Raw genomic sequence first — 72,089 nt, 5'->3', positions numbered from 1 at the left:
TGTTTAAAAAACGTTTTTGTCATTTATTATTCTGTTTTTGTTATTAAGGGGTTAATCATCCATTTGCAAGTGGGTGCAATGCTCTGCTGACTTGTTACATACACTGTAAAAATTTTGTTAGTGTAACTGCCTTTTTTCACTGTTATTTCAAATTTTGTCAAAATTTGTTTCTCTTAAAGGCACAGTAACGTTTTTTATATTGCTTGTTAACTTGCTTTAAAGTGTTTTCCAAGCTTGCTAGTCTCATTGCTAGTCTGTACAAACATGTCTGAAACAGAGGATACTTGTTCATTATGTTTAAAAGCCATGGTGGAGCCCCATAGGAGAATGTGTACTAAATGTATTGATTTCACCTTAAACAGTAAAGATCAGTCTTTATCTATAAAAGAATTGTCACCAGAGGGGTCTGTCGAGGGGGAAGTTATGCCGACTAACTCTCCCCACGTGTCGGACCCTTCGCCTCCCGCTCAAGGGATGCACGCTAATATGGCGCCAAGTACATCAGGGACGCCCATAGCGATTACTTTGCAGGACATGGCTGCAATCATGAATAATACCCTGTCAGAGGTATTATCCAGATTGCCTGAATTGAGAGGCAAGCGCGATAGCTCTGGGGTTAGATGAGATACAGAGCGCGTAGATGCTGTAAGAGCCATGTCTGATACTGCGTCACAATATGCAGAACCTGAGGACGGAGAGCTTCAGTCTGTGGGTGACGTCTCTGATTCGGGGAGACCTGATTCAGAGTTTTCTAATTTTAAATTTAAGCTTGAGAACCTCCGTGTATTGTTTGGGGAGGTATTAGCTGCTCTGAATGACTGTGACACAATTGCAGTGCCAGAGAAATTGTGTAGGCTGGATAAATACTATGCAGTGCCGGTGAGTACTGATGTTTTTCCAATACCTAAAAGGCTTACAGAAATTATTAGTAAGGAGTGGGTTGGGCCCGGTGTGCCCTTTTCCCCACCTCCTATATTTAGAAAAATGTTTCCAATAGATGCCACTACACGGGACTTATGGCAGACTGTCCCTAAGGTGGAGGGAGCAGTTTCTACTTTAGCAAAGCGTACCACTATCCCGGTTGAGGACAGTTGTGCTTTTTCAGATCCAATGGATAAAAAATTAGAGGGTTACCTTAAGAAAATGTTTATTCAACAAGGTTTTATTTTACAGCCCCTTGCATGCATTGCGCCTGTCACTGCTGCAGCGGCATTCTGGTTTGAGGCCCTGGAAGAGGCCATCCATACAGCTCCATTGACTGAAATTGTTGACAAGCTTAGAACTCTTAAGCTAGCTAACTCATTTGTTTCTGATGCCATTGTTCATTTGACTAAACTAACGGCTAAGAATTCCGGATTCGCCATCCAGGTGCGTAGGGTGCTATGGCTCAAATCCTGGTCAGCTGATGTGACTTCAAAGTCTAAATTACTCAACATTCCTTTCAAGGGGCAGACCTTATTCGGGCCTGGTTTGAAAGAAATTATTGCTGACATTACTGGAGGTAAGGGTCATACCCTTCCTCAGGACAGGGCCAAATCAAAGGCCAAACAGTCTAATTTTCGTGCCTTTCGAAATTCCAAGGCAGGTGCAGCATCAACTTCCTCCGCTTCAAGACAAGAGGGAACTTTTGCTCAATCTAAGCAGGCCTGGAAACCTAACCAGTCCTGGAACAAAGGCAAGCAGGCCAGAAAGCCTGCTGCTGCCTCTAAGACAGCATGAAGGAACGGCCCCCTATCCGGCGACGGATCTAGTAGGGGGCAGACTTTTTCTCTTCGCCCAGGCGTGGGCAAGAGATGTTCAGGATCCCTGGGCGTTGGAGATAATAGCTCAGGGATATCTTCTGGACTTCAAAGCTTCCCCTCCACAAGGGAGATTTCATCTTTCAAGGTTATCTGCAAATCAGATAAAGAAAGAGGCATTCCTACGCTGTGTGCAAGACCTCCTAGTAATGGGAGTGATCCATCCAGTTCCGCGGACGGAACAAGGACAGGGTTTTTATTCAAATCTGTTTGTGGTTCCCAAAAAAGAGGGAACCTTCAGACCAATTTTGGATCTAAAGATCTTAAACAAATTCCTCAGAGTTCCATCTTTCAAAATGGAAACTCTTCGGACCATCCTACCCATGATCCAAGAGGGTCAGTACATGACCACAGTGGACTTAAAGGATGCCTACCTTCACATACCGATTCACAAAGATCATCATCGGTTCATAAGGTTTGCCTTTCTAGACAGGCATTACCAATTTGTAGCTCTTCCCTTCGGGTTGGCTACAGCCCCGAGAATCTTTACGAAGGTTCTGGGCTCACTTCTGGCGGTTCTAAGACCGCGAGGCATAGCGGTGGCTCCGTATCTAGACGACATCCTGATACAGGCGTCAAGCTTTCAAATTGCCAAGTCTCATACAGAGATAGTTCTGGCATTTCTGAGATCGCACGGGTGGAAAGTGAACGAGGAAAAGAGTTCTCTATCCCCACTCACAAGAGTCTCCTTCTTAGGGACTCTTATAGATTCTGTAGAGATGAAAATTTACCTGACGGAGTCCAGGTTATCAAAGCTTCTAAATGCTTGCCGTATTCTTCATTCCATTCCGCGCCCTTCGGTGGCTTAGTGTATGGAGGTGATCGGCTTAATGGTAGCGGCAATGGACATAGTGCCATTTGCGCGCCTACATCTCAGACCGCTGCAATTATGCATGCTAAGTCAGTGGAATGGGGATTACACAGATTTGTCCCCTCTGCTAAATCTGGATCAAGAGACCAGAGATTCTCTTCTCTGGTGGTTGTCTCGGGTCCACCTGTCCGAGGGTATGACCTTTCGCAGGCCAGATTGGACAATTGTAACAATAGATGCCAGCCTTCTAGGTTGGGGTGCAGTCTGGAACTCCATGAAGGCACAGGGATCGTGGACTCAGGAGGAGAAACTCCTTCCGATAAATATTCTGGAGTTAAGAGCAATATTCAATGCTCTTCTGGCTTGGCCTCAGTTAGCAACACTGAGGTTCATCAGATTTCAGTCGGACAACATCACGACTGTGGCTTACATCAACCATCAAGGGGGAACCAGGAGTTCCCTAGCGATGTTAGAAGTCTCAAAAATAATTCGCTGGGCAGAGACTCACTCTTGCCACCTGTCAGCAATCCATATCCCAGGCGTGGAGAACTGGGAGGCGGATTTTCTAAGTCGTCAGACTTTTCACCCGGGGGAGTGGGAACTGCATCCGGAGGTGTTTGCTCAGTTGATTCATCGTTGGGGCAAACCAGAGTTGGATCTCATGGCGTCTCGCCAGAACGCCAAGCTTCCTTGTTACGGATCCAGGTCCAGGGACCCAGAAGCGACGCTGATAGATGCTCTAGCAGCGCCTTGGTTCTTCAACCTGGCTTAGGTGTTTCCACCGTTTCCTCTGCTCCCTCGACTGATTGCCAAAATCAAACAGGAGAGAGCATCGGTGATTCTAATAGCGCCTGCGTGGCCACGCAGGACCTGGTATGCAGACCTAGTGGACATGTCATCCTTTCCACCATCGACTCTGCCTCTAAGACAGGACCTTCTAATACAAGGTCCTTTCAATCATCTAAATCTAATTTCTCTGAGACTGACTGCATGGAGATTGAACACTTGATTCTATCAAAGCGTGGCTTCTCCGAGTCAGTCATTGATACCTTAATACAGGCACGAAAGCCTGTTACCAGGAAAATCTCTCACAAGATATGGCGTACATATCTTTACTTGTGTGAATCCAAGAATTACTCATGGAGTAAGGTTAGGATTCCTAGGAAATTGTCCTTTCTCCAAGAGGGTTTGGACAAAGGATTATCAGATAGTTCCTTAAAGGGACAGATTTCTGCTCTGTCTATTCTTTTGCACAAGCGTCTGGCAGAAGTTCCAGACGTCCAGGCATTTTGTCAGGCTTTGGTTAGAATTAAGCCTGTGTTTAAACCTGTTGCTCCCCCATGGAGCTTAAACTTGGTTCTTAAAGTTCTTCAAGGAGTTCCATTTGAACCCCTTCATTCCATTGATATTAAGCTTTTATCTTGGAAAGTTCTGTTTTTGATGGCTATTTCCTCGGCTCGGAGAGTCTCTGAGCTATCTGCCTTACAATGTGATTCTCCTTATCTGCTTTTTCATGCAGATAAGGTAGTTCTGCGTACCAAACCTGGGTTTTTACCTAAGGTGGTTTCTAACAAGAATATCAATCAAGAGATTGTTGTTCCATCATTGTGTCCTAATCCTTCTTCAAAGAAGGAACGTCTTTTACATAATCTGGACGTAGTCCGTGCCTTGAAGTTTTACTTACAAGCTACTAAAGATTTTCGTCAAACATCTTCCCTGTTTGTCGTTTATTCTGGACAGAGGAGAGGTCAAAAAGCTTCGGCAACCTCTCTTTCCTTTTGGCTTCGGAGTATTATACGCCTAGCCTGGACAGCAGCCCCCTGAAAGAATTACAGCTCATTCTACTAGAGCTGTGGCTTCCACCTGGGCCTTTAAAAATGAGGCCTCTGTTGAACAGATTTGCAAGGCCGCGACTTGGTCTTCGCTTCACACTTTTTCAAAATTTTACAAATTTGATACTTTTGCTTCTTCGGAGGCTGTTTTTGGGAGAAAGGTTCTTCAGGCAGTGGTTCCTTCCGCTTAATCCCTGCCTTGTCCCTCCCATCATCCGTGTACTTTAGCTTTGGTATTGGTATCCCATAAGTAATGGATGATCCGTGGACTGGATACACTTAACAAGAGAAAACATAATTTATGCTTACCTGATAAATGTATTTCTCTTGTAGTCTATCCAGTCCACGGCCCGCCCTGTCATTTTAAGGCAGGTCTAAAATTTAATTAAACTACAGTCACCACTGCACCCTATGGTTTCTCCTTTCTCTGTTTGTTTCGGTCGAATGACTGGATATGGCAGTTAGGGGAGGAGCTATATAGCAGCTCTGCTGTGGGTGATCCTCTTGCAACTTCCTGTTGGGAAGGAGAATATCCCATAAGTAATGGATGATCCGTGGACTGGATACACTACAAGAGAAATAAATTTATCAGGTAAGCATAAATTATGTTATTTCTGTAATACATTGAATATTTACCTTAGCTGCATAACAGCAAAAACATAAAGAAATAACAAAATTATTTTTTTTAAGGCAAGCCAATGAGTACCCCTTCCAAATGTTCCAGGTACCCTTATGGGTAGGGTGCACATACAGCAGGCTGAGAACAAGGTGATAGACAGTGCAGTTTTCTGCAAACACCTATTACCAGTGTACATTGTGGTTTATCTCACTTGAAATTCCTTTTTTCCATTTTGCTTAGCAGATGAATAAAAGAGAACGTTTGATGGAAAATTACTACCTCTTTCCTTATTTGGTATTATATCGGCATTTTTTGCAAAAACATTTTCTAAAGTTCAAAAATATTGAACATTTAATTTAAATGAAATATAAAATACAAAATAGGCACCACAAGCGATCAAATATTTGGGGATGTATCTTGCTCCAAACACGAAAGCCTCCTAGAGCTTAACTTCACTAATCTACTTAATACTATATCGACAGATTTAAAGACTTGGAAGGACCGTCCCTTTTCATGGTGGGGTAGACTCCAAATTTTGAAAATGAATGTACTCCCTAGATTGCTGTATGCGATTCAAGCTGTCCCTATCACCCTACCACAGGGCCTCCTTACTCAGATACAACACGTTTTAGATTCCTTCTTTTGGTGTAGCATAAAACCCAGAGTTAAGAAGGCAACTATGTACAGGTCAGCCAGAGAGGGAGGGTTGGGTCTGCCTAAGATAGAAACCTATTATCAGGCCACGGGCTTACAGAGAATCATAGAGTGGCACAGAAATAGGGACTCTAAGGCTTGGATTCCAATAGATTCACATATACTTCACTCCCCCTCCCCGGGAGCTTTATGTTGGATAGCAGGGCAGAATCGACCCCCATGGTTGAAGGCATACCCGCTTTTACACCATGTGTTCGAATTATGGGACACTTTGATAAAAAGATTCCCAGGAATATCAACACTCAGATCACCCATGTCCCCAATTTCTCCGAATGCTGAGCTATTAGGGGGGTAATGTTTGACAGGAATAACCTGAATAATTGGGAGATGGGTTACACGGTTCCCCTATTTAATTTACTCAGTGAGGGCAAACTCAAAAACAGGTCAGACCTTACAGACATCCTAGGTGGAGTTTTTGTTAGGTGGCTAAAATATAAAAAAGTTCACCATTTTCTCCATACCCACCCTCTCAAACAGTCACTTACAAGAGATCTCACACCCTTCGAACAGACATGCGCTATGACAAGTTCAGCACATCACACCTTATCGTGGGCTAAGAGACTCCTAGTTAATGCACATAGCTCAAAACTTCCTGATTATATAGAACGCTGGCATAGGGAATTGAATAAGACTATCACAGAAGCAAAGTGGGTTAAAATTTTTAATAACACAAGAAAATCTTCATCCTCAACTAGATTTTTAGAGACAAATTACAAACTCCTGACTAGGTGGTACTTGACACCTACCAGACTTAAATGCATTTTCCCTGCCTCGTCGGACCTTTGTTGGAGGGGTTGTGGGGAAAGGGGGACGATGACACACATATGGTGGGCATGTCCTAAATTGTCACCTTTTTGGGAGGGCATACAGAATATCCTACAAGTCATAATGGGGCGGGGGGATTCCTATCAGCTAGACCCGACAACGGCCCTACTGAACCTGCTACCTAAATGTAAATTAAGAACACGACTAATTCAGTTGGCATTGAATTCTGCTTGATCCTTAGTCGCTAGGCTCTGGAAATCTCAAATCTGTCCGACCCTAAAGGACTGGCACTCTCACATGACAGATACCTTGAGAATGGAAGAATACGGTTTATTTAAATCGAATAGGTTAGGATTCTTCCATGATTTAAAATTCATCTGGGATGAAATCCAAAATGATCTGAAGATAGAAGGGGGGAGCTTTACACAAGTTACAGGAGTGACCTAGGAGGAATGAGAGGCCTAGTGTTATCTTAGAGGGGTATGGCTGACGTGGTCCCACCCCTGCCTGATACTCTAATAATGACCTCTTTAGCTTAGCACTTCTCTCAAAGGTTGATAGTTAAAGTGATTGTCAATTTTCATCTTTCTAATCAAATATTTGGATTTCCAATACGCTTGCAATATAAACCGCAATATTTTTTTTTTTTATAAAACATGATATTATCTTTTATTTTCATCTATAACTTATCTCCGTTTTCAGGTTCAACTCCTCCCATCCATTATTTCCGGCTTGAAAGGTCCGTTCGTTATAGACAATTCCCTCACGCTCGATTACGTATTACTGATGCGCGCTCCCGCGGGCAAATCAATCTGCGCATGCGTTTCAACTTTTATTTCAATCTGCGCTTGCGTGGCTTGTTCCGTTACTCCAATCGATTGCGCCTGCGTGTCATTCCTTTGCTTATTGTATCTTACTATTTGTTACAATATCGGCAGCAAGCAAAAGCAGCAGCAGCATCTATTACGATCTCGAGAGTGATTTTCTTACGGGATTTTCAGCATTCATTTTTAGGTATTTATTGCTAATAATATTAATTCAGATATTTGATCACAGTGTGAAATATAATTATATAAAGTTATAGATATAGACATTATTTTATTTATATACTATTGATAATATATATATATTGATAACCCAATCTTGCAATACATACTTTTTTTTTTTTATTTTTATGTTTGATATTCTAATTTATATGATACTCTGTAGGTATAATTTTATAAATGTATAGGAAAACAAAAAAAAAAAAATATATATATATATTTATTGACGATCATCAATTTATAAATAGTAAAATATGTTACATCAATGCAAAAAACTCCATGTTCTTTTAATTTCAATTATGTATCTCTTTGATTCGATACAAATATTGACTTTTTCGTAATCAATAAGTATAACATATATTACTCTGATTTTAAAAATTAATAATATTAAAACATAACAATGCTTTCACATATACATTCTCACAATTGGATAATGTATGCACACTGTTATTCTTTATAAATATAATTTCGTACTATTTTTGATGAACTTACAAACTATAAAGAAAATTTTTAGTTTTACATTTTGAGTGTGATATGTAAAATAGCTTCTTTTGTCCTACTTTGAAAGAAGGGCCATAGATAAGGTTGCTAAGCAACGGCACATTCTTCAAGGCCATAAAACTTTTCCAGTGAAACTAGATAACAATTTAATCTCTTTGGCTTCAGTGAATGCATTGCTAGAAATATTTTTTTTTTCTTGGTTTGCTGCGTAATTCATTATTCTTTAAAAGTTCAATTTGAGTTCACTTTAAATTATAAATATAGATCGAAATATATATTTCTATAAGTATAAATCAAAATTATAGATATCTATTATTTATTTCGTCCAAGTATATCAAATTTATATATATACATATAATTTTATATATATATATATATATATATATATATATATATATATAGACACACACACATATATATATACACATATATATATATTTTTATATAGTTATATATATAGTTATATATATATCTATATATAGTTATATATATATATTTATATAATTCTATATATTATAAAATATATTTGTCTCTATATATATATATTTATAAAAATCTATAAAGCATTTTCAATTAGCTTATCTTATATTTCATATAGTAAAATTTGAGATACAAAAATCTTTATTCTCTGTCTTCAATCGCTTTTACTTTATGTATATCATGTACAATATATCTGTATTTATCATTTCATTAAATTTTAAACATGTTTATATCACCGGTTATGCTAGATCAATTTTTAAACCGTCTTTTTATTTTCTATTTATTATCAATTACAAACAAATTTTAATGAGTATAGAACGTTCATATTTTTTAAACTCTATCTATTTATATCTCTTATTTGATGTTTGTTTCTATTTATTTTTCTATATCTATATTCTTACTAAATTAGATTCTCTATATCTCTACCTCTCTCAAAGTTTATATCACTCTCTTCTCTATACTCACTCCTCTCTCTCTTTCTTCTCTATCTTTCTTCTATATCTCTGTTTATATTATCTTTTTTAAAAACCGTCTCTCTGATATATCCTTTTTTATCTCTCTCTATACTTTCTCTAATCTGTAAACTCTCTACCCTTTATCTCTCTATCTCTCTCTCACTATGCTCTATCTACTCTCTCACCACTCTCCACTCTCTCGCTCTATCTCTCTCTCTCTCTCTATACTCTCTACGCTCTCTATTTATAATAATCTTTGTGTAAATATAAAAATCTTGCTCTCCTCTCTATATTCTCTCTCCTATTTCTCATCTCTCACTCTACATCTCTCTTTATCTCTATCCCTCCTCTATATCCATCTTGCTATCTATTTTACACTCGTCTCTATACTCTTTACCTTCTCTCCCTCTCCTCTCTCTCTATTTTTCTCTATCTCCCCTCTCTATGTCTCCTCTCTCTTTTTCTCGATATTTACTCTCTAATAACTCTCTCCTCTCTCTTTCTCTCTCTTCTCTCCACTATCACTCCTCTTTCTATTTATCTCTCTCTATCTCTGTATTACTCTCTCTCACTCACCTCTGTCTAATCTATCCAGTCATTTTTCTCTTTCTTCTCTATCTCTTTCTCTCCCCTCACTATACTGTATCCAATATATTTTAATTTTCGCTCTATCTATGTATATATTATTCTCTATCTCTACACTCTGTACTCTACAACATCTCCCTTCTATCTCTTTATTATCCATTTTTAATTGATATCTATTCTCTTTCCAGCTTTATCTATTGCTCACTCTCTCTACTCTGTTAACTCTCTCTCTATATATCTCTCCCCGCTGCTATCCTGTATATAAATCTATCTAAATATCACTATACTTTCTCTACTTTCTCCCCTTTCTATGTCTCCTCTCTATTTACTCTATCCTCTATTTAGTCTCTATTCACACTCTATTTCGCTTAATCATAATCTCCTGTCTATAATCTATCCCCTCTCTATGTATATTCTTAATATCCGCTCTCCTATCTCTATTCAGTCTCTAGATAAGTCTCGATTTATCTGTCGCAATAAACTCTGTATTTACTATCTTCAGACTCTATGTGTTTCTTCTCTATCTCTCTCTCTCTCTATACTCTCGATATATACTTTCTCCTCTCTCTGTTTCTCATCTCTCAACTCTATACTCTCTATATCCTCTCTCTCTATTTTTCTTGCTCTCTGCTCGCTCTACTTTATCTATTATCTCTATCTACTCTCACTCTTATATATCTCTCTATTTACTCCCTATCTCTCTCTACTCTCTCTCTCTCTCTCTATACTCATCTCTCTCTATATTTTTAATTTAATTTTTTATATATATCGATCAATCTTTACATTAGCGCCTCATTCGTATCTATCTTAAATCACTCTCAATTAACACTAATCGCTCACCTTTATCTCCGCTCTATCTATCTCACTCCTGTATCTATTCTCTACGCTCTCTCTCTCATCTCTCTCTCTCTCGAGATCTCTCTTTCCTCTATATTCTCTCTCCCCTCTCTCTATTCTCTCTCTCTCTCTCAATCTCTTTTTCTAAATCTCACTCACACTATGCTGTGCTAACTCAATTATGTGCTTATCCATCTCTTTAAACTCCCTATATTTATAAATATTAAATTTGATTTTATTTTTTAAATATATTAACTATTTTTTAATTTTTTATATTGCTATCAGTTGTGTGCACAGGCGTAACCAGAGACCACAGGGGCCTAGTGTCATAATTGAAAAAGTGCACCAAAGACCAGCACCAACCCATCACCCCCCCAAAAAAAAAGGTGAATTGAAAACATATTTAACTTTTATTTTTTAAATTGAACACATTAAAAATTGTGATTGATATTACATGTCTGCAAAAGGATGTACACTGTTCCCTATAGTCTGTCACACTATCTAACACCCTATATTGATAATATTTAACCACACAGTATTGGATATATTAATTTAGTGACACAGTCTCTAATATGCCCTTGAGATGGCTGTAATGACACTACCCGCCCAGTATGTTTTAAAGTGAACACAGTATTTTTTTCAATTGTCCATCCTCTGTATATAGTGTTAGTGTATAGTGACACATTGTTTACCACCCCCCATGCTGTAGTAACTAGGTTTGAAATTTGATATTTAAACAAACATACCCAAAAAGACATACATGCATAAATACACACACATTCACATACATACACATACACACAAACACACACACACACACACCATTCACTAACCCACAAACACCAATGTGTAAACTAGGAATAATAACATCTGTATTCATGACAACTACACATGATACCAGTGCAGGCTTTTCTCTGTTAAATTTATTTCTAAAATAAATTTAAAAAAAAAATATAATCTAAATATAAAACAATAAAAAAAAAAAAAAAATTTGGGGGTAAGATGCAGGTTAAACACCCACTGGGCCACAGTCCCACCTGCAACATATTACCAACCTGTACTTTTGGCCCTGGTTGTGTGCCTCTCATAAAAAATATCTATATCTATATAATACATATAATATAGCATTATGTATATCATCAAACATTTATTGTCTTTGACAAGAGTTTATTTAAATATATCTACTCTCTATTATTCTCTTTTTAAAAGTCAAACTATTTTATATTTTTTTTTTTTATAAGAACCACCATTACCATGTCACCGCCATCAGCCAAACACAATTTTTTTAAGCATCTAATGTTAGATTAATCAATTATAAGAAAAAAATAGAACATTATTATGTAAATTGCTTAGTATTATTTTTATTTTTTTTAATGTTACATATCTAATTATTGTTTATTTATTGCTATAAGAAGTAATTATAAATTGTTTATAAAAAAATTTCTAAATTAAAATAATCACTATTTATTCTATTATTGAATGTTGATTAAAAAGAAAAATGTAAAATAACTATGTTAAATTAAATAATTTTATAATTGATTATTTTTAAATTAATAAAAATTTTAATATTTATATATATTACAGATTAAACTTTAACAAGATGCCGGATTGCATCGTAATTGGATGTAGCAGTTCGACTCGCAGAGGGAGGGTTCAACCCAATATAACTTTCCACGTGTTTCCGAAGACACACGATAAAATACGAATTTGGCTACAACAGACTAATCAATATTCACCAGAGAATATAGAACAAATGGTACAAAGGATATATGACACAAACAAGACTATAAAGTATAGAATGTGTTCAATTCACTTTAATAGTGATTGTTATTATACTCATGGAGTGAACAAAAAACTAAAACCAGATGCTGCTCCAACCATTTTCCCATCGAGAATAACTCATTTGGAAACAGATTTGGATACTTCCAGACAAGATCCCAGAATAACACCGTTGACTATAGTTGATTCTACACCATCTACCTCCACTGCATTCATTCTTGAAAACCAAGTTAGAATTCCGGTATGTCATGCCTGTGGTCATAAGCTGAATGTAAGTAAATCAGATTCTTCCACCAATACAAAAACAATAGAAACATCAGAAAATGCTACAAGTTTTGATGTATTCTACGGAACTTTAAGTTCAAATGTTCAAACCGGAAATCTAATAAAACATAAAGTTAAAGGGACAACGACTCGAGATTACTTCAAGTCTGTGGATAAGTACACATGGACAATGGGAGACATGTCCACAGAGAATAGTCTGCATGCAAGTTTAGCTTCAGGTAATGAGGTACTCATGGTTGACGCTTCTACAATTGCAACAGTTGAAAATCCATTGAGTAGCATTGATGATTCAATTCCTAATAATGAGCCTCAAGTTACTGATACATTAAACCGTAGAATTAGAATTGATGAAATAGTGGACATTTCTTTAATTGAACCGAGCAACGAAAATATCGAATTGTCAGCAGTTGAAGAAATGGATGTTGGTTCAAAGGATCCGACATATTTGCCAGAAACAACTGTGGAAACTCAGGGAGAATTTTCAGTTGTCGAAGAAGTGAGCAATTTGGATATAGTGATGGAAAAAAAATACATAGTATTCGATAGATGTCTTGATAAACTTCTCAAACTAATACCATGTAGATTTGACGAAAATTGCAATTCACCGATGATGTCAATTCAAAAAAGAGAGATTGGTACTATGCTGATAGTCACGGGCGAATGTGAAAATGGACACAATTCCACTTTGTGGTGCAGCCAACCTACCATCGGCCGCAAACCTATAGGCAACATCTTGGCTTGCTCATCACTACTTTTTACTGGAAATCAATTTGAAAAGATATCAGATTTTTTCAAATATTTTGGAATCTGCTTTTTATCTAAACAAACTTTTTATAATTATCAGAAAAACTTCCTGTTTCCAACAGTAGATACATTCTGGAAAGCAGAATGTCGAAAAAATATCTCTCTATTTGAAGGTCAAACGATCAGTGTATCAGGTGATGGGCAGTGTGACAGCCCAGGATTCTCGGCTAAATATTGTGTATACACAATGATGGAGGATGTTACTAAAAAAATTTTGGATATCCAAATTGTACAAGTGACAGAGACAACATCTTCAGTGGCTATGGAGGCAAAAGGGTTCCGACGTGCGATAAATAGCCTTGTCAATCAAGGACTACTCACTGTGGTTGTAGCAACAGATCGACACGTTAGTATCAGGAAAATCATAAGGGAAGAATACAAAAACATTAACCATCAGTACGATATATGGCACTATACTAAAAGCCTAAAAAAGAAATTGCACAGTGTCAGCAGAAAAAAATCGTGTGCTGAACTTGCAAAATGGGTGCCATCTATAGCTAACCATCTATGGTCGTGTAGTGTTTCATGCGAGGGAGATACAGATTTAATGATAAAGAAATGGAAATCCTGTCTTTATCATGTTTTGAATATCCATACATGGACGGAAGAAGGAATTCAAAATGGATGTCATCATGATGAATTGCAGTGCGATCAGGAAAGGGAAAGGAAGTGGCTAACAAAACAATCAGAATCCTTTCACGAATTAGAAAAAATTATTACTAATCCACAAACCATCCAAGATATAAGCCATCTTAATCTGTTCTGCCACACCGGAAAACTTGAAGTTTTCCACAGTTTTGCTTTGAAATATCGTCCAAAAAGGATACATTTCAAGATGGACGGTATGGAGGCACGTACCAAATTGGCAGCACTCGCCAATAATCGTAATTCAAATCGTGTACAAGCAATGGTAAAGAACCCCACTAAGACAAGTGCTAGTGAGGGTGAATTAAAATTTGTGCCATACTTTCCAAAACATAAAAAGGAATGGATGGTTCGTCCGGTGTACGAGGACATGGACCTAGATCACATATACCAAATGAACAAAGAAGTTTTGGATCTAGTGGAAGGAAAATCCACTCACACCTGGGAGTCTAAGAACAAGCTCTTGCCACCAAACATCGCATCGACCCCCAGGCCGGACAAAAAATTATTGATTCAGAAACATACATCTCGATTTGGGTTGTAAAAAAAAAAAAATAAGTAAATTTTTAGACTCTATTTTTTTGTTAAATTGTCTAATTATTAGTTAAATATTGTTCAAATTTAAAGTGTACTATTTTTTATTTTAATTTTAAAAATTACTTTTTTGACAGTTCATTGTTTTTATGTTGCAAATATCGAGTATTTATTAAATAAAAAAATTAACAACACCAATGTATATATATTACATGTTTCAGCAATGAACCATACACAATTGAATACTATTGTCTAAAAGTTTATTCTTTATTTTATTCTTTAATAGTATTAAAAAAAAATTTTTTATTTAACAATAAAATTGGGTTACAAACGGAAATAAAGTTTTCATTTCGCATGCATTCAAAAATTTCAATGTAAATGTAATAATTTTTTTAAAATCTTTTTTGATGTCCTTTACATTTATTATTTTTAATTTTTTAATAAAGTGAAAAAAAAAAAAAAAATTTTTTTTTTAAATCTATTAATATTCCAAACAAAATAACTAAAAAAAAAAAAATTAAAATTTGAAAATGAAAACTTTGAGTCGAAATAAAAATGTAATATTACTAATAAAAAAAATTAAAAAAAAATATTAAAAAAAATATGTTTAATTTGTAACACAAAAAAATTAGTCAGAGATCATATCTAGTGCTGGTCCATCGTCCTCAGGGTAGTGAAAGCCCACATAAATGTTATCAGGTGCCGGAAAAGCCCTCCGGATGCTATTCACCACACAAGAAGGTATTGGTCTTCTGTTTTTGGGACCCAATCGGCCATATATCCAGGTAGAGAAACCTCTATATGCCAATTTTCTATAAGCTCTATAATAAATAAAAATTTTTTTTTAAATAATATTAAATCTTGCAAAAAATAAAATTTATTTTCTTGCACGGATAAGTATAATCAACCTGAAATTTTTTTTTTATTTTGTTAGTTGAAGCTTCCATAGTATTTCAGAATAGCGTATTTATTAATTTAAATGTCAACATTGTAGTTTATGTGTGTGTATTTTTTAGTTACTAGTTACACATTTAATCTATTTATGTTATTAATATCTGTGTCTCTGTAATTTTTTAAATACACATACAATTTTTATTAAATTTGTTCTAAATCTAGCGTAAAGAAAAGAAAAAAAAATATATATAGATAGATATATATATATATATCATAATCTATATGTATATATAGATAATTATTGAATGATTAGATTTATTTCTATTTATTTATAAATATATATATATATTTAGCTATATATATATATATATATATATATATATATATATATATTATAATTAGATAGATAGAGAGCTATACATATACATATTTAAAAAATATATTGATAGATATTTACCTTTGAGTAATGACATCGACAGCTGCTGATCTCATTTGCACATTACTATAACTTATATCATATACACGTTGTAGGAACTGCTGGTCAGTCTCTTGTATATGATATTGATGATTACAAATGCACGATTTCCCTTCCGGTATGTGACATGCTATATCATCATTTTCCCGGCAACAAAATGATTCTAATAGGGTAGGCATTAGTTCACATTTTCCACATATACACCAATCACGATTTTGCAGTCTTTCCTCATCTTCATTATTTTCTGTGCTTTGATTTTGTAACTCCGACACAGTGTTATTTTCATTTTCATAGTTCGGTAAAACCCTCAATGGATCGAATAGATGTGATTGTGAGACATCTATTTGGCTGGTCTCCCTTTTCTTTTTTTCCAAAAAATCGCGCATCTTGAAAAAAAATTAATATATGTATATTATTTTTAAAATAAAATAATTGGATAATCAAACTATTTACTTTTATATATATATATATATATATATAAATATATATATATATATATATATATTTTTTATTAAATTTAAATATATTTATTGAGATAAACAATAATATATTTATATTCGTAAAAATATATATATACATATATATATATATATGATTTTTTTATTATATTTATTGATAAATCTAGAAATATATACATATATTAAATAATATATAAATATAATTGGATAACAAGATAGAAAAAAAAAATTTATCCACGCACATCCGTTACCGTATGAGCAACATATTTTCATACATAACGTAAAAAAAAATAAATTAAAAAGTTAAATATAAAATTAATATTTATTTAGTATAAAAACATGAGGTGAGTTATACAATACAGTAAAAATAATTTTATAATGTACAAAATTACAAGGTGTACAAATTTAAGTGGTCCTAATAATGTCATTTTACACAGTAGGCTCAATCATTCCTGCTTTTAATCTTCAAAATATCATGATAATAATTAGATTTTAAATGTACAATTTATTACACTGTCATGATAACACAAGCACTTTGGTACGGTGCTCTAAGTTACATATAAATAAATTGATTTCCATAATCAACAAATACAAGTTACCAAAACTATTTACTTGAATTGAATATGAAAATCAAATCATTATTATGTAACTGATTATAATTATTGTTTTGTACGATATTCTTACACTTAGAAATTTAACAATTTTGAAAGTCAACATCGGATTACAATTAATTAAAAGTAAAATGTGACTGACATCACCCTAAAACAAATGCATACACACTATTGATTGAACATGCTCATGCTTTTATATATATTGATTTTAAATTTAATTAAATATGAAGACTCTTCACATTGTGAAAATTGAATTAAATTTGAAATATTTTTTATAAATTTATTTTGATAATTGACTATTGAAGGTTTAATTAGGATTTGTTGTGCCTTTGAAAGCAATGAAGATTCTAATTGTGATAAATTTGTATGCATTTATTTTTCTAAACAACACATTAAGATATTGTCTCGAATTTATTAATTTCATTGTTAAAATAAAAATTTTAAATTTTATATATTTTTGTATCAAAATATTTAATAGATTTTATACAAAATCATATTACTATGAACAATGTTTGTGCGTTGATAACTTATTATCGCTACAATTATTCAGATATTAAAATTAAAATGAAAACAAGTAAATTATAATTTAGTTATATATATATATATATATATATATAAATACATATATATATCACTATCAAAATATATAGATATATCAATTTTAATTAGATATATCTATATATATATATTTTTATATATCTATCTATAGAGATATATATATTTTGAGATATTGATCGATATTGATATTTTTAATAGACATTTATATATATATAAATGTATTTGTATATATCGATCCAGAAATAAATATATATATTATATATATATATATATATAAATAAATATATATATATATATATATATATGAATAAATATTGTTATATATATATATATAATATATAGATATAGATATATAAAGACCTCAGATTTGAATAAAAGTAAAAATAAATTTAAATTATTAATTCTAATTGACTAAAAATTTTAATCTGTTTATTTTTCATTATTAAATTTTAAATTTGTATATTACCAATTCAGCGACCTCCTCATCGCACATTTCCATCAAGGTTTTTCTTCTTGGATTTGTTCCTTGGGCAGCCATTTTTTGATTCTAATATAGTTGTATAGAAGAAAAAAAAATTAGATTAAATTGTATTAATAGTTTAAAGATGATCCAATACTTTTATTTTAATAATCATCTTTACAATGCTCAAAATCATATTTTAATTTTAAAAATTTAATATGTAAAATACATTTTGTAATGTATTACATTATATATAATTTAATGGTTTTTGAAATAAATTAATTGAACAATAAAGTTACACATTTACAATTTTTTACAATTTGACATCTGCGTTTAAAGGAAAACCTGGTGAAATTACATGTCCATGGTTAAGATACATCATGTAATTCTAATCCACTTTCAAATCTACTTACATTTTGATAAAGGTGCATATTTTAAACAATAAAATTTTTTTTTAGCAACAGCTAAGATTAAGAATGTTCAAGAATTGACACACTATACAATTATGCATTAGTGATTATATGATTGCTATGACATATTTCAAGTGATAATGGAAATTTTACTAATTTAAAAAATTTTTGGTTATAATTTTTAAATATTGATCTTAAATTCAAAGTAAATGCTTTTCCTTATCTTGAATTTTTAAATAATGACAATCTAAGATATTTCATGTTACATTTTATTGGACATGTTAAATTAATTCCATCAGCCTGATCAAATGACTATTGATCTATATTTTCTATTGTGTTCAGTGTACCTATGTGTTTGTAAATAAATTCTATTACTTGATTATCCAACATAAAGTTTTATCTATAGGCCACCTTTGAAGTTTATATCTCCTTCAGTTGAATACATTTTATAAAAAGACACTGATAAGAGTCTGATAAATAAATGTGTTAAAAAAGGCAGCCTTTGAGCATCAATCGGTTCATTGTAAATAGGTATTAAAAGGATAGAAATGGCTATTTTTATTATTCAAAACAAAATGTTGAATTGGGTATAATTTAAATATAATAAATGAAATGTTACTTAGTTAATATTGATGTGCTGATATCATGTATATAATTATTTTTTAAAATAGAGGTTTAGAGTCGGTAATTTCGATAGAGTAAACTGATATCCAAAATCGGTTTCATCAACTACCATTGTTTTAATATTTTTTATTTATGTTTAAGATAATCTAATGTAAAATTTTAAACATGCCTAACATATATTCAGTTTGATTACATAAATGGTAGAGTAACAGTCAACACATTACATTTGCATAATCAACATATGCAAGATTACAAGACAATGCAATAGCACTTAGTCAGAAATTCAAATGAGTAGTATAAATTTTAATAAGAAATTACAAAAGTTATGTATATTCACATTTTAATTGAACCATGTGATAGCAAACAGCAAATCACATATGGATATACGTATAGTCAGTGAATTCTTGAAAATACAACATCTGATCTGGTGATTCAAAAATTTAAAATATAAGAGAATGTGCGCATTTCTTTTAATGTAAGTACATTTTAATTTTATTTTTAAATTACATGCTGTATAGTTATCAGCGGTTTAGTACATATACTACATAAAAGATATCCTAATAAAATTGTTATAAATTTATTTCAGTAAGCATGAATGTCTATCTAACAAATTTTATTAAAACATGGAATTAAATAATGTATTTGTTTTTAATTATAATTAAAAACATAAAAAAAAAAAATTAGCATCTAGCTCCCAATATTTACATTAAAACTACAATGACTACATAAATATGGTTTATATTTTAAAAAAATATGTATATATAATGATTAGATCCATTAGATTTATAGCAATGATGATTCATAAAAAAAGATGCAATGGAATAGATATATAAAACAGAGATTGATAGGTAATGTAGCTTATATAAAATCAATCAAATATAGTGATTTATATTTATTCCAGAGTTCTTCAATTTAATGTTTTTGACTATCTCATAAATTATTTAGTTATAAATATAATAGTATTACATCAATTGCTATTGAAAGAAATATTGTTACCCATAAATAATGAATGATCAGCTAGCTCACAGTATTGAAAATTAACAAACTAAAGATAATGAAAGAGTGTTCTCACAAATAAATAAGATAAAGTATATATAATAATTGCATGGATAATACAAATAGAAAAGCAATTTGAATAAATAATAAAGCAATGTAAAGAATTTAAATTAAAAAACAGATAGTACGCGATTTTTCGTTAGAAAAACTATGACTATTGATTACAATTTAGAAAAGCAAGATTGCTTTAAAGTTTGTTGATCAACTGATAATTTTTTGAAAAAAACATGTAAGTTCAAATTACATAGATTTCTAAGTAGAAACAAACTTTTATAAGAAAATTAAAAATGAGCAGCTAGCTCACAGTACAACTAAAATATTACTTTATCTACAAAAAAATAATAACATAAGTACATGTTTTTTAAAAAAATAGATAAACTCTAGATAGTTTATTATTGAACAACAGCTTTTGAAAATATACATATGCAGGAGTGATATCTTTAGGGACAAAAAGTGGCTTAGATATAATACTTCAAAAATCGGTAAATAAAAATATTAAGATCTTTATTGAAGTTACACTGTATAAACATGTAATGCTTTTATCCCAAAAATTGAAGCCAAAAATAAATTTTTTTACAGTTAGAATAATGTTTAGATCGATAGCAATACACTGATGAGCTAGCTCACAGTAGTGAACATTTTTCGAAGTTGAATCACTAAATACTGTTATAAATAGTACAGTAGAAGAGGTTATGAATGTTACACAGCAATTAAAAAAGAAAGTAGGAATGTGTAAATATCTGCTATAGATATCATAGTTTGCTGCGATGTACAACATCCAAAAATGGCAAATAGAACGTTTGCAATGGAAGTGTTATGTAAGATAACCAAAGCATTCCAAAAGTAAATAACGGTAGAGAAAACCAAAAAAAATAATTTCGAAATGTTACGTCAATGTTAAATTATTGGAATAACATATCGATTCACATATAAGCAATACAATAAGAATATTCTTAGAAATCTGTGCATACGCTAACAAGAGAAAATTATTACTGATAGTAATTGTATAACATACATGGTTTTAGCAATCGAACAAAATTGAGACTCATTGAAGGCATGATAGAATAAAAATATCTACTTATAGTTGGCATTGAATAGTGGTAAACAATATAAAATTTAGAAGTGAGAATAGAACAAATATCATGAGAGCGATCGCATCGATACTTACTATCCAAATTCTGACGCCTACTATATAAATCAAAGAGTAAGGACTATAGCGCATGCGCTAAACATGAACGAGCACGGAATGTGGATGACGAGTAGTTATGAGACGCATGCGCAGTTGCATCGGTTTAATCGCGTGACGTAAATAAAAAAGGGGCAGGACGCCACGGGGTACGATGTCTAATTTGCACAGCGGTCTGTCAATCTAATGCAAAAAGAGGGACAAGATGGCGGGCGGAGGATCAGTGTAAGCGAAAACAGTTTATAAATGCTTCGTTACCAGAATAGAGCGATAATATAAAAAAATGATGAATGAAACTAACCTTTATTTTTAGAGATAAAGACATTAAGAAAATACATAAAGCGTGACTTTACATACACTTTAAATACAAAGTCGAGGGATACCACTAGATGTGTAGAATATATACAAAGTGATCTTAAATTAAGAAATTTCGGCATAGTTTTGTTGTTGTTTGAGTTATGTTTTGTACACTGGTGCCATTGTCAATCACCATGCATTTATATGGAGTGGGGCTACTGTTTTCAAATGGACTAATCACGGACAGTCTAGCTCTACTATTTCATTTTACTATACGGGAGTTTGTTCTCCTTTCTTTTGGAGACTGATGGTTTCTCCCTCTTTTGTTTCTGTTTAAACTTTTGTATCAACAATGACATCCTTTTGTAGCATGCTGCTAAATAATGACAATAAAAATGAATAAATAAAAAAATAAAAAAAAATACAAAATAGGCAGACATTATTGACAGGTTTGTTTTTTTAAAATTAGAATAAAGTTTCACAATATTTGAATGACAAAAGAGGAAACATTTTTAAAACCTGAACCAGATGTCAGGGTGCTGTAATGTTTATGATTTCTTTCTGGTTTGTTGTATCTATATATATTTTTTTGGTACTGCATATTTATATGCTGGTCTTGTCGCCATAGCAGCAACAATCTACCTGGGCTCCTAAGTTATATATAGCTTTGTTTACCACTGGTCTGTTCACAGCAAATAAATATGCTTTAGTATTGACAGCAGACTTTGATATATAACCCTGCTGTGAGATGAATCACTGCATCTATGGTGCAGAGACATATTTTCAAATGATTTGAACATCATTTATATCATTGTTGCTTTCCCTGCATGTAAGACATACAATGCTGTAATCCAATAATTTTTATTTCTGAGTAAACCCCAAATGAGCTATAAATGTCAACATATATTTTAATGATTCATATAAAATTCTATTGAATGTGTGTTTTACATTTGTGATACTAGTTGTAAAGGGTATTCTGACCTTTAACAGCTTGTATAGGAGCTGGATTTATTAATGATAGGATACAGCAAGCTGAAAGTTGTCAATGCCTTTAAGCTGAAAGTTGTCAATGCCTTTTAAACCAAAAGGAAAAAATAAGTGAGCGCAGGGTGTAGCCACCAAACTCCTGTTAAACCTAAGAGTCCCTTACATAGGTTAGCAATAGAAGATATATACATAAAAAGAAAGCAGGAGCGCTATAGCTAAAGGTGGATTTACAAACTAAAATTTATAAATACAAAAAGACAAAAGTGTAAAATAAATGGCTATGCTACAATTTATTAATAATGATGCAATATATGAAAAAACAAACTGTGTTTCAGAACCTAATAATATATGCTAAAAACGGACGTCTCCATTTATAAAAAAGGGGGTGAAAGGTTGCCACCACATAAAAGTTTAAAACAGTCAGAAACTTGAGTATGTGCAAATAAGCAAATCCGGATAGGTACTGGTATTATCTCGTAAACTCCTGGTAACAGTCTTAACCGCGGACAGTGTGTAACTCAGATGCCTCCGTCAAAAGCTTACAGATGTGGCCGGATGACGTCAATTTTATGGGCGCTGTCCCAAAGAGGCAATCCTATTGGTCTCTTTCGGTCCTCCGGAAAAAAGGAATGTAGATGCAGAATTCCACACAACAAAGTAACCGCTCTCAAATGCCTAATAGCACGCAGGGTACTTGTTGAGGAGGAGGTGTGTGGATGGCACAGATATCAGTCTTAGTTCAAAGCGGCCCCGCTGCAAAATGGGTCAGCGGTCTTTAGAGTGCAAGTGGATTCTGGTGCATTGATCAGTAGTGCTAACTTGTTAGGTATTCCACAAATCCTTCCAACAAGATCTTACAAGCACCACCGTTCCAGCAAAGTGGTATAAACAGTGTAGCTCAAACTACATAGATAAATTCTGTCTTATAAGTTGCAACTTCACATCAACGCGTTTCTCTCTCAGGGAGAAATAGGATTTTTTCACCTTTAATTCTGATTGGCTGATAGAATTCTATCAGCCAATCGGAATTCAAGGGACACCATCTTGGATGATGTCCCTTAAAGGAACCTTCATTCTTCGTTAGCCGTGGAAAGAAGAGGATGCTCCGCGCTGGATGTCTTGAAGATGGAGCTGCTCCGCGCTGGATGGATGAAGATAGAAGATGCTGTCTGGATGAAGACTTCAGCCAGCTTGGATGAAGACTTCTGCCGGCTTCGTTGAGGATACATGTCCAGTCTTTAAAAACTGTAAGTGGATCTTCGGGGGTTAGTGTTAGTTTTTTTTAAGGGTTTATTGGGTGGGTTTTATTTTTAGATTAGGGTTTGGGCAGAAAAAGAGCTAAATGCCATTTTAAGGGCAATGCCCATCCAAATGCCCTTTTCAGGGCAATGGGGAGCTTAGTTTTTTTTTTAGATTTTATTCGGGGGGGTTTGGTTGTGTGGGTGGTGGGTTTTACTGTTGGGGCTTGTTTGCATTTTTTTTACAGGTAAAAGAGCTGATTTTAGTTAATGATAGTAATATTTAATTAGATTTATTTTAATTATATTAAAGTTAGGGGTGCCTGGGTTAAACTTACGGTTAGGTTTAGGGGTTAATAACATCAGATTAGGGGTTAACAAATGTAGGTAGGTAGCGACGACATTGGGGCAGCAGATTAGGGGTTAATAAGTATAATGTAGATGGCGGTGGTGTCGGGGCAGCAGATTAGGGGTTAATAAGTGTAATGTAGGTGTCGGCGATGTCGGGGGCAGCAGATTAGGGGTGTTTAGACTCGGAGTTTATGTTAGGGTGTTAGGTGTAAACATAATTTTTTTCCCCCATAGGAATCAATGGGGATGAGTTACGGAGCTTTACGCTCCTTTATTGCAGGTGTTAGGCTTTTTTTTTAGCCGGCTCTCCCCATTGATGTCTATGGGGAAATCGTGCACAAGCACGTAAAACCAGCTCAAAGCAGCGCTGGTATTTGAGTGCGGTATGGAGCTCAACTTTGCTCAATGCTGCAATATTGCCTGCTAAGGCCGGGTTTATGAAAACCTATAATTGCAGCGCTATTAAAGTTGAGCGGTGGAAATAACTTGCAAGTTAGTACTGAGCCGCTCTTACCTTAAAACTCGTAATCTGGACGATAGATAATCCCTTTATTACCCTTTCCCCAGTTTTGCATAACCAACACTATTATATTAATACACTTTTTACCTCTGTGATTACCTTGTATCTAAGCCTCTGCAGACTAAAATAAAGAATTAAGTTAACGAAATGATTTTATTTAAATTTTAACTTCCTTTCCCTTCAATAACAGGTTGGTCACAGTGTGGCCGCAATATTAGAAGTAAACCCATTCTCTACTGTGTAAACTTAATTTGATACCTTTCTATTATAATTACACTATACCAAACTTGTTTTTTTTTTAATTAACCTGTTATATTTAGTGGTCCCGAGCATTGTTTTATTGGCTGTTTCAGAGTTGGATGTTCCAATTGGCAGAAGAATTCTTCATTCTGTTCTGAGTTCGGAGTGAAAACCAAAGATGCTGTACAGTTGTATGTGTTATCCGATTGCTTCTCTACTGTGATATTAGGGATCTTATAGGAATCCCCATCTGAAAGTTCCTGGCTTCCTTTGCCTTTGCTGAACCAGGTCACTTTTAGTGCATCAGGGAAAAAGTTTATGATTTGACATTTCACCGATACTTGGTTGGTATCTGGCAGCTTGTGAGTAGAAAATCCAATTATTTGAGGTTTCCAAGTAATATCTATAAGCACAAAATAACATATTAAAGTTATAAGAAAATACATGTTTTACATATGAGTTGTAGATTTAGTAAAATAAAATATGATATTCATTACTAACTCATTGATAATAGATATCATTTTTTCATTGATCTAGTCCTGTGGTAGTTATTAACACTAGATTGGAAGTTTCTTTAATAAGATGGTGAGAAAACACGAGCCATCACATGTGGGATTAAAGTCCAGTCTAGTAGAAGTAGGTAAAACAACCAACTGTCAGGATGCCAGGAATCAGACTAAGATGAGAAGTGCAAAAATAATCACACCTTTATTAATAACAAAAAATAATAAAAAATCCACAAGTCAAGCAACAAACCAGGAGTCAAAGCCAGAGCTGTTAGTCAGACGAGCCGAGTCAGGAGCCAAAGTGAATAGTCAGACGAGCCAAGTCAGGAGCCAAAGCGAGTAGTCAGACGAGCTAGAATCAGGAGCAAAGAGAACAGCAGAGTCAGGAACAAGCCAGGGATCAGGAACCAGGAGGGACGTCAGACAGCCAGGTAATACACAGGAACTCACAAACAGGTCTGAGACAACGCAAGGGCAAAGCTTACTGAACAGAGGCCCTTTAAATAATAAGTGATGACACCACAATTCTGAGACTGCAACCTGTCTCACATGGATGATGTACACCAGTCTGGCATAAGAGGGTGTGCAGGAAATGAGCAGCATCACACACTCTGCACCAGATTCAGCAAGAGAGGTGAGTAAAATGGCTTCCAGCAGCACATGGCAAACAATGCAGGAAAAAAACCCTGACACCAACATCACAGAGCTTTAACCCATTAATCACGCAATGTACTATGTACGTAGCTGGTCGTAAAGGGATTTGTATGAGTTTAATAGCGTTATTAGACCCTCCCTCCTGCAAACTTTGCGACGAGACTGCATTATTGAAAAAGACACCCACATAGAAAGACCAGCAACGTACAGTGTACGTCACTTGTCATTAAGGGGTTAATCCCTCCCATTTTCCCATGTTCCTTCGGTCATTTTTTTGCCTACAGCAAGGAGTGATGGTGAAACTCGAAGTGCTGATTTTCATATTAAAGGGTTTCTCTAACGGAGAACCTACACATAGGGCAGAGGAGTGAACAGGAGTTCAGTCGGGCATTGAAAAGCTTCTTCCAGTGTGGAATTGCTACCAGACAGTTTATTGTGCACAAACACTAATCAAGTGCGTTGATAATAATCTATTCCAGCAAGTTCATAAAACACTGTCCCTACCTCTTTAAGAGACCAAAACTCCTTTACAGACACACAAGCGTTTTACTAACAGACTTGCGACAAAGTGAATTCGAAATTATAATCTTAGAAATACATTTTGCAACTATTAACTACCTGGAAATACTAATAGCATTTTCAGGATTGGATTAGTAATACTAATTGATGAGACATTTTCTGGTTCATTTTATTTCATTTTTTAATTCATTTCATGCTTATTATATTTTATAAGTAGGATCCTACATTTTATGATATAATTAAGAGTTTATTTATAACAATTAAAGGCTAGATTAAAAGTGGAATGCTAAATTACTGTGGTAGCTATTAGCGCTCAGAAAATTAACCAGAGATCAGAACAATGGTATAAAGAAGAAAGCAGCCTGCACTCTCTAAAGCTGGTAAAAAAACAAGTATTTTATTGGTTACATTTAAAACAGCCAGGTACCGCCTGACATGTTTCGGCTGGAATAGCCTTAGTCATAGAAGTCTATGATTAAGGCTATTCCAGCCAAAACATGTCAGACGTTACCTGGCTGTTTGAACAGACTGTATCTACTAACAAGCTCCGAGGGAGCACAGAGGCCATGTGGGATACCCTGTCCCATTGGAGGTTGGCAGTAACGATTCAGAAAACAGAACAAGGAGCGAGCAGTATTGAGGCGACTAGGAAAAGAGGCTTGATTGATCACAGAGGGCGGATCTTCAGAATACAACACTCAACCAATCCAGGAGGAGGCGTGAGGACCTGGAATTGAGGCTGAGCTACACCCGAGTGATCAGCGTTGAGCCGGTCACCAGGTAGGTAAGCTATTACAGCTACTTCCATTGTGTCCCACGAGAGACGACCTGAACTGAAATATTAAAGTTAGTGCTTTACACCGACAGGTGTTCTACAGCTGATTCAATAACTAAATCTGTCCTGTTTCATCAAGCTTATCCGTCCATCGCCTCTGTGGCGTTGACTTGACTTTTGCCTCATTCGATCTTACTTAGCCTGACTGCAACTTCACCTGCCCCTACCCACACGACATAAGGACTTTGAATATAGTAAGTTCTAATTTACCTTGCCCAGCTGTTATTTAACTTTTATATGTTTATATAAATATACACATATTAACACATAAATATATATGTACTGTATATAATTATATACATATATATTTAAAATTGCTGCCATCACTGCATAGCTGTGAACTTGTAATACCACTCCTCATATTTTGCAGGCTCTCAGACAATTAGGAATGTTTTTAGAGCTGTGGAGAATAATATTCCCACATTGAACATTTTCAGTGTTGCAGACCTCAGTGTGTAACTTTTTTGATGCCACAATTGTCCCCTCTCTCTTTTCTCGCTGATATGAAGCTAATTCTCCTCAGAGCATTAGGGGCAGTAAACACCTTTTATCACAGAAGCTTTGCATAAATATTGATTTAACTATTTATGACCTCAAACTGTCATTTTATATATTTTGAAAGCCATTTTTTAATTTTAAACAGACAGTACTCAACTGGTGCAGCTAAATTCTTAGAACATACCTCTATTCCTGTAGAGGGCAATCTACTGATAATCAAACCCCTTATCAGCAGCGTTTACCATGTGCTGGTGTCTCACCTACTCCGTTATGCCACTTTTGCATGAGATTACAACATATATGAGATCTATGCAAATGACACCCTAACAGCAAGAAAGTGCTTGGTGATATCCCTACTGTCCAAACCACATTTAATAGAACGAATGTCTAATGCTTTATAATAGTGGTAATATTGTTACTCTCCACTTCTTGGCCGATATAAGAACAAATGTGCTCTTTTCTCTTACCTGTAGTAGCCAGTTCTTTGGATTCAGGATTGTCCATAGATTTGTGTTCCCAAGTTACAAAAACTTTACAGTTTGGATTTTTTAGATATTGCCCAGGAATTTTACAGTCACTTTGAACGGAAAAGGTGAAATCTGAAGGATCTTCATTGAATGTCTGTGTATGATTTACTGTCTTGTAGAGATCAGAGCATCTCCATTTGATTTGGATATCTTTGGGATAAAACCTTTCCAGTTTTAATGTAAATTGAATATCTCCCCAGTCACAAAGTGTTGTTTTTATAGGTTCAGAAAACTGAGGTATAGCTGAGAAATAAAATAGAAATCACAGTTAAACAAAGGCATATTACTTTTTTAGTTAAATATTTGCTATTTTAACAATTAAAGGGACACTGAACCCAAATTTTTTCTTTCGTGATTCAGACAGATCATTACATTTTAAGCAACTTTCTAATTTACTCCTATTATCACATTTTCTTAATTCCCTTGGTATCTTTATTTGAAATGCAAGAACGTAAGTTTAGATGCCGGCCCATTTTTGGTGAACAACCTGGGTTGTTCTTGCTGATTGGTGGATAAATTCATCCACCAATAAAAAAAGTGCTGTCCAGAGTCCTAAACCAAAAAAAAAGCTTAGATGCTTTCTTTTTAAAATAAAGATAGCAAGAGAATGAAGAAAAAATGATAATAGGAGTAAATTAGAAAGTTTCTTAAAATTGCATGCTCTATCTGAATCATGAAAGAAAAAAAATTGGGTTCAGTGTCCCTTTAAAGGAATATAAAACCCAATTTTTTTCTTTCAAGATTCAGTTTTAAGCAACTTTCTAATTTACTCCTATTATCAGATTTTCTTCGTTCTATTGGTATCTTTATTTGAAAAGCAGGAATGTAGTAAGCATTGGAGCCGGCCCATTTTTGGTTCAGCACCTGGGTAGCGCTTGCTGATTGGTGGCTAAAAAATTGGGTTTCATATCCCTTTAACATTTCCACTGCTAAGTCATTTCACACCCCTGTGATAGAGCTGTTTTTAGCTGTTTGCCACTAACTTTTACACAAAATACTATTGTATTGAGTTCCTCACACCAATCATAACTAGTTTATTATTTTTATTAATAGAACAATAATTTTACAAAAATCATTTTAATTTGTAAAACTACCCTAAAATGTGAAATGCTAAAATATGAAATAAAGAAAAAAATTACATTTTGTGTCATTTTTATGGTGTACAATGTAAATAGCAGTATGTGAGTTATTTGTTCTTAAATATTTCAAACACACATTTTATTGTCATTTATTTATCATCAGGTCACCTTCCCAAAACACCATTTCATTTTTTTATACCTTTATTGTTCAATGACAATTAACAATTTATTATTTTTGTCACTTTCCACAATCTTGACAATTATGCAGACTGACTGACTAAACCTTTTGTGACAGTGTATGCTTGCTTCTACCCCATTAGCTTTGCACTTTTTACAAAATACAATTTACTATCGGCTAGATTTGGAGTTTTGTCGGTAACGACCCGAAAATCTAACGCCGGCTTTTTTCTGGCCGCACCATAAAAATAACTCTGGTATTGAGAGTCCACAGAATGGCTGCGTTAGGCTCCAAAAAAGGAGCGTAGAGCATATTTAACGCAGCTTCAACTCTCGATACCAGAGTTGCTTACGCAAGCGGCCAGCCTCAAAAACGTGCTCGTGCACGATTCTCCCATAGAAAACAATGGGGCTGTTTGAGCTGAAAAAAAACCTAACACCTGCAAAAAAGCCGCGTTCAGCTCCTAACGCAGCCCCATTGTTTGCTATGCGGAAACACTTCCTACGTCTGCACCTAACACTCTAACATGTACCCCGAGTCTAAACACCCCTAACCTTACACTTATTAACCCCTAATCTGCCGCCCCCGCTATCGCTGACCCCTGAATATTATTTTTAACCCCTAATCTGCCGCTCCGTAAACCGCCGCTACTTACATTATCCTTATGTACCCCTAATCTGCTGCCCCTAACACCGCCGACCCCTATATTATATTTATTAACCCCTAATCTGCCCCCCACAACGTCGCCTCCACCTGCCTACACTTATTAACCCCTAATCTGCCGAGCGGACCTGAGCGCTACTATAATAAAGTTATTAACCCCTAATCCGCCTCACTAACCCTATAATAAATAGTATTAACCCCTAATCTGCCCTCCCTAACATCGCCGACACCTAACTTCAATTATTAACCCCTAATCTGCCGACCGGAGCTCACCGCTATTCTAATAAATGTATTAACCCCTAAAGCTAAGTCTAACCCTAACACTAACACCCCCCTAAGTTAAATATAATTTTAATCTAACAAAATTAATTAACTCTTATTAAATAAATTATTCCTATTTAAAGCTAAATACTTACCTGTAAAATAAATCCTAATATAGCTACAATATAAATTATAATTACATTGTAGCTATTTTAGGATTAATATTTATTTTACAGGCAACTTTGTAATTATTTTAACCAGGTACAATAGCTATTAAATAGTTAAGAACTATTTAATAGTTACCTAGTTAAAATAATTACAAAATTACCTGTAAAATAAATCCTAACCTAAGTTACAATTAAACCTAACACTATACTATCATTAAATTAATTAAATAAAATACCTACAATTACCTACAATTAAACCTAACACTACACTATCAATAAATAAATTAAATACAATTCCTACAAATAACTACAATGAAATAAACTAACTAAAGTACAAAAAATAAAAAAGAACTAAGTTACAAAAAATAAAAAAATATTTACAAACATAAGAAAAATATTACAACAATTTTAAACTAATTACACCTACTCTAAGCCCCCTAATAAAATAAAGACCCCAAAATAAAAAAATGCCCTACCCTATTCTAAATTACTAAAGTTCAAAGCTCTTTTACCTTACCAGCCCTGAACAGGGCCCTTTGCGGGGCATGCCCCAAGAAGTTCAGCTCTTTTGCCTGTAAAATAAAACATACAATACCCCCCCAACATTACAACCCACCACCCACATACCCCTAATCTAACCCAAACCCCCCTTAAATAAACCTAACACTAAGCCCCTGAAGATCTTCCTACCTTATCTTCACCATACCAGGTTCACTGATCGGTCCAGAAGAGCTCCTCCGATGTCCTGATCCAAGCCCAAGCGGGGGGCTGAAGAGGTCCATGATCCGGCTGAAGTCATCATCCAAGCGGGAGCTGAAGAGGTCCATGATCCGGCTGAAGTCTTCATCCAAGCGGGGCAGAAGAGGTCTTCCATCCGATTGAAGTCTTCATCCAAGCGGGATCTTCTATTGTCATCCATCCGGAGCGGAGCAGCAGGATCCTGAAGACCTCCGACGCGGAACATCCATCCTGGCCGACGACTGAACGACGAATGACGGTTCCTTTAAATGACGTCATCCAAGATGGCGTCCCTCGAATTCCGATTGGCTGATAGGATTCTATCAGCCAATCGGAATTAAGGTAGGAATATTCTGATTGGCTGATGGAATCAGCCAATCAGAATCAAGTTCAATCCGATTGGCTGATTGGATCAGCCAATCGGATTGAACTTGATTCTGATTGGCTGATTCCATCAGCCAATCAGAATATTCCTACCTTAATTCCGATTGGCTGATAGAATCCTATCAGCCAATCGGAATTCGAGGGACGCCATCTTGGATGACGTCCCTTAAAGGAACCGTCATTCTTCAGTTGGATGTCGCCTGGAAGAAGATGGGTCTGCGGTGGAGGTCTTCAGGATGGAGCCGGTCGTCATCGGATGAAGATAGAAGATGCCGCTTGGATCAAGATGTTTGCCGGTCCGGATCGCCTCTTCTTCCCGGATAGGATGAAGACTTTGGAGCCTCTTCTGGACCTCTTCAGCCACCGGATGATGGATCGCCAGCCCCCGCTTGGGTTGGATGAAGATTTTGGAGCCAGGACGGATCGGTGATACCTGGTGAGGTGAAGACAAGGTAGGATGATCTTCAGGGGCTTAGTGTTAGGTTTATTTAAGGGGGGTTTGGGTTAGATTAGGGGTATGTGGGTGGTGGGATGTAATGTTGGGGGGGGGGTATTGTATGTTTTTTTTTACAGGCAAAAGAGCTGAACTTCTTGGGGCATGCCCCGCAAAGGGCCCTGTTCAGGGCTGGTAAGGTAAAAGAGCTTTGAACTTTAGTAATTTAGAATAGGGTAGGGCATTTTTTATTTTGGGGGGCTTTGTTATTTTATTAGGGGGCTTAGAGTAGGTGTAATTAGTTTAAAATTGTTGTAATATTTTTCTTATGTTTGTAAATATTTTTTTATTTTTTGTAACTTAGTTCTTTTTTATTTTTTGTACTTTAGTTAGTTTATTTCATTGTAGTTATTTGTAGATATTGTATTTAATTAATGTATTGATAGTGTAGTGTTAGGTTTAATTGTAGGTAATTGTAGGTATTTTATTTAATTAATTTAATGATAGTCTAGTGTTAGGTTTAATTGTAACTTAGGTTAGGATTTATTTTACAGGTAATTTTGTAATTATTTTAACTAGGTAAACTATTAAATAGTTCTTAACTATTTAATAGCTATTGTACCTGGTTAAAATAATTACAAAGTTGCCTGTAAAATAGATATTAATCCTAAAATAGCTACAATGTAATTATAATTTATATTGTAGCTATATTAGGATTTATTTAACAGGTAAGTATTTAGCTTTAAATAGGAATACTTTATTTAATAAGAGTTAATTAATTTCGTTAGATTAAAATTATATTTAACTTAGGGGGGTGTTAGTGTTAGGGTTAGACTTAGCTTTAGGGGTTAATACATTTATTAGAATAGCGGTGAGCTCCGGTCGGCAGATTAGGGGTTAATAATTGAAGTTAGGTGTCGGCGATGTTAGGGAGGGCAGATTAGGGGTTAATACTATTTATTATAGGGTTAGTGAGGCGGATTAGGGGTTAATAAGTGTAGGCAGGTGGAGGCGACGTTGTGGGGGGCAGATTAGGGGTTAATAAATATAATATAGGGGTCGGCGGTGTTAGGGGCAGCCGATTAGGGGTACATAGCTATAATGTAGGTGGCGGCGCTTTGCGGTCGGCAGATTAGGGGTTAATTATTGTAGGTAGCTGGCGGCGACGTGGGGGGCAGGTTAGGGGTTAATAAATATAATATAGGGGTCGGCGGTGTTAGGGGCAGCAGATTAGGGGTACATAAGTATAACGTAGGTGGCGGTCGGCAGATTAGGGGTTAAAAAAATTTAATCGAGTGGCGGCGATGTGGGGGGACCTCGGTTTAGGGGTACATAGGTAGTTTATGGGTGTTAGTGTACTGTAGAGCACAGTAGTTAAGAGCTTTATGAACCGGCGTTAGCCCAGAAAGCTCTTAACTACTGACTTTTTTCCTGCGGCTGGAGTTTTGTCGTTAGATGTCTAACGCTCACTTCAGACACGACTCTAAATACCGGAGTTAGAAAAATCCCATTGAAAAGATAGGATACGCAATTTACGTAAGGGGATCTGCGGTATGGAAAAGTCGCGGCTGAAAAGTGAGCGTTAGACCCTTTTTTGAGTGACTCCAAATACCGGAGGTAGCCTAAAACCAGCGTTAGGAGCCTCTAACGCTGGTTTTCACGGCTAACGCCAAACTCCAAATCTAGGCCTTTATTTTTTATTATGATTTGTTCTTTCACAAAGGGGTCTTAGATTTGGTCTCACTTATGGGGGTAGATTTAACAAGGGCCGAATGCCGCTCCATAACTTGTCCTCCTGCTCTGAGGCCGCGGACAGAAATCAACCTGATCGAATACGATCGGGCTGATCGACACCCCCTGCTAGCGGCTGCAAATCTGCAAGGGGGCAGCATTGCACCAGCAGTTCACAAGAACTGCTGGTGCAATGATAAATGCCGACACCGTATGCTGTCTGCATTTATTGATGTGCAGCGGACATGATACACTACATCGCATAATGTCCGCTCGCACTTACATAAATCTGCCCCATGATCTCAGTTACTCCCATGCTCCAGTCTTGCAGATAATAATACTAACTGATCAATTAAAGTTGAAACAATAATAATAATAAGCACTTTTATACATACACATATCTCTATGGTTTATAAGCATATGTCACCTATTAGCATCACTACTATTAAAAGGGACCAATCAACATACAGACCCTTTTACTTGTGATGTAATCACTAAAGCCAAGAAATCAACATTTTGTTTGTCATTAATCACGTACATTCGATTTTTGTCTTACAAAATTAGGAGATTAAAGTGAATGTCAATTTTGATGCTAAAGTGCCCGTTTTTTTAAAATTCGATTAAAAACAGGGACACTTTAAGTCATCAAAATTTACATTTCACTCCTGTTGTGAAAAAAAACTTACCTTTTAATCTTGACAGCAGCTCCAGCTTCCTCCGCCCGTCGCAAAGCCTCTTCCTGGGTCTAAAATGAGTAATCCGGCTTCCTCCAATCACGGCGTTGAATCAGACACTGATTCCCCCGGGGGGAAGCCGTGATTGGATGTTGACCTATCCATCATTTCTGACATCAGATGTGGCTTGTGACGACCGGAGGAAACTGGAGCTGCTGTCAAGTTTAAAAGGTAAGTTTTTTTTCACAACAGGAGTGAAATGTAAATTTTGATGAATTAAAGTGCCCCTGTATTTAATCAAATTTTTAAAAACCGGGCACTTTAGCATCAAATTTTACATTCACTTTAAGAACACAGATAATTATTTTGCGTTGTGTCTGTTAGGTAACGATTTCAAGCTTTGGGGGTATTAACAGCAGAAGCATTTTGGAATTGTGATCACTGGTAAAATACACTGATAACACCGTCTGAAGTTCAGAAATCGTTATCTGCTGAAAACAGATGCAAAATTGTAATCCACAACTGCAGGGACATCACTCTTATTTTAGATGTGTAAAATTCTTACAGTAAATTCTAAGGGGCCGATTTATCACTGTCTGAATGGGGCCGAATACCCCTGTTTTTGCGCAAGCCTTCAGGCTCGCCGGAAACAGGAGTTAAGAACCGCTGGCCGCAAATCTGCAGGGGGGCAGCATTGCACAAGCAGTTCACCAGAACTGCTTGTGCAATGATAAATGCAGACTGCGTATGCTGTCTGCATTTATTGATGTCTGGCGGACATGATCCACTGCAGCGGATCATGTCTGCCAGACACTTGATAAATCGGCCCCTATAATTTTACAGTAATGGTGCTAATGTCACTGACATGGTATCAGTAACAGATCTACTCAACAGAGGGCCCTGGTGAACATTTTTTTTTAAGGCCCCCATAGGTAACTGAGCAGTAATTAATATTAATAATATACATTTCTCTGAATAATGAATTTGAGGACAGATAGAAAGAGACAGATGGATAGATAGACAGACAGACAAATAGATAGATAGATAGATAGATAGATAAAGATGGACTAATAAAATGTTCTCTGCCTTAGGATTGTACACATTCAGCACACATTTATGTAGACTGGTTTCTATGGGCCCTCCAAGCACTTGGGCCCTGCTGCACCAATGTAAGTTCCACCCCTGCACAGTATTACATTTTTGATTGACAAAGTCTATTTCTTACCACATATATTTTCGGAGCAGGAATATTGTTCACTTTTCAATGTGTTACCACATTTAGTTCTGCAGATAAGGTTCACATCTTTGTGTGTTATTACACGAGGCGTAAATGTTAGGTTGGTATTTATTACCAGAGCTGCATTTTGGATTTCCTTTTGTTGCGTCACCGTATACAAATTCAGCAGTTTTTTCCTTTCTTTTTTTTCATTTAATGAATTTAAAATCCTCATTTTATTGTCTGATTTATTCTCCAGCCAAGTCATAAAGAAACCTTCTCTACCAGGAGAAGCAAATCCAGTTTGAGACAAATTTTGCAGTGCAGTACACTTCAATGTGACCTCTACGTCATCAATCAGTTTACCCGGATGTTTTATATTTGTCATCTGAAAATGTGTCAGATCTGCAAGAAATATAATACCATAAAGAAAAAGCAAAGCAAAGTCTATAGGCTACTTTGTTAGTAAAGTTGACAAACTAACTGTTAACTCTTACGCGTTTCATGCTAAAAAGTGCACATAATTACATATATACTTTTTACTAGACGTGTGCATTTGTTTCGTCATGAATGCACATTTGTTAACGAAACACGGATATTCATCTTGTTTTCATGAAACTAATATCCAAAATATTCATTCCTTTTTAAAAAATAGTTAAAGGAAGTCCCTTTAGTGCAGACTCTGGTAGCCACTAAGCCTTATATTAGAACGCACCGGGGGCTCTGTGAAGAAGGATCGGAATTAGGGCGGCTTTCCAGCGCACTAAAGATAAGTATTTAAACACTACAAGTAAACATTTTCACACCTGTACCAATGGAACATTTACATTCGCTTAACGAAAACTAATGTAAATGTTGCACAAATGGTCGCTATTTGTTTGGTATAAAACAAAACGAATACTGAATAGTGCAGGCAACAAATTTGTAAAAGTTTTTGCATATTTGTAACAAAAGATTCAGCTGAACTAAATTTTGCGCCTGTGCACACCTGTAATTTTTACTTGCTAATGAGCAGAATCTATGGATGAGATTACATATGTGGCGCAGGCTTTAGCACAACTGCTGAAACTCGCGTTGCCTGTAAATTCACCTTGCATATTGGAGAATCACATAAACCGCACTACCGCAAGTCAGATAAACTGGCAAAGTCCAGAAATGAGTGTAAATACACATTTCTGGAGTCGCCAGTGACACGTCAAAACCCCTTTACCCGCCATCACCCCACATTGCAAATAATAATAAACGTATTAACCTCTAAACTGCCACCCCCCATAACGCAATACAGTATATCTAATAAATGTGATTAACCCCTAATCTGCCAACCCCAATATCACAAACTTCTTAATATATTAACCCCTAATCCACCATTCACTCACAACGTAAATAACCTAATTAAGGTATTAACCCCTAATCTGCCATCGCCCCACATCGGAAAGTATCTAATTACACTGTTAACCCCTAAACCACCATCCCCCCACAACGCAATAAACCTAATTACACTATTGACCCCTAAACCACCATTCCCGACAATGTAATAAATCTAATTAAACTATTAACCTCTAAACTGCCATCCCCCACAACGCAAATTAATTTAAGCCCCCTAACCTAAAACCCCCTAAATGAACCCTAATTACATAAAATAAAAAAATATTAAGTTAAAATTAAAATAATCTAATACCCTATAAAAATAAAAAAGCCTCCCCAATAAAAACACCTCCTTATCTAACACTAAGATACCAATACTCAAATCCTATGAGCTGATTTGTATTTTTCAGGTAAAAGAGCTGTTTAATTTAGGGCAATGCCCTACAAAAGGCCCTTTTAAGGGCTATTGGTACCTTAGTGTTAGATTAAGGGGTGTTTTTGTTTGGGGGGGGCTTTTTATTTTTATAGGGGTATAAGATTAGGTTTAATTTTCTCATGTTTGATAATTCGGTTTATTTTTATCTTTAATTTCAGACTTTTATTTTTTGTAATTTTAGATTTATTTATTCAATCTTAGGTTTTTTTTTAAGAAATGTTAGGATTTTTTATTTTAAATTTAACTTAGTATTTTTTTATTTCATGTAATTGGTGTTAATTTAGGGCGTGTTAGGTTAGGGGGCTTAGTGATTAAATTAGTTATTTGCGTTGTCGGTGGATGGCAGTTTAGGGGTTAATAGTTTAATTAGGTTTATTGCGTTGTGGGGGGATGGGGGTTTAGGGATTAATAGTTTAATTAAGTTTATTGCGTTGTGGGTGATGGCGGTTTAGGGGTTAATAGATTTTATTAGTTATTGCAGTGGGGGGATGGCGGTTAACAGGTAGATATTGCACATGCATTAGGTGTTAGTTAATACTTTCAGGGAGTTACGGTGCTCACATATTCAGCGCTAGTGTAGCGAGGTGAAAATGGAGTAAAATGTATCCATTTTCGCCACATATTCCTTTCGCTAAATATGTGATACCGACTTGCAATGCGGTTCTATGTTAGTTTATGGGAGTAAAATTAGCGGGCATCGGGTGAAATATACGTGCTGCATTTATATGCGTCGCCGTTTATGTGATAGCAATACCCGACTGAAAACTGGCGTGGCCGGCTTTTGTGGGTGACGCCGCATATGTAATCTCGCCCATTATAGTAAGATGTCGGGAAAGCATTATACAATAGCAAGTAATATGTTCTCATGCATTTAAGTGATATGAACTAGAAGTGACATTTTAAATATGTATGGAAGTCAAAATAAGTTAATTTCTTACCTTTTCTGTTTTTTGTTCTCTTGAACCATACTCCAATCACAACTCCCAGTACCACAAAAACAAATATACCACCAATTATTATCAATGGTATTATCAATGGTAAATAATTTGTTTTTGATTGATCTAAAAATAGAGAAAAAGTTATAATGGAAACATCTAATAAAACGTAACAAAAGTATTCACATCATCATCTTAACAGGTATCACGAGAGGTTTTATAACCCTTTTACTTTAAACTAAGTTTATACTTATTTGTGGCATATATTGTACCACTATTGGGCTAGATTACAAAGCAATATTTGCACTCCACTTAGTAATACCAGCACACGCAAATGTGCACTGGTATTATAAGTTGAGTGCAATGCAAACGCAATTTAGCGTTCGCATTGCAGGGAAGCTCATGAGAATGGGAGCCTCATTCTCATGCCATCAGACACGGTTGAGAACCTAGCGCAGCAAAGAGTATGATCTCAAAGAGCGAGCTACGTTTTAAAAAAAAAAGATATCAGTGGAAAGCTGTAATGAGAGTAAATCATGAAAACCTCCCTAAAGATTGTATCATTATAACGGTCTCATATTATTTCATCTAACCTCCGTAAATGAGCTGAAAGTCTTCCTGAATAGGCTTTTGAAGAGTTGGATGGTGGACTATACAGGAGAAGGTCTTATTTTTGTCCCCCTCTTTAGGTATTATTGTCACAGTGCTATTCACATCGTATGTCTCATCGGGATTCTGAGTCTGTATTCCTAGGTGTGAATTCTGCATAGTCTTTCCATCTATAAGCCAAATAACATCAATGTCTGGTGGGTAAAAACCGGTCACTGTGCAGTTTAGTATGTTTTCCTGATCCTTAAAGACGACTTTGTTAGGTATTGTGATCTTTGGCTGTGCTGTAAGAAAAAGAGATTATCAGAGGTGAGTATTTCACAACTAGATACAAAATAAAATAAACCCATTATTGATAGTTACATAGGACTATGCATTATAAAATAAACTTAAAGGGACATTAAACCCCAAAAAAATATTTCATGATTCAGACAGAGAATACAATTTTATACAAAATTCCAATTTACTTCTATTATCTAATTTGCTTCAATATTTAGATATCTTTTGTTAAAGAAATAGTGATGCACATGGGTGAGCCAATCACAGGAAAATATGTGCAGCCACCAATCAGAATCTATTGAGCCTATCTAGATATGATTTTCAGGAAGGAATATCAAGAGAATGAAGAAAATTAGACAATAGAAGTAAATTATAAAGTCGTTTAAAATTGTATTCTCTATCTGAATCATGAAAGAGAAAATATGGGTTTAATGTCCCTTTAAAGTATAATGTATTTCTCAGTTGTTATACCCATACAAACTGTACATATTGGCTGTCAATAGGACAAGCAAGTAACAATTAAACGTTCACGATCCTATAGAGCATACAATTTAAAACAAAATAAATACATCTATCCAATTCACTTCTATTTTAAAATATACCTATTTCTCTTGCCATCCTTTGTTGAAACTTAGCTTCAAGAGTGTATGTGCCTTTAGTAGGGATGGGTAAATGTTTTGCAACATTCGAAAATTGAAACAAATTTTAACACATTCTTTCGTTCTATGTAAAAGTATTTCTAATGCTTTCTTTAAATGTAATATTCATTTTGAATTTTTTTAACAAATTATGCAATATTTGAATTCGAAAATTTGAATCTATATCTTTGTAATACTATTTCTAATAGTCTCTTTAAATGTAATATTCGAATTATACAATATTTCAATTTGAAAATTAGAATTTATATATTTGTAATACTATTTCTAATGGTCTCTAAATGCAATATTTGAATTATGCAATATTTGAATTTGAAAAAGTAGAATCTATATATTTGTAATAGTATTTCTAATGTTCTCTTTAAATGCAATATTCAAATTATGAAATTTCTAATTTACTAAAGTCCCTACCACATGAAGTATTGAACTTCGGAATAGTATTTGGTAAATCGAATGTTACAGTCAAAATTTCAAATGTGGATATTCGATTTTATTAAGAACATTTGAAAACGAAAGTAACATTTGATTACCGAATTTTAATGTATTTTCATTCTTATCTACATTCGATTTTCCAAAACGAATGTCCACAGGACTATTTGTTCAACCAAACGAATTACACTTCGCCCATCCCTAGTCTTTAGACCTATATGGAAAATATTTTTACAAACATTGTTGCAAACAACTCTGCCTTATTCAACAAATGATACCAAGAGAAAAAAGTAAATCTGATTGCAGAAGTAAATTAGAGAAGTTATTTTATAATTGTACAGTCTTTGTTGAGCCTTCAAGGTCAATTTTGATTCCATGCCCCTTGAAAGGGACACTAAACCCAAACATTTTCCTTGCATGATTCAAGTAGAGAATACAATTTTAAACAACATTACAGTTTAATTCTATTGTCTAATTTGTTTCATTCTTTAGATATCCTTTGTTGAAGAAATAGCAATGCACATGGACGAGACAATCACACAAGGCATCTATGTGCAACAACTAATCAGCAGCTACTGAGCCTATCCAGATATGCTTTTCAGCAAAGTATATCAAGAGAATTAAGCAAATTAGATAATAGAAGTAAATTAGAAAGTTGTTTAAAATTGCATGCTCTTTCTAAATCACGAAATAAAAATAAAATAAAAATGAGTTTCATGTCCCTTTAAGATGTACTCTGTGTGTAGAGGAAGTCGTTGCCTGGATGCATTTCCTTATTGAAGACAGCGAGAGCAGTGATATGGGGGGTGGGTACTAAATTCCAGTATTAACCAATCATGATGTAAATAGGTTTGTTAAAAATAGTGCTGTCCAGCTATTCCTCCAGTTAGACTTCATCCTAGATGTGATTAACTTTTTAGTCATTTCTTATTTCTTTTAATTAGAATTTTATTAAAACGGTCTTGCTCAAGGCTGAAGATAAAAACAATGTATAACACTGAAAATTAAGTGGGATTTTAATGTTTACAGCTACTGTAAAGGACCAGAAATTAGCAACAGGAACAGTTACTATAGAAACAAATAATTATAGCTTTAAATATTTAGAGTAATTGTTTACTTTTGATTTATATAAAAGGTATTTACCCTTTTAGATTAATTCTACATAATATGTCTTTACTTACAGTTTCACTATAAATTTGTGAGAGTTTCATTATCCATACTTAGTTTAAGAAAGATATTTTGGAACAAAGTTTTGTTTAGCCAATTGTTTTTATATTACTGAGAATCATTATACATGCTTTGGATAACATGGGCATTTCATCTTAAAGTATTTCTACGAAACAAAAATCCAGAAAACATTAAAATTGATTAAAAATTGTATTTTATATTTCAAGGTATTTTACTGGGAAGGGCTTAGAAGTGTATATATAAATGTGTTTATATGTATGTATGTCTGCATATACATATTTACACATATAAGCACATACAGTAAATACACATATATACATATGTTGCATACACACATACAAATATATATATATATATATATATACACACATACACAGTTTTGAGCTCTTCCCAGTCAAACACCCTGTCAAATACCATGGGGCCAATTTATCACAGCCCAAATGGGGCCGTATACACCTGTTAAACAGGAGTTAAGTAACAGCGATCTTAAGACCGCTGCTCCTTAATTCGTCCGCTTGTTCTGATGCGGCGGACAGCAATCTGCCCAATCGCATACGATCGGGTTGATTGACACCCCCTGCTAGCGGCTGATTGGCCGCAAATGTGCAGGGGGTGGCTTTACACAAGCATTTCTAGTGATATGCTTGTGCAATGATAAATGCCGACAGAGTATGCTGTTGGCATTTATTGATGTGCGGTGGACATGATCGCTACAGCGGATCATGTTTGTTCACACTTTTATAAATCGGCCCCCATGTCTCTTTTTGACCCTTTTAAAATATTTTTTTTAATATAAATGTGTTTTTATAATAAAATGTGTATATATGAGTGTAATACTTTATTTTAAAATGTTTTACATGCGTTTAAACCTTACACTTTACTTGGGCTTTCACTCGAGCACAACCCATAACTTTTAACTGATATCATCGCTATTTAGCTCGGTTATGATATCCATTGAAAGTTATAAGTGTGATAGAGCGATGTCGGCCACACTAAACCTTATCTGTTTTACCATGTACCTGTAATATCAAGCAGTGTGATAACTTTAGCGTGGTCAGCCATTATCACTTAACTGCATATGATCTTCTTGACTTATAGAACTACTCAAAGAAATATAACCTTTGTTTATTAAACTTAAAATGTCAATTTCCCCTAATCTATTATAAAATTCAATTTTCATGATTAACATTTCCTTTTTTATTATCCATTAATTTATTCAACATAAAAACTTAAATATTCTCTATTCCTTATCAGGAATTTCATCCACGCTATATCAAATTCTGTTTACACAACAGACTTTTCCATGTATATAATGGGATTTACATGTAATACGCTGGCTTTTGATAGTCTTGGTTAACACTGTTCATTTACTTACCTTGAACATCTAGCACAATCTCTGTTTCTTTTTTCTCAGAGCTATCAATCAAACACCTGTAGAGTCCTCCATCAGAGATGGTCACCTTGGACACATTCAGAGAAACATCACCAACCATTGCTGCTTCTTCATTTAATGACACCCGTGAACGGAAGCTCTTCAATTTACCATCAAAACTCAGAATCTCTTTATTTTCAAAGTACCATTGTACAAGAAAAGATTTTGGAGGGTTATTCACAGTAAATGTGCAAGAGAGGAGAACATCAGAACCTGCCAATGCACTATAGGTCGAAGCAGTCATGGCCAACCGAACACCTAAATAAAAATGTATATTAAAGTCAGTAACAATAAAAGGGATTTTCTCACTGCTTCAAAGCACAGAAAAGACTTAATAAATTTGGCAGCTCTGGAAATGCTTCTATTATATGCTCAGATGCCATCATACACTCAATATTTAAGATGATATTCTAAGAGACTTTCCACTTTGTATATATACAAACGTTTTTAAAGGAAGCTCAGAACTTTTCAGAATTATAACCGATAGTGTTGCATTGGCCTAATAAGAAAGATTAGTTACGAATTATCGAGCCATATTGTTATTTTTTAACATTACATTTCGAGTAGATTACGAGTTTTGTCGGTAATGGTGTGCGGTGCTAACGAGCAGTTTATGCTCACCACTCACCTACAGACAGCGCTGGTATTACGGTTTTTAAAAAACCCGGCGTTAGCCGCAGAAAAGTGAGAGGAGAGCAAAATTAAGCTCCACATCTCACCTCAATACCAGCGCTGCTTACGTTAGCGGTGAGCTGGCAAAATGTGCTCATCCACGATTTCCCCATAGGAATCAATGGGGGAGAGCCGGCTGAAAAAAAAACTAACACCTGCAAAAAAGCAGCGTTCAGCTCCTAACGCAGCCCCATTGATTCCTATGGGGAAATAAAAGTTATGTCTACACCTAACACCCTAACATGAACCCCGAGTCTAAACACCCCTAATCTTACACTTATTAACCCCTAACAACAATTTACTTCTATTATTTAATCCTTCTCTTGTTATCTTTGCTGAAAGGTTTATCTTGGCAAGATTAGGAGCAGCAGAGAACCTAGGTTTTAGCTGTTGATTGGTAGCTGCATATATATATTGATTGTGATTGGCTCACCCATATTTTCAGTTAGAAACCATTAGTGCATTGCTGCTCCTTCAACAAATGATACCAAAGAATGAAATAAATTAGATAATAGAAGTAAATTAGAAAGTTGTTTAAAATTGTATTCTCTATCTGAATCATGAAAGAACAAAATTGGGTTTCATGTCCCTTTAAGTATGCAGCCTGTGTCGCCACAGTTCTAGACTCTCAGTGATCATCCATCTTGTGACAAAGGAATAGCGACATTACTTAAAGTTAGGAGCAAGGATACATTTAACCCCTTGGATGTCAGAGAGGTCTGCAGTTCATTATGAAGCAATGTGTTGCGCCCCTTCTGGTATCCAATAAGTTAAAGGACATGAAACCCATTTTTTTTTCTTTCATGACTAAGAGAGAACAATTTTAAACAACTTTCCAATTTACGTCTATTATCAAAGTTACTCCATTCTCTTGCTATGCTTTGGAAGGAGCAGCAGTGCACTACTGGGAGCTAGCTGAACACCTAGTAATCTAATGGCAAATTGCATATATGTGCAGCCACCAATCAGCAGCTAGCTCCCAATAGTTCATTGCTGCTCTTGAGCCTACAAAGGTATGCTTTTGAACAAAGGATACCAAGACAATGAAGCAAATGAAATAATAGAAGTAAATTGGAAAGTTGTTTAGAATTGTATGCTCTGCCTGACCGTGGAAGTTTAGTTTTGACTTTACTGTGCCTTTAATGGGAATTTAGACACCCAATGGTAATGTGTCCTGTGACATTGATACACAGAGACTATTCGTGTTGTGATATTATGTCCATCACAGTCATAGAGATATTTCAGCTATAACATTTTGTCACTCACAATACTCACAACTCCTTGTTTGCAGCCTGAAGCAGAATATTATTACTCCTTACAGAGGCTCTCAGATGTTTAGCTCTATCTCCTACTTGGGTCCTTGTTACTGTCCATAAGAGTAAGCACTTTTAGCAGATTTGAATATGGACAGATTTCAGATTTCTCTATGAATCATTAAATCCAAAATGTATGTAGTGAGACAGCAACTTCTTAGGTTTGCGCACGTAAGACAGGGACTCTGCAATAATCCCTTGAATTCCACAACAAACAACGAATGTCCACAGCGCTTCTTAGTTTGTCTCAAGTGTCTTTATTACACAGACATTCACAATGACAAGCTAAAGCATGAGTAAGGGTTGTCACCCGAAACGTCGCTTGTCATTGTGAATGTCTGTGTAATAAAGACACTTGAGACAAACTAAGAAGCGCTGTGGACATTCGTTGTTTGTTATGAATCATTAAAGAGACACTCAAGTAAAAATGAAACTTTCATTATTCAGATAGAGCAGCAATTTTAAACAACTTTCCAATTTACTTCCATTAAAAAAATGCAGTCTTTTTATATTTACACTTTTTGAGTCCCCAGTTCCTACTGAGCATGTGCAAGAATTCACTGAATAAGCGTATATGCATTTGTGATTGGTTGATGGCTTTCACATGGTACGTGTATGCATTTGTGATTGGTTGATGGCTTTCACATGGTACGTGTATGCATTTGTGATTGGTTGATGGCTGTCACATTGTACAGGGGGAGTGGAAGTAGATATAACTTTTAAAATTGACAGAAAAAAAATCTACTACTCATTTGAAGTTCAGACTAAGGGGCCCATTTATCAAGCTCCGTATGGAGTTTGAAGGGCCGTGTTTCTGGGGAGCCCCTCAGACTTGCCAGAAACACACGCTATGTAGCAACGGTCTAAAGACCGCTGCTCCATAACCTGTCCGCCAGCTCTGAGGCGGCGGACAGACATCGCCGGCAATCAACCCGATCCAATACCATCGGATTGATTGACACCCCCTGCTAGTGGCCGATTGGCCGCAAATCTGCAGCGGGTGACGTTGCACCAACAGTTCACAAGAGCTGCTGAAATGCAATGCTGAATGCGGAGAGCGTATGCTGTCCGCATTCAGCGATGTCTGTCGGACCTGATCCGCAATATCAGATCATGTCCAACAGACATTTGTTAAATAGGCCTCTAAGTGGTATTGCTTTGTCTTGTTATTTTGCATTTGTTGATTATGCAAATCTACTGTGTTCACTGGTCCTTTAACACAGATACAGATATTATAACAAGCATCATTTATAGCCATCTACACAATGCTGGCTCCAAGCGGAAAAAAATACAATCAGCAGCTCAGGTTACACAGCTGGGTCATGCAACTAGAGGTACTGATTGGTTAGTATGAGTTTCTGCTCGGGACCAGCAGTGCTTTGCGGGTCCTGAGTAATACTTCTACTATGTGTTTAGCCCCTTTGCTGGGTTAAACACATAGAGGTGCAGGGTTACTAGACTTAAAATCACATGCTATAACCTATTAGAACATGTCATTTTGTTTTAAATTAGTGGCCTTTTAAACTGTAGTTATTAAAACTGTGAGGTAAGGATTTATAATATACAAAATACTTTTATGTAGAACAATTTTCTGTTACTCTTTAAGAGACAGTCAAGACAAATCTAAACATTCATGATTCAGATAGGGCATGCAATTTTAAACAACTTTCCAATGTACTTTTATCATCAAATGTGTTTTGTTCTCTTGGTATTCTTTATTGAAAGCTAAACCTAGGTAGGCTCATATATCTCAGTGCATTCTGACAGTTTTTCGCAGCTAGAAAGTGCTAGTTCACATGTGCCGTATAGATAAACATTGTGCTCACTCTTGTGGAGTTATTTATGAGTCAACGCTGGTTGGCTAAAATGCATGTCTGTAAAAGAACTAAAATAAAGGGGGCAGTCTGCAGATGCTTAGATACAATGTTATCATCGAAATAAAAAAGTATATTAATATAACCGTGTTGGTTATACAAAACTGGGTAATGGGTAATAAAGGGATTATCTATCTTTTTAAACATTAAGGCCTAGATTACGAGTGAAGCGCAAAATTGCACTTTTGCAAGCCCAATATTTGCGCTTCTCTCAGTAATACTGGCACACGCATGTGCGCTGGCATTACAAGTTAAGGTCAAGACAAGAGCGCGCTACCATAGGCTCCAATCCAAGCCTTGTTCTCATTCTGATAGTCACAACAGAGAACCTAGCACAGCAAAGGGGGTAAGATGGGCAGCCAAGTTAAAATATATATGTAAATAAATATATGCATACTGTATATATGTATGTGTTTGTATGTGTATATACAGTATGTATGTGTATATACAGTATGTATGTGTTTGTATGTGTATATACAGTATGTATGTGTATATACAGTATGTATGTGTTTGTATGTGTATATATAGTATGTATGTGTATATACAGTATGTATGTGTTTGTATGTGTGTGTATATACAGTATGTATGTGTTTGTAAGTGTATATACAGTATGTATGTGTATGTACAGTATGTATGTGTGTGTATGTGTATGTATATACAGTATGTATGTGTATGTATATACAGTATGTATGTGTATGTATATACAGTATGTATGTGTTTGTATGTGTATATACAGTATGTATGTGTTTGTATGTGTATATACAGTATGTATGTGTATATACAGTATGTATGTGTTTGTATGTGTATATACAGTATGTATGTGTATATACAGTATGTATGTGTTTGTATGTGTATATACAGTATGTATGTGTTTGTATGTGTGTGTATATACAGTATGTATGTGTTTGTATGTGTATATACAGTATGTATGTGTATATACAGTATGTGTTTGTATGTGTGTGTATATACAGTATGTATGTGTATGTGTATGTATATACAGTATGTATGTGTTTGTATGTGTATATACAGTATGTGTGTGTATGTATATACAGTATGTATATGTATATACAGTATGTATGTGTATATACAGTATGTATGTGTATATACAGTATGTATTTGTATGTGTGTGTATATACAGTATGTATGTGTATGTATATACAGTATGTATGTGTATGTATGTGTGTATATACAGTATGTATGTGTATGTATGTGTATGTATATACAGTATGTATGTGTATGTATATACAGTATGTATGTGTATGTATATACAGTATGTATGTGTTTATATGTGTGTGTATATATACAGTATGTATGTGTGTGTATATACAGTATGTATTTGTATATACACATATTAACACATACAGTAAAAATATTTTTATAAAAGCTTATACATATATTAACAGTTTTAACACAGTCCCCATAGACCGCAATGTAAAGGTTCTTTTCAGTGCAGTTCTTTTTCTAACACCCCACACACGCTCACTTCAACCCCTTATAACTGCTTTGTGCAGTTATAGTTTAAAGGACCAGTACCAGTGGCGTCACTAGGGTTGGTGTCACCCGGTGCGGTAAGTCATGGTGTCACCCCCCCCCCCAGAAAGCAGACACACACAAAAACACAGGCAAACACACATACAAACACTCAGACACACTTAAAAACATACTCAGATGCACACGCAAACACTCGGAAACACACTCAGACACACACACACAAAAACACTGAGACACACAAAAACTCAGACACACACACAATATATGTAAACTGCACTGCATTAATTATGAAGCTCATGCCTAGAGCTGCTTCCTGGCTCAGCAGAACATCAATTGAAAGATAAACAGAGCACTCTAAAATAAATCACTGAAGAAAAGGTTTAGGCGCGCAAACTATGAAAATTCTGCTCTCTGACTCTGTTCCAAGTCTGTCAGTGCACAGCCCTGGGCCGCATGTCACTGAGCAGTGAGCACAGATAGGCAGGGAGGTTTAGGCTAGCAGCGCAACTTTGCAAGCCCCACAGCACACCCACAACATTCTTAGTGAAATTGGGCAGGGGAGGAGCAAAGTACAAACAAGCAAAAGCAGCCGGGAAAACTATTTGTTGAAATTGCAGCACTGGCTCAAGGGGCAAAAAAATTGTGTGTCTACAACTTCCCCAGTCCCACTAATGTTCACAAATGCCAGCCTCTAATAAAATAATCTATGCATCTCAACATTGTATTTCTTAGAATTTCAATAAAATTAAAAAAAAAAAAAAAAAAAAAAAATTTTTTTTTTTTTTTTGGTGTCACCCCCTGGAGGGTGTCACCCAGGTGCGGCCCGCACCCCCCGCACCCCCCTAGTGACGCCACTGACCAGTACACATAGTAGATTTGCATAAACAACAAATGCATGATAACAAGACAATGCAATAGCACTTAGTCTGAATTTCAAATGAGCAGTAGATTTTTTTCTGACAAATTTCAAAAAGTTATGTATATTTCCACTCCCCCTGTACCATGTGACAGCCATCAGCCAATCACAAATGCATATACATATATTCTGTGAATTCTTGCACATGCTCAGTAGAAGCTGGTGACTCAAAAAGAGTAAATATAAAAAGACTGTGCACATTTTGTTAATGAAAGTAAATTGGAAGGTTATTTAAATTTGCATGCTCTATCTGAATTGTTAAAGTTGAATTTGACCTGAGTGTCCCTTTAATAAAATAATGATGCTCATTTATTTTTAATTTTTATTAAGGCACATTACACTTAAAGGGACAGTCTAGTCTAAAATAAACTTTCATGATTCAGATAGAGAATGTAATTTTAAACAATGGTCCAATTTACTTTTATCACCAATTTTGCTTTGTTCTCTTGGTATTCTTAGTTAAAAGCTAAACCTAGGAGGTTCATATGCTAATTTCTAAGCCCTTGAAGGCCACCTCTTCTCTCAGGGCATTTTGTCAGTTTTTCACAACTAGAGGGTGTTAGTTCATGTGTGTCATATAGATGATACTGTGCTCACGCACGTGGAGTTCCAGGGAGCCAGCTCTGATTGGCTAAAATGGATGTCTGTCAAAAGAACTGAAATAAGGGGGCAGTTTGCAGAGGCTTAGATACAAGGTAATCACAGAGGTAAAAAGTGTATTAATTTAACTGTGTTGGTTATGCAAAACTAGGGAATGGGTAATAAAGGGATTATCTATCTTTTTAAACAATAAAAAATCTGGAGTAGACTTTAAATTTGGGGCAATTGGGGGACTTTTTATTAACCAGAGATCTAATCTCTGGTTAATGAATGCTAGCACAAAGTGCTACCGGGAGCTTGCGGAAGCATTAACCAGCCACTTGTAATGGCTAGTTATTTATTGTGCGCTCGTAATTCACCAATTTACGGTTGTGCAATAAATTAGTGCTTCACATGTAATCTAGCCCTTTTAAAGTAGACTGCCCCTTTCATTTTTTAATGAAGGAAAACAAAATCTCATATTTACACTACATACAGACCCCACCGTGCCTTCCTTTTTTACAATTGTTATGATGAGATCCAATGCCTCCTACCATACTGAGTACATTTTATTAGTCAGGGCGACGTGTTTGTACAACAGTTCTAAACTCTAATCTGTAATCAATTTTTAAATTAAATCCAAACTTACTTGTTTGATGCAAGAATAAGAAACATAAACATTTCAAACCATCCATTCTCCAATGCCCCATTCTTGTGTTACTTTTAATTTACTGGTGAAATCTGGAAATGAATCAGCCGGGAGACTTCATCAGGTCATGAAATTCCTGTACAATTTGGAAACATTAATTTATATACTGTATATATTAAGCATTGCAGGCATATGTGATAAAATACATTGGTGTTAGTGGGTTACTGTTAACTTAGCTACAAACAGGGGCCAGGCTGGCCTACCTTCTTAGAAAATTAGCACCATCCATGCCACAGGGTCTCATTCAGTTACTTCTACTGTATACATGCTGGTGCCAGCAAGCCCTGCCTAGTCCCAACTCCACCTCTAAACCAAGGATGGACAAACTTGTTTAAAATTTAGGAGCCAGAAAGAATATGTAGAAGCCAGACATACTTTTGGGAGCCAGACAGTGGTATTTGTATATAGATATATGGATAATAACTCTAAAAGTTAAGAGGCAGGGGTAAAATTCCAGGAGCCAGTGGCTTCCAGGTTCCTGGGTTTGTCAAGCCCTGCTCCATACTATGTAGAGGTAATATGCGCTACACTAGCAGTCCAATCAACTGCCTTCTGCCAATACATGTGCACAGAGACTGCTCAAACTATTCAGGCGGTCAAGCACTGGGCGGGTTCATCAGTCCTCTGAAGATAGTGATGTAAATCACTCCTGATGGCATCCCTGCTCTCTGGTATAATTCCTGTGAAAATAAACTCCCAAGACAAAATGCCAAAGTTTTTGGATTGTCCCGGGAGATTCATGAATGTTGGCAAATATTATACACACACACACACATGTATATAAGAGCTAGGAAAGGGAGGGCACTCTCAGGATTTATATACATCAAAGTTAGTTTATTGTTTATAACAACAACGTTAGAAAGTCATAAGGATAGGTCGACGTTTTGGCTTACATAGAAGCCTTCATCAAGACAGATGAACAACTGTTAAACGAAGAAGAAAAAATAACAGATTTAAAAACACAACATCAATACGTAATCCCACCACCAAATTGTTTGCAGGCAGAAAAATAAACCCACAAATAATGAAAATAAACATAGAAAAAATACAAATAAAAATAAAAATAAGGCAAACCCATACACATAGCGCTAGGAGATACAACAATACAGTCCCTCCAATACTCTCAATCTGCTCTGGATATACACCGGTGGGGTATATATTATAATCTTAGCAAGCAAACAAAGCGTATGTAACCCCATTGTAGGTAAAACACCATACGGCTGCACAGTTTATGTGTTATGCAAAGTCCGCCACTTTCTTGAACACAATCATTCTGTGTCATCCTTGAAAGCAATGCTCATTGACATGGTGATCCCCCCCAGAAGGGGTAGCAACAGGCATAAGGAACTATTATGCTGTGAAAGCCGGTGGATCTATCGGCTGAACACACTCAGCCCACATGGACTTAATATGCATTTAGATTATTCCGTGTTCTATTAAGTTGATTATGCATTTAATAATATATTGTTCTTGACATTTTTTATGAATAGTAGTCACTACTTCTTCCAATATCTTGTAATATGATTTTTTTTCTCTCTTCTCCCCCTCTCTGCTGGGATGTTACACTGGATGGGTTACCCATTTCAAAACTAAATGATGCGTAGTGGTTTGAGCACTCCCAGTTTGTTGACACTTTGGGGTGCTACCTTGGTGTGTGCCGTCATATGGTTCGTTCTACTATTATATATCCTCTAGTGTTGGCTCTACATACTCCCCCCTCCTAGTGGGACATCCACTTGAGGTGTGTCTAATGGATGATGGACCCCATATATTGGTTTTGGGTTTCCACATCTGTATACTGGTAGTCATGTCTTTGACTATGTATTTATGGTCGTTTGAGGAACGTTAATTTCTGGGTTTTCACATCTGCACACTGTTAGTCATGTCTTTGACTATGTATTTATGGTCGTTTGAGGAACGTTAATTTGCTCTGCATTATAATGAGAATATGCAATCCCATCCTTATTTTGTTGTATACGCTGGTTTATACAGTAGCTGAATGCAGTTACCTCTGGTTTATTATGGCTTCCATTCCTTATCTACTATGTTATTTACATCTGTGGCACTTGCCAATTCTAAGCATCCATAGTGTATGTATTTATGGTTGTTTGTGGAACGCTAATTTCTGGGTTTTCACATCTGTACACTGTTAGTCATGTCTTTGACTATGTATTTATGGTCGTTTGAGGAACGTTAATTTGCTCTGCATTATAATGAGAATATGCGATCCCATCCTTATTGTGTTGTATACTCTGGTTTATACAGTAGCTGAATGCAGTTACCTCTGGTTTATTATGGCTTCCATTCTTTATCTACTATGTTATATACATCTGTGGCACTTGCCAATTCTAAGCATCCATAGTGTCTGCTGTTGTGGTATCAGCTGAACATGGTTATAATTGAGTTAATTAGAGTATCCAGCACTGTCTGCACTTCTCTGTAGTTGATACAGCTGCTACAGGTGTGTTTTTGACACACCCCTATTGCCAACCAATGAGAGCCTGGTGATCAGGGCTTAAATAGTTTCCTTTTTCTGTTAATGGCATTCTGTTTTGCTGGTGGTGTTGTGTGCGGCTGCAAGTCGCCGTTGTGAGGTAATATAATTTGTCTGCTTCTTAATATTGTGGCCCAAAACATGGGGGTTGTTTATGTTTTTGCTAGGGCTGTGGGCACCACATGTAGTTAACGGTGGGTGTGTAACGCATAAGACATGCAGCTCACATGGGACAATAATCATGCTATAGTGCGGTCTGCTTACATATTGCCCGACTTTAATCTATATTTGTGGACTGGAAAGTTAGACTACCTATTGAGCTTATACCATGTGGGGCACATATTAACGGCAGTGTGGATTTGCAAGGTTGTAACTACTGTCAAATGTTGGTAAGGTACATGCGTATATACTTAGGGGGTACTAGTGCAATACTAAGGTTTGCACATGACTGTAGACCTAGTTGAGTCTTTTGAAAGTGTTTGAGTGCAATACTAACATGTGCACATGCTTGTATACGTGGTTGTGGTTTTCTTTGAAGGTAGGGTCCAGCGTGACTACTGCACGCAATGTCAGGTTGTCAGATGCAAGATAAATGAGCATCAGGAAGTGATATAGTGCCTTTTTGTTGCTAAATGTATAATGTATGGTGCACCTATCTGCTTTGAAACATTAGAACAACTGTATATGGTCTCAGAGCCTGAGGCGGTTTCTAATGAGGTATGGGGACTTGCTAGTCTCTTTTGAAGGGTCTTTTATGTATATGGCAGGCCAGCGTATACCGGACTTTGCATAACACATAAACTGTGCAGCCGTATGGTGTTTTACCTACAATTGGGTTACATACTCTTTGTTTGCTTGCTAAGATTATAATATATACCCCACCAGTGTATATCCAGAGCAGATTGAGAGTATTGGAGGGACTGTATTGTTGTATCTCCTAGCGCTATGTGTATGAGTTTGCCTTATTTTTATTTTTATTTGTATTTGTTCTATGTTTATTTTCATTATTTGTGGGTTTATTTTTCTGCCTGCAAACAATTTGGTGGTGGGATTACGTATTGATGTTGTGTTTTGTGTTTTTAAATCTGTTATTTTTTCTTCTTCGTTTAACAGTTGTTCATCTGTCTTGATGAAGGCTTCTATGTAAGCCGAAACGTCGACCAATCCTTATGACTTTCTAACGTTGTTGTTATAAACAATAAACTAACTTTGATGTATATAAATCCTGAGAGTGCCCTCCCTTTCCTAGCTCTTATCTACAATCCATTGAGGATTGCACCCAGGTGCTTCATTATTAGTTGAAGCTGGAGTGCTGGAACACGTGCTAATTGGATATATATATATATATATATATATATATATATATATATATATATATATATATATATATCAATCAAACCAAAAAAGGTGCACTCACAGGACTTTCTTAGTGAAGTAAAAGAATACTTTATTGGAACGTTTTCGGGGATCTAGTCCCCTTCGTCAGCATAATTAAGTGAATAACACAGCAAAATATATATAGTGTACAACAACAAATGAAAAACTCATACCCAGCTTAATGTGTGGCGCCAAACATCCGCCCTGGAACGCATCTTGCGTTCCACTGACTCGTGAGACCGGAAGTTATGCAAACGTCACTTCCGGTTATGTGATCCGTGAACTTATATTGATCTTAGCCTATAAGTTCACGGATCGCATAACCGAAAGTGACGTTTGCATAACTTCCGGTCTCACAGATTGATCTTAGCCTATAAGTTCACGGAACACATAACCAGAAGTGACGTTTGCATAACTTCCGGTCTCACGAGTCAGTGGAACGCAAGATGCGTTCCAGGGCGGATATTTGGCGCCACACATTAAGCTGGGTATGAGTTTTTCATTTGTTGTTGTACACTATATATATTTTGCTGTGTTATTCACTTAATTATGCTGACGAAGGGGACTAGATCCCTGAAAACGTTCCAATAGAGTATTCTTTTACTTCACTAAGAAAGTCCTGTGAGTGCACCTTTTTTGGTTTGATATACTGCATTTCAAGTTTGCACCCAGGCGGTTGTCGATTGGTGGGCTGAGCTGGTACTTGGAGATTATATATATATATATATATATATATATATATATATATATATATATATATATATATATATATATATATATACATACACAGTATATATATATATATACGGTACATATATATTTATTGGTTTGGTTTGGTTTGAATTCATTGGCTGCATTAACAGATAAACACCAATAATTTCACTCTGTAAGTAGCACACACTGACAAATGCCTTAACACCTTTATGGTTGACAGTAAATGACAACAGAGCAGAAATATTATCCAAGTGGCAGTAAGATACACAGACCAGTGATACGCCCTCCTTTTATGCAAGTAACACAAAGAGCAGTTTTCCTTCTTTCTGAGTTGTTGTTATGCGTTGAGCCATAGGAAGCCTTTTTTTAATTTAGCAGGATATGAAAGAGAGAGAAGGGAAAAGAGAGAAAGAGGTAGGGAGGGGGTGGGATTTAGTGTTTAATATCAGGATAAGACCAGTTATAGGGTTCAGCTGTTTGAACCTCTGCCTGGTCTGGACATGGACAGTTCTCTTTCTCTTCGCTATTTCCTTGGCCAGAAGGGTGTCTAAACTTTCTGCTCTCTCATGAGATTTTCCTTGCCTGTTTTTTCATCAGGATAAAGCAATCTTAAGTACCAACTATTCTTTCCTTCCTAAGGTTGTTTCTTCTGAAAACATCAGTCAGGAAATTGTAATCCCACCTCTTTGCTAATGAAAGTATATTGCAAAAATGCTTCTATTCAAAAGTGAAACTCAACCACGCACATTTCATTTTTGACATTTCTATCCCTTTCAATATTGAAGAAATAAGTGTACAGTTTTAGTTTTTCTATAATAATGGGCGCCATCATGTTCTAAAATATATTAAAGGGACAGTCAAGTCAAAATTAAACTTTCATGATTCAGACAGGACATGTAATTTTGAACAACTTTCCAATTTACTTTTATCATCAAATTTGCTTTATTCTCTTGGTGTTCTTTGTTGAAAGCTAAACCTAGGTAGCCTCATAACTGAAGTCCTTGAAGGCCGCTCCTTATCTCAGTGCATTTTGACAGTTTTTCACATTTAGACAGTGCTTGCTCATGTGAACCATATAGATAACATTCTGCTCACTCCTATGGAGTTACTTATGACTGAGAGGGCACTGATTGGCTAAAATGCAAGTCTGTCAAAAGAACTGAGATAAGGGGCAGTCTGCAGAGGCTTAGATTCAAGGTAATCACAGAGGTAAAAAGTATATTAATATAAATGTATTGGTAATGCATATCTAGGGAATGGGTAATAAAGGGATTATCTAACTTTTTAAACAATACGATTTTTTAAGTAAACTGTCCCTTTTATTTTAAAAGTCTATACTTATCTAATCTTCCCTGTTGAGGCTATAAATGAGCTGATAAAGAACCAATCTTACAGAGTTTAGTGTCCTTTTGCAAAGGTTAAACACAAAGATATAGGCAGAAAACACCTAATTAAATAAATTTTTGTTGTGTTGCTATAGAATAAAATATCAGCCAAGTCTGAACATTTTTAAAACCAATTAACATCCTTTTTACTGCAGTTATTTTTCAATAGTCGAACTCCACTGTTTGCCTCGTTTGGAGAAGTCAATCTGGGCTCTAGTCCTCCACAGACAACAAGGCTAACCGCAGTAATAAAGTTAGTATCAAATTAACAGTTTTGCAGTTGTTATCTGATAAAGCCAATTAAGGATAGATATGTAGCTTAAATTGCTGGATATTAACATTCCATAGAGATTTCTGAAAAACTACACCGATATGGCCACAAAATCTCTGCTGCCTTTCCTGCAAAGAAGTACAGATTTTTTTTTTGGTACTAATAATCAATCATAATGTTCCATTTATAAACACAAAAGTTTTGATTTCTGAAAAAGAAATGAAAATATTGTTTTCAAACCAACAAATCCCAGAAATGCCAGCGAGGTTGTTTAAAATCTATTCTTCATATAATATGTTAATAAGTTATTAAACACAGATTTAAAAATACAAAATATGCCAAGCTCAATAACTGGGTTATAAAATATTTAGACAAAGTAGATCAAATAGTTAATATGTGTCTTGTTGTAATGTGTAATTATTGTTTTATATATATCATTAGCAGTAGCTGCCACAGGCAAACAAGATTCCACAACAATTATCTTTAGTGATTTCCCTTAAGTTGCTCTCAAAGTTTTACATTAATTAGGAAACTTACATGTCAGGTGCGACTGCGAGAAGACATTTTACTCAGAGCTCCATTTCCCATCTGAAACAGAAGACACAAAAACACTTTCACTTTCTGTAATGAGAGGCTGTGCAGTTACTTTAACCCATTCACTACTGGGAATTTCAGGGAAAAACTTGCCCAAAGTACAAGAGATTTTATAGCATTTTCACTATGACTCCGTTTAAACAGAAATAGAGCCTTATTTTTTTTTTTATTTATCTATGAAAACTACTTATATGTTTAAAGTAGACAACTCAAGGTATTGGTCTATGTTAGTATATTTGATGACATTATTTGATTGCCAAATACAATCATATAAAAACAAATTATTAAATTTTTTGCAAACTTTAGGTTTCTCACTGGCATTATTTACACATAACTACTGCAGTCATAAAACAAATGGTTGTAAAAGCTTCTCTGGGATCCCCTTTGTTCAGAAATAGCCGACTTGTATGGCTTTGCCATTGCTTTTTGGAAATTAGAAAGCTACTATTTGCAGCTATGCACAGGGTTCCACCTCAGCCATGTTTTCCTGTGCAGTTATGAGTTACACATTATGCAGGGAGGAACACGAATAATGCTGTCCAGAGACACAATGCATGTTCCTCCTTGCACACCCTGCACCATATGTAACATATCTATCCAGAAAAACACAGCCAAGGTGCAACTCTATGTGCACCACACATGTTATATTCCCAGCAGTGAAGGGGTTAATCAGCTTGTAAGGTTAATATTTGCTCTAGTGTAGGCATTACCCTCCCACCTCCTGATTCCTACCTGATCCCCCCCAAAACACCTCTCCTTCCCCCCTAGTGGTCACCAGCATCTTGGGTACTGGCAGACAGTCTGCCAGTATGCAGTTTAGGACTTTTATTTATTTTAATATTTATTTTTTAATATGTATGTAGTGTAGATCCCTACTCCCCCTCCCACCTCCCTGATCCCCCAAAACAGCTCTCTAACCCCCCCTCCCACTGCTCCCCAACATATTTGTTGCTGGCAGCCTGTCTGTCAGTAATAAATTATTACTCTTTTTGTTTATTTTTTTCTGTAGTATAGGGACCCCTCCCCCTTTAAGATAATTGCTTTCTGTTGTGTAGGATCCCCCATCCCCCTCCAGCCAACATTGTTCCATAGTGTAGGGCCCCATCCCTTCCCCTCCCTAGCCTAAATCTTTTCAGTATTGTAGGTAGGGTTGCCACCTCAGCCAAGTTTTCCTGGACACTTATGAGTTACACATGCTGCAGGGTGTGCAGGGAGGATCATGTATTGTGTTTCTGGACAGCACTATTCATATTCCTCCCTGCACACCCTGCAGCATGTGTAACTTATAAGTGTTCTGTATTTTAAGGGACGGGTGGCAAACCTAATTGTAGGGAACCCCACCCCTCCCTGCCCCCTCCTCTGCTATGTGGCAAAGTACTTACATCCAAATGGTGCAAGGGTTAAAAAGTAACAGTCAGTGTTGGTATGTAAGAGAATAATTATATGGTGACCTGGAAATGACAAATAAGAATAAGTAATGAGGCTGTCCAAGTCAAGGCCCTAGAGCAGTGTTTCTTAAAGGGACACTGTACCCAAATTTTTTCTTTTGTGATTCAGATAGAGCATGCAATTTTAAGAAACTTTCTAATTTACTCCTATTATCAATTTTTATTTGTTCTCTCTTGCTATATTTATTTGAAAAAGAAGGCATCTAAGCTTTTTTTATTAGTTCAAAACTCTGGACAGTACTTTTTTATTGGTGGATGAATGTATCCACCAATCAGCAAGAACAACCCAGGTTGTTCATTAAAAATGGGCCGGCATCTAAACTTACATTCTTGCATTTCAAATAAAGATACTAAGAGAATGAAGAAAATTTGATAATAGGAGTAAATTAGAAAGTTGCTTTAAATTTGGGTTCAGTGTCCCTTTAATTCCAGTCCTGCTTGTGTGAGAGCAGGTTAATTACCATGGCTACTGATATCCTGAAAATCTAGCTTGTTATTGTGACAGGAATAGAGAAACACTGGCAGCCTTCCCATGCTTTTGCCTGTCACCACCAGTGGCACTTTGTGTCAGGATTTGGAGTAAAAGGCAGCAGACTGTGGGAGTAGTTCTGTGACATGATGCTTTCCCACTCATATCATTTTGAATTTTTTTTAAATCAGTTTTATTGCAAATCAGTGATTCTTGGCTGATTAGTAGGAGGGTGTGACAGCTATGGGACCCTGACCTCTGTTTGTGAGAATTATATGAGACAAATATTTTATAAAACTGTATAGTGTAGTTCTGATTGCAGCAGCATTTTTAGTGCTTAGATAAATACAAAAACTATATATATATATATTTTAACAAGCAGTAATTGTATCCCCTTATATGCCAGTAACACACAAAACTCACAATTAAAGGGACACTGAACCCAATTTTTTTTTCTTTCGTGATTCAGATAGAGCATAAAATTTTAAGCAACTTTCTAATTTACTCTTATTAATTTTTCTTCATTCTCTTGGTATCTTTATTTGAAATGAAAGAATTTAAGTTTAGATGCTGGGCCATTTTTGGTGAGCAACCTGGGTTGTCCTTGCTGATTGGTGGATAAATTCATCCACCAATAAAAAAGTGCTGTCCAGAGTTCTGACCCAAAAAAAGCTTAGATTCCTTATTTTTCAAATAAAGATAGCAAAAGAACGAAGAAAAATTGATAATAGGAGTAAATTAGAAAGTTGCCTAAAATTGCTGCTCTATCTGAATCATGAAAGAAAAAAAAATGTGGGTTCAGTGTCCCTTTAAGTTTATCTCTTTGGTTGCCTATAACAGATAAACAGCAATGATCTGACGCCCTTGCTGTCAGTAGCACACACTGAGCAATGTTTTACACCTTCCTGGTTGACAGTAACTACAGGGCAGAAATATTATCCTAGTGACTGTAAGTAAGATACACAGACCAGTGTAACAGCCTCTTTGGGTGCAAGAAACGCAAAGAGCAGTGAATGGGCAGTTTTTCTTTTAGCTGCAATTTACTGGCTTAAAAAAAAACAACTGTCCGGATCATTATGAGAGAGAAAGAGGAAGAGAGAGATGGAGAGAGAGAGAGAGTTTAGGAACAGATAATGATTTCAAGTGGAGAGCTAAACTTCGCTTCCATGAAAGTTATATTAACGCTCCACTGAGTGAGTAATATCAGCGTACGCTAATGTGTGCTGGTATTACAACTTAACAGCAATGCAAACGTTACTTTGCTTTCGCATTGCTTGGAAGCATTGCGTTCACGAGGGCGCGCTTCTATAGACTCCAATTGGAGGCTCGTTCTGATGCCGTCAGACATGGCAGAGAACCTAGTGCAGTGAAGGGAATAAGTAGCACAGCAATGGCAGCAAATGCTAAATATATATGTATATAAGCATTTACATATACTGTATATTTACTGGGAACACAGTTTCCATAGATCGCAATGTAAAGGCATTTCTCAGTGACATTTTTTTTTTCTAACACTCCACTTCCACCAACTTTACCCCCAAAAACTGCCTAGTGCAGTTGTTTTTAATAAAAAAAAATGTTAATTTTTTTTAATAAAAAACTATAATGCCCTCTATTTGCCCTCCAAATTTGCCCGTTTGCAGGCGTGTGAGAATTTAGTGCTCCACTTGTAATCTAGCCTTTAGTGTTTAATGTCCCTTTAAAGTAATGAAATGAAAAAAGACACGAGCGCAAAAAGCCACTCTAAGGGTAAAAGTTTACTCAACACTTAAAATAGCGCAATACATAAAAATTCACGTACAAATATTTAAAAAACTTTTGTAGTGCATTTTTATGTATCGGGCTATTTTAAGTGTTGAGTAAACTTTTACCCTTAGAGTGGTTTTTTGTGCTCGTGTCTTTTTTCATTTCAATTTTACAGCACTTCGTTGGGAGGCAGTTCACAGAAAGTTCACATGGTTAAGAATATGTGTAATTATTTTGTGTATTTATCTTTACATATTATCACCTGTATAGGAAGCGCAACAGTTTACCTTGATTTATTATCCCTTTAAAGTAATGTCTGAAACAGCAATACACTGCCCTCCTGAGCTGAACACATCTGCTGGCTGGCGGCTGTGCATGCCATGCAAATAACACGCTGCTGCTGATTTGCTCAGCGGTTATGTTTAACCCCTTAACGACCAAGGACGTACGCCACACGTCCTCAAAAAAAATACAGTTAATGACCGAGGGCGTGTGGCGTACGTCCTTGGTCTGGAAAGCAGATGGAAGCGATCCTGCTCGCTTCCAGCTGCTTTCCGGTTATTGCAGGATGCCTCGATATTGAGGCATCCTGCAATAACATTTTCAGCCCTCCGGTGCAGAGAGAGCCACTCTGTGGCCCTCTCTGCACCGGAGATCGGTGGCTCCGTTCGTTGGTGGGTGGGAGCAGGCATGAGAGGCGGCCATCGATGGCCCTTCTGATCTGGAGGGGGGCGGGATCGTGGGCGGGGATGTCCGGGGGTGCGCACGGACGCGCGCACGTGCACGGGGGGGCTGGCGCGTGCACGGGGAGGGAGCGAGTGGGAACCGCTACACTACAGAAAATAAATGTAGATAAATTAAAAATAAAAAAAAATAAAACACATCAGTTAGGTGGTAGGGGTTGGTCTGGGGGGAAGCTACACTACAGAAAAACCGGGCAAAAAAACAAAACAAAAACATATTTTTTTGCAAACTGGGTACTGGCAGACAGCTGCCAGTACCCAAGATGGCCCCTCATAAGACAGAGGAGGAGGGTTAGAGAGCGGTTTTGGGGGGGATCAGGGAGGTTGGGGGCTAAGGGGGGAATCCTACACAATAGCATATGTAAATACCCTTTTATTTTAGTACTGGCAGACTTTCTGCCAGTACTTAAGATGGCGGGGACAATTGTGGGGTGGGGGAGGGAAGGGAACTGTTTGGGAGGGATCAGGGGGTGGGATGTGTCAGGTGGGAGGCTGATATCTACACTAAAGCTAAAATTAACCCTGCAAGCTCCCTACAAACTCCCTAATTAACCCCTTCACTGCTAGCCATAATACACGTGTGAGGCGCAGCAGCATTTAGCGTCCTTCTAATTACCAGAAAGCAATGCCAAAGCCATATATGTCTGCTATTTCTGAACAAAGGGGATCCCAGAGAAGCAATTACAACCATTTGTGCCATAACTGCACAAGCTGTTTGTAAATAATTTCAGTGAGAAACCTAAAATTGTGAAAAATGTAAAGTTTTTCTTTATTTGATCGCATTTGGCGGTAAAATGGTGGCATGAAATATACCAAAATGGGCCTAGATCAATACTTTGGGTTGTCTACTACACTACAGCTAAAATTAACCCTACAAGCTCCCTAATTAACCCCTGCACTGCTGGGCATAATACACGTGTGGTCAGGGCCGCCACTAGAAATTTTGGGGCCCCTGACTTAACCATTGATCAGGGCCCCCCCCCTCCTTTGACATGTGCAATTTTTGACCAAGTGACTAAAACGTATATGCACTTTATTCTTAAGTGTCTATTTAAACTTGGAAATGTTGTAAAGGTAGTAACATACACTGAAACACACACACACTCACACATAAGAATTCACATATAGACACTCTAGCAAACACGCAAAGAAACTCAGACACAGACACCCAAACAGACACTTAGCACTGGTTTACATTGACCTGACAAGTAATGAGGTAAACTACAGTTTTGTAAAAAAAAAGGAGATTTAGAAAACAAAATATGGAGTTCTGATTATCTTTTTGTAAAGGAAGATACCAAGTAAATGATGACAACAGCATGCAGTGGCTGAAAGGAAGGGCCCTGAACTGCCTAAACAATAATTTAAAGGTTAAATGGTAGATTGGTGACTTACGGAAAGGTCTCATTAGTCTCAAAGTCTGTAGAAAGATGTAAATAATCAGTAGTAAGATCAAAATGTCCTAAAAATGAACAGACAATGGACACACACACACACACAAACTCAAACTTGCACATACACCCAAGGAAACACCAACAGAGACAGCCTCAGAAAACACACAAAGACATACACACAGACACCCACAAAAAAACACAGAAAGACATACATACACACCCTCACTGAGACATCCACAGAAAACACACAAAGACATACACACACCCTCACAAAGACACCCACAGAAAATACACACCCTCACAGAGACATACACAGACATACATACACACACACACACACACACACACACTCACAGAGACATCCACAGAAAACACAGACATACACACCCACCCTCACAGAGGCATCCAGAGAAAATACACAAAGACAAACATACACACACCCTCACAGAGACACCCACAGAAAAAGCTCAAAGACATATGCACACACCCTCACAGACATCCACAGAAAATGCACAAAGACATACACACCCACCCTCACAGAGATACCAACAGAAAAAAAATACATACACACTCATAGAGACACAAACAAAAGCACAAAGACATAAACACAGACACCCACAGAAACACTCACAGTAGGAAACATTTATGCACCTTGCATCCCCTAAATCAACAGTGTGTGACATGCATGATAAAAAAGGCAGAAATTAAGAGATCACTTTTTAAAGAATCATATTTGTAAATGTGCAAACAAAAATAATTCTGTGAATTCAAAATTGTACATTAATGATCTGGGTAGATGGCTAGATGAAGAAAAGTATTTTTAAAAGGTTGACATATGTTTGTTTGATATTTTCTCCATTTTCTTCAACCAAGAGCACCACTTCAAATATAGTGTACAAATGTTCCCATCTGTCAGCTGTACTTATGGATTTTGAAAATGCTGTACTCTATATGGTCTTGGTGGAACCATAAGCTGTGGTACTCATGCCATTAGATCTGGTTAAATGCAGGATTTAAGATTGTTGGTATGCATTTCAAAATTAAGTCAGCTGTAGAGTAAACTGAACAGTTTTAAGTTAACCTGTCTCATTTCCAACACTGAGCAATCTTAGTCTGAGAGTATAACATGTTATGCAGATGTAAAAATCTTAGATAAAATGCCTCCTTATATCTGGAAAGTCCTTGCATAAAGGGTAAGTAAACTGGAATGTAATATATATATCATTTGTGTATTGAGGAGGAAACATTTCTGCATGGTTTTAAATATAGAATTTCTACAGCATTGTCAAATAATCATAAATACACTGCTGCTAAAAAAATGTGTTTTTATGGACCCCTGGCCCCACCATACAACTACTACCACACTGATGCATAGTGGTTTAGTGCACACTCAGAAATCCTCTCAAATGCTAATACTTTACTCATTGTAATAACATTTCCCATGCTCAATTAGCTCAATTGTGGGAGACTACTCTGCTGTAGTGGCTGCCAAAATTTAATTTTTTTTTTTTTTTTTTTTAGTTCTTGGCTCATGGGGCCCCCCTAGCCCATTGGGCCCCTGACAGGAGTCACCCCTGTCACCCCCTGATGGCGGCCCTGCGTGTGGTGGGCAGCGGCATTTAGCAGCCTTCTAATTACCAAAAAGCATTGCCAAAGCCATATATGTCTGCTATTTCTGAGCAAAGGGGATCCCAGAGAAGCATTTACAACTATTTGTGCCATAATTGCACAAGCTGTTTGTAAATGATTTCAGTGAGAAACCTAAAATTTTTTTTTAAAAGTTTTTTTTTAATTTGATCGCATTTGGCGGTGAAATGGTGGCATGAAATATACCAAAATGGGCCTAGATCAATACTTGGGGTTGTCTACTACACTACACTAAAGCTAAAATTAACCCTACAAGCTCCCTAAAAGCTCCCTAATTAACCCCTCCACTGCTGGGCATAATACATGTGTGGTGCGCAGTGGCATTTAGCGGCCTTCTAATTACCAAAAAAAATATGCCAAAGCCATATATGTCTGCTATTTATGAACAAAGGGGATCCCAGAGAAGCATTTACAACCATTTGTGCCACAATTGCAAAAGTTGTTTGCAAATAATTTCAGTGAGAAACCTAAAGTTTGTGAAAAAATTTGTGAAAAAGTGAACAATTTTTTTCATTTGATCTCAGTTGGTGGTGAAATGGTGGCATGAAATATACCAAAATGGGCCTAGATCAATACTTTGGGATGTCTTCTAAAAAAAAATATATACATGTCAATGGATATTCAGGGATTCCTGAAAGATATCAGTGTCCCAATGTAACTAGCGCTAATTTTGAAAAAAAGTGGTTTGGAAATAGCAAAGTGCTACTTGTATTTATGGCCCTATAACTTGCAAAAAAAGCAAAGAACATGTAAACATTGGGTATTTCTAAACTCAGGACAAAATTTAGAAACTATTTAGCATGGGTGTTTTTTGGTGGTTGTAGATGTGTAACAGATTTTGGGGGTCAAAGTTAGAAAAAGTGTGTTTTTTTCCATTTTTTCCTCATATTTTATAATTTTTTTAATAGTAAATTATAAGATATGATGAAAATAATGGTATCTTTAGAAAGTCCATTTAATGGCGAGAAAAACGGTATATAATATGTGTGGGTACAGTAAATGAGTAAGAGGAAAATTACATCTAAACACAAACACCGCAAAAATGTAAAAATAGCCTTGGTCCCAAACGGACAGAAAATGGAAAAGTGCTGTGGTCATTAAGGGGTTAAAGGGACACTAAACTCAAATTTTTTCTTTCATGATTCAGATAGAGCATGTAATTTTAAGCAACTTTCTATTTTACTCCTATAATCAATTTTTTTTCATCCTCTTGCTATCTTTATTTGAAAAGCAAAAAAGTTTAGAAGTCGGACCTTTTTTGGTTCACAACCTGGGTTGTCCTTGCTGATAGGACAGCACTAATAAACAAGTGCTCTCCAGGGTCTGAACCAAAACATGGCTGGCTCCTTAGCTTAGATGGCTTCTTTTTCAAATAAAGATAGCAAGAGAACGAAGAATAAGTGATAATAGCAGTAAATTAAAAAGTTGCTTAAAATTGCATGCTATATCTGAATCATGAAAGACATATTTGGGTTTACTATCCCTTTAACTCAGGATCTGCAGTGCATTGCTGCTCGGGAGCTGACTTTATTTGTGTGTTCTTGACCTTTTTAGGTGTTAAACACATAGGTACAAGCATGCAACAGTGCAATAATAAATTGCTCTAACAGAGCATTTTTTTTTTGCACTTTTATGTCTCTTTAAGTACCATAAGATAAACATATTTACCCTGGTTTTCAATTAGTTTTTTTTTTAATGCTTTTAAAACATTTTGAATATAGGTATTTTACAATGCAATACTTCAGGACCATAGTCTGATCTGAGATACAATATGAGAATATCACTAATAGGGGCTTCAGACAATGTGGTCTCATCTAATGTAGACGTGTTTCACAGGAGTTGCAGGACTATGGCGTCTGCTCTCAGGTTAGATAAAGACCCCACTGACCATTTTCCCTTGATCACCCCGCTGGTTATTCAGTATATTTTTTTGTGTGGAGCACAGCTGGGAACCCTAAACAAACCACACACAAACATTACCAACATACACACATACATAAGCACACTCACACACACATACATAAGCACACTCACACACACACATACATAAGCACACTCACACACACATACATGAGCACACACAGACACATATGAGCAAACACACACATACATGAGCACACATACACACACATACATGAGCACACTCACACACACATATACACACACATACATGAGCACACACACATACACACATACATAAGCACACTCACACACACATATACACACACATACATGAGCACACACACACACATATACACACACACACATACATGAGCACACACACATACACACATACATAAGCACACTCACACACACACATACACACACATACATGAGCACACACACACACATATACACACACACACATACATGAGCACACACACATACACACATACATAAGCACACTCACACACACACATATACACACACATACATGAGCACACACACACACATACACACAGACACATATGAGCAAACACACACATACATGAGCACACACACATATACACACATACATAAGCACACTCACACACACATATACACACACATACATGAGCACACACACATACGTACATAAGCACACTCACACACACATATACACACACATACATGAGCGCATACACACATACATAAGCACACTCACATATATAAGCACACTTACACACACACCCATACATACATGAGCACACACACACATAAGCACACTCTCACTCACACACACACACACATACATGAGCACACACACATACATAAGCACACTCACGCACCCACCCACACACACATACATGAGCACACTCACACATACACATACATGAGCACACACACATACATAAGCACACACACACACACACACACATATACACACACACATACATAAGCACACTCACATACACATACACATATACACACATACATAAGCACACTCACACACACACATACATGAGCACACACATACATACATGAGCACACACACATACATAAGCACACTCACACACACATACACATATACACACACATACATAAGCACACTCACACACACACACATACATAAGCACACACACACATACATGAGCACACATACACCCACATACACACATACATGAGCACACACACACATACATAAGCACACTCACACACATACACATATACACACACATACATAAGCACACTCTTTCTCTCTCTCTCTCTCTCTCTCTCTCTCTCTCACACACACACCATACATGAGCACACACATATATAAGCGCACTCACACACACATATACACACACACACACACACACACACACACATACATAAGCACACACTGCTTTTTTTGTTTTCAAATGTAATGTTCAGATCTGTTTCCTCCAAGCAGACTGATCAAATACTATTACTCATTGCAAATTCCAAAAGCTATTCTAACCTCTAACCTTTAATCAGCAAAAACCTTTGTTGTCTGTAACTGAGCATTATAGGCATATTTATAAAATAAATTAGAAAATAACTTACTTGTTTGGTGCAAAATTAAAAACATAAAAATTCCCCACAATCAATTCTCCTAAGCTGCATTTTATCTTGTAGTTTAAACTTAGTTGGGGAATCTGGAAATCATTTACAGTGGGCACTGAGCCCAGTTTTAAAAAGTGACTCATTCTGATCTGCATTTAAAGTTGCATACCTCATAATTCTTTCTTTCTCTTGTCTTTCTAGTGTATTGTAGTGTAGAAGCCCCTGGGAGTGATGCAGTGAACGGAAAGGGGGCTTTGACCAAGGGAGGAAGAGGCCCTCGTGGGGTTGGTGTGGCAGCAAGGGAGGGGGTGGTCTCAAGATGTGCCATACTTAAGGGGCTGAGCGGGAAGAAGCAGGAAGTCACTTGTGAGTAAACACGGTGGTGACAACAGCTTTCACACTTGCTCCTTCTTGCTTCTTCCCGCTCAGTATTGAGTATGGCGCAGCTTGACGCTTTGCTGGGTCAACTGAGGGATGCTGCGGACATAAAGGGACTGTTGGTGCTGTGAGATGGCCGGCCAGGCCGGGGGGAGGTGGATTGCCCAGTAGGGGCAGGCAGCGTAGGAGGTGTAGTGATATGGGGCAGGTTGGTGCCGGGGCTACGGCTCCTAAGAGGGGAAAAGGGGGAGTTTTGGATACTAACCTGGGCCTTTACATGGCGCAGAAGGGTGTTGGGTTGTGGGTGCCAGTGGGGGACTTGTCACATGTGTCTGTTTTGCAGGCTGCCGGAGGAGAGCGGTGGGTGGCTGCTACGGAACCAGGAGTCACTGGTTTCCTGAGCCAGAAGCCTTTTACGGCTGCGTCCCACGTGGATCAGCCCCAGAGGACAGAGGAGTCAAGAGCAGGTATGGGTGGGGTTGACATGGTGGGTCGGGGTGTTGGGGCAGACGAGGGTGTGAATGTATGTGTTGATTCTGTGGCAGTTACTGTGGTAGCAGAGTTGAGGGATTTGTTGGCCCGGTTGGAGAGGTCTGGGTCACAGGGTTTGGGGGGGTCACCAGTTCTTGGGTACCCCCCGCGGCTTCTGTATTAAGCAGTGTCACAGGGGGTCGGCAGGGGTGGGGCCAGGGACTGCGACTGCCACCCAGGTCCAGTCCAATGCGGTGGCCCCCTTGTAGCTGTCAACGTGGCAGGGAAGGGGTCAGGGGGCGCGGAGCTTAAGATTGCGGACACAGCCTTGTCGGGGTCCTGTCTTTTCTCTATTGACCCATTGGGCATGCATCTTACGGCAGAGTTGAGGAAAAAAAGATTTGGAAGAGGGAATTCATTGAGTTGTTTTCCCTCTTGCCGCTAGACCAGTCTTTCAAAATCCCTGAGGATTCTAAGAAAGATGCGTCAAAGAAAGAGGAAGAGGAGAGGAAGAAGCGCTATAGGAAGTTACCAAAAACTTTTACGAATTGGTTCCAGGCGTTTGTCATCTATGCCAGTGTCATGGCGGGCAAGTTCCCTGACCAAGGAGCAGCGCTCTTCTGTTATTTGGATGAGGTCGCTGCGGCGCAGCGTACATATGGGGGCATGGCTTAATGGGCGTATGACGAGCAGTTTCGTCAACGCTTGTCTGTCAAGCCAGAGATGAGGTGGGATGATCGGTATATGGGTTTATGGCTTAAGATTATGACCCCGCTCCGTTCATCTCAACCTTTTCGCGGGTGAGTCGGCAGTTCTCCTCAGGGAGGGCCGTCGGCACCCGTCAAAAAAGGATTCTGCTTCTTCTTCAATGAGAAGGTGTGTAAATGGGGCTCGTCTTGCAAATTTAGACATGAGTGTTCAGGGTGTGGTGGTTCCCATCCGTCCTCTAAGTGCTTTCGTAAGAATCAAGCAGGGGGAGGTTCCGAGTTGCCTGACAAGGGGAATAACCCCGGTGAGGGTAAGCGGGATGGAGCGTTGGCTCGCCCGGTATGCTAAGTATCGTTGGTGTGAGGAAAAGGCGTTGCTGTTGTGGCAGGGGTTCGAATATGGCTTTGAAATACCTTCTACGGGGGGAGTCGTTCAATTCCGGGGTAACTTAAAATCTGCTAGGGAGTGGCCTGAAGTAGTGCAGGAAAAATTGGATAAGGAGGTCTCATTGGGGCGAATGGTGGGTCCTTTCGGAGCTCCACCAGTTCTTCAGTTGCGCATTTCCCCTCTTGGGGTGGTTCCTAAGAAGGACCCGGGGAAGTTCAGGTTGATACATCACCTGTACTTCCCCAAAGGGTGTTCCGTGAATGATGGCATTCTGGAGGAGCTGGCGTCGGTGTCGTATACATCATTTGACCTTGCTTTCAAACTCATGAAGGAGGCTGGTCCTTCAACACTGTTGGCAAAGGTTGATATCGAGGCTGCTTTTCGGTTATTGCCGGTTCATCCTTCTTCTCATTATTTGCTGGGTTGTTGTTTTAATGGGGCCTATTGCGTGGATCTTTGCCTCCCCATGGGGTGTTCCATCTCCTGCTCCTTGTTTGAGTGCTTTAGCTCTTTCCTGGAGTGGGTGGTGAGGGTCCGGTGAAGGTTTTCATCGGTAGTCCACTACCTTGATGATTTTCTTTTTGTGGGTCCTGCCGGATCGTAGGTTTGTGGGCAGCTGAAGGACTGTTTTTATTTGGTGGCTAGGGAGTTTGGGGTACCCATTGCCATGGAAAAGTCTGAGGGCCCTGTAACGGTCCTCAATTTTTTGGGCATCACCATTGATTCGGGCAGGATGGAGTGTAGGTTGCCTCAGGATAAGATTGAGGATTTGGTGGGCATGATTCGGCGGTTCTTAGGCTTATCCAAGGTGACATTGAGGGACATTCAGTCCCTCCTGGGGAAGTTGAATTTTGCCTGCAGAATCATTCCCATAAGGAGGGTGTTCTCCAGGAGAATGTCGCTGGCTACGGAGGGTGTTCGTAAGCCTCATCACTTTGTGAGGGTGACAAGGGGGCAAAAAGATGATTTGTTTATATGGTTGCGGTTCCTGAAGGATTTTAACGGGGTGGCTTTGTTTATGGAGTCCCGAGTGTCTAACATAGATTTAGATTTGGTAACGGATGCTGCTGGGGGGCTTGGCTTTGGGGCCTATTTTTAGGGGCACTGGTGTGTGGCCGCAGGCCTTGGGGGGGGACGGATTTAATTCGGAACCTAGTGTTCCTTGTGCTGTTTCCCATAGTAGTGGCGTTTTTTGTCTGGGAGGAGGAGTTGGTGAACAAATCTATACTGTTTCACACGGATAATATGGGGGTGGTCGCGGCAGTTAACACTCTCTTGGCTTCTTCTCCTCCTGTTTTGCGTTTACTGAGATTGTTAGTGTTAAAGTGTCTGCTTATGAATGTTTTGGTTAGGGCCAGGCACATTCCTGGTAAGTGTAATCTGATTGCAGATGCTTTATCTCGATTTCAGTGGACTCGTTTCCGGGAGTTGGCCCCCCAGGTGGAGGCAGTGGGGAGATGGAGGCTTGGGGAGGAGGACTGGCTGGATTGGTGAAGAGTTCATTGGCTCCAGGTACTTGGTCCGCTTATGTTAGAGTATGGTGGGACTGGGAGAACTGGTTGAAGCAGGCTGGGA

General features: G+C 36.8%; 1 protein-coding gene across 1 annotated transcript; it reads right to left on the bottom strand.

Annotated features, from left to right (window-relative positions):
- Nucleotides 1-21,504: 21,504 nt before the first annotated feature.
- LOC128642065 (uncharacterized) lies at nt 21,505-68,622 on the bottom strand. Its single transcript, XM_053694722.1, has 9 exons — nt 68,571-68,622; nt 57,578-57,628; nt 50,740-50,875; nt 43,189-43,503; nt 39,246-39,545; nt 38,656-38,778; nt 35,926-36,321; nt 28,333-28,635; nt 21,505-25,256 (listed from the first exon to the last, which is right to left on the bottom strand). Exons 3-9 carry the CDS (start codon nt 50,798-50,800, stop codon nt 24,916-24,918), a joined length of 1,839 nt encoding a protein of 612 aa, XP_053550697.1. The 5' UTR covers nt 50,801-50,875; nt 57,578-57,628; nt 68,571-68,622; the 3' UTR covers nt 21,505-24,915.
- Nucleotides 68,623-72,089: the final 3,467 nt, after the last annotated feature.

This window comes from Bombina bombina, chromosome 11 (assembly GCF_027579735.1).
Source record: "Bombina bombina isolate aBomBom1 chromosome 11, aBomBom1.pri, whole genome shotgun sequence".
NCBI lineage: Eukaryota > Metazoa > Chordata > Amphibia > Anura > Bombinatoridae > Bombina > Bombina bombina.
Note: the sequence above shows the minus strand (reverse complement) of the source record. Positions and strands in the feature narration are given on the sequence as shown.

What these genes read in the sequence shown, in the direction of transcription:
- LOC128642065 (XM_053694722.1), bottom strand. Translation starts at nt 50,800, where the DNA reads ATGGGGCATTGGAGAATGGATGGTTTGAAATGTTTATGTTTCTTATTC. An exon ending in CTTTCAGCTCATTTACGGAG is followed by an intron (nt 38,779 to 39,245) that starts GTTAGATGAAAT and finishes CTCTATTTTTAG; the next exon opens with ATCAATCAAAAACAAATTAT. An exon ending in GAGAACAAAAAACAGAAAAG is followed by an intron (nt 36,322 to 38,655) that starts GTAAGAAATTAA and finishes TATTTCTTGCAG; the next exon opens with ATCTGACACATTTTCAGATG.